This window comes from Acomys russatus, chromosome 14 (assembly GCF_903995435.1).
Source record: "Acomys russatus chromosome 14, mAcoRus1.1, whole genome shotgun sequence".
NCBI lineage: Eukaryota > Metazoa > Chordata > Mammalia > Rodentia > Muridae > Acomys > Acomys russatus.
Genome location: NC_067150.1, coordinates 47,667,351 through 47,738,941, shown reverse-complemented (window position 1 = coordinate 47,738,941; position 71,591 = coordinate 47,667,351). Strand labels below are relative to the sequence as shown.

The 71,591-nt window shown below is 45.8% G+C and overlaps 1 protein-coding gene across 2 annotated transcripts; it reads right to left on the bottom strand.

Moving 5' to 3' along the window:
* Positions 1-44,515: 44,515 nt before the first annotated feature.
* Positions 44,516-70,608, bottom strand: Hmg20a (high mobility group 20A). 2 transcript variants are annotated; one of them, XM_051156506.1, is made up of 8 exons: positions 70,520-70,608; positions 63,234-63,381; positions 59,554-59,766; positions 54,035-54,167; positions 53,081-53,112; positions 47,881-47,956; positions 46,587-46,802; positions 44,526-44,880 (listed from the first exon to the last, which is right to left on the bottom strand). In XM_051156506.1, exons 1-8 carry the CDS (start codon positions 70,606-70,608, stop codon positions 44,744-44,746), a joined length of 1,044 nt encoding a protein of 347 aa, XP_051012463.1. In that variant the 3' UTR covers positions 44,526-44,743. The 2 variants fall into 2 exon arrangements, with proteins under 2 accessions (XP_051012462.1, XP_051012463.1); XM_051156505.1 differs by lacking the exon at positions 70,520-70,608 and having other exon boundaries at positions 44,516-44,880; positions 59,554-59,678; positions 63,234-63,382.
* Positions 70,609-71,591: the final 983 nt, after the last annotated feature.

Genomic DNA, 71,591 nt, shown 5'->3' with positions numbered 1-71,591 from the left:
AGAACTCGGACCTTATCAGTAGTTTATTCTGCTGACTGAGTCATAGCTCTACAAGATTTGGAAGGTGGTGGAAACTAGGAGGTGGGGTCTCATTGGAAGAGGTGGAGTCCTGCCAGAGGGGTGGGTTGGATCACTGAGGTTGTGGCCTAGAAGGATATACTTATCCCTGATCTCTTCTGCACATCACAGCCCCCATCACGAGACAAGCAGATTTTCTTCTTAGCCATGGTGCTTGAGTCACCATGGCTGCAAGCAACTGCACCAGCTGACCATGGGCTGAAACCCCTGAAACCCTGAGCAATGACCCTTCTGTTCTTCGTGTCAATTTGCTCAGGGATTTTGCCACAGTGACTAAAGTGACTGACCCTTCTCTGAGCCTCTGCTTCCTCACTATGAGTGGGATGGGAGATCAAGGCTTTCTCTATGCGCACCCTACTTAATGGAGAGAAGATGAACAAACGTGCATGTGTGCCCCAAATCGCTGGCACTCCAAAGCAGACTTGGGGCAGAACAGCCATCTCCTCAGGACACACAAAGCGCCATGTGATGGAACCTTCCAGGAGTACATCAGACGCTGGGTAGAGGACTGACTTAGAGCCCTTATACAGTCAAACGGGCTCCTTTACCTCTCTGGGCCTCCAAAGTCCCTGCTACCTCTGCTTGAGTGTGTCCCTTCCTCCCTCATGAGAGAAGGCTGAGGACAGCCCAAAGCCGCAAGCTGAGTGAAAGAGACCTGTCATGCAGGATCTGTCCATGCAGGCTCCATCTGTGGAGAGCTAGAGAAGACAGGTACATCTTGTGAGTGCACCATCTACCCAGTGTGGCTGCAGAAGCAAGGCATAGGTGCAGTGGAAAAGCTGAGCCCACGAGAGCCTGCGACCTGCTTTCAGCACCCCGAAAGGACAAGGAAGAGGTGAGGCCCTGCCCTGTGTCTTCCCACACTTTCTTTTCTGGCCCTCAGGCAAAGGCTGGGTCATTCCGCTTTGAGAACTCCTAGCACCTGTCTGTTTTATTCAGGTCCCAGGTCCTCATCCAGCACCTGCTGTGTTAGGCATCACATCACACATTCTATGTAGGGAGAGGCTGTGAGGTCCCAGCCTTCGTAAAGTTGGACTTCACTGGAGAAGAGAGAAACAGTGTAAGGAAACTCATTTTAAGGAGTCAGAGAGTGACACATTGGTGGGATCTAACAGAGTAGGGACTGGGCATGGGAGGAGACAAGGAAACAGTTTGCAGTGTAGTGCTAGGGGTAGGCTTTTGTGAGGAGGGTAAAGCAAGCAGAGACTGGTCCCAGCACCTTACAACCTGGCTGTGGTGGCCCAGGCCTATAATCCCAGAACTCCAGAGGTAGATGAAGGACGAATAGGAGTTCAAAGTCATTCTTGGTTACATAGAAAGTTTGAGGTCAGCCTGAGATAGATGAAACACTATCAAAAGGAGAAAAAAGAAAAAACCCACAGAATCCTATATATTACAACCCATGTAGAGAGACCTAAGTATGTCTCTTCAGAAGCCCCTCCCCGTGCTTAAATGCACATCGAAAGCCTGTACTGTAACGGTGTAATATTCCCAGCACTCAGAAGGCAGAGGCAAGCGGATCGCTGTGAGTTCGTGGCCAGCCTGGCCTACAAAGTGACTCCAGGACAGTCAAGGCTACACAGAGAAACCCCGTCTCAAAAAACAAAACAAAAAGCAAACAAAAGAGTGTAATGTTACGATCCTGTTCTGGCTTCCACTTAGCTACTGACATCGCTCTGCTGGCCCACCGTGTGTGTGAGTCCCGAGCTAGCCCATGTGCAGGCACAGCACCCACCATCTCATCTGGAAAATGAGTGTACATCCAAGGGAGACCAAGTCCTGACCCCCATCTGCTTCTCTGGGAATTCCTGAGTCTGGCTTCAGGCTCTCCGTGCGAACCTCTGCATCCTCAGAAGGTGTAAAAAGAGCTTCCCTCTGCCAGGTGGGCTCTGCCTCTCTTCAGAGGCTCTGCCATGCGCTCTCTAGTCCCTACCATGCCTTTGCCCTGTGTGTCCCTCTCGTGAATAAATCTCCCAAGAAATTCCTTATCAGCAGCCAGCGATCCAGCTCAGCGTCTCCTTGAACCACCTGCCCCCAAAGCCTAACACATGCTCCTTATCTCTGTAAGCTTACTGACTTTGCTTGACTTCCACGCATCTTGGAATTCTTTTCTGCAGCATCGTCAAGAATGATGTCTGAGTGGTATATGAGCAGGTGGTACCTCAGATGGGAGGCACTTTTCCCGATACTGGTGGCAGTTTGGGGCTGTTTTCCTGCTGCCCCAGACTTCCTCATCCACTTACTGTGTGCCCATGGAGTCCCGTCATAACCTTTCTGACCATTAGTTCTTTGATTTAACATAAAAATGACCATGCTTCTCTCTTGGCGTTGCTATGAAGAGGTTATCTTTGTCTTCTCCCTGAGAGCAGCCCCAGCCATCCCCGGCCTCTAAAAGGAGTTCCGGACTCAGACTTCCTGGGTTCTACTGCCCCTTCACCAGCTGTGTGGCCTGGGATAAGTTATTTAACCTCTCTGTGTCTCAGTTCCCCAAGTGCAACACGAGATCGGTAGTAGACCTGCTTTGTAAGGCTGCTGTGAAGACCCTGATAAATGAGTCCATCCACCTGACACACTTGAACTCACGCCCGGCCCTGCCTCGGTGTGACTTTTGCTGTGCACACTTCAACAACACAAGAGTAGGAGGTACCTTTCAAAGACACAATGTGCAGAGCACAACCTCTCTACCCTGACCATTTTATGTTTCTCTCACTGGCCATCCTTGTAGAAATACCTGGGTGAGAAGCTGCGGGGAGGTCCCCCTGGGCCTGGATCTTCAGGGCAGATCCACTCCTATTGCAGTGGCTTGTCCCTGATCTGAACTAGCCCTCCAGAGCCGCGCCGTTCATCGATCCCCGGCCGCAGAGGCAGCCAAGCAGACATGCACTTTTAACAGCCTCTTAATGTGATGGAGCTCAGTGAGCTCGGAGAGAGGAGGCACACCAGGGGCTGCAGGAAGCTTTTCAAGGTCATCCAGCCTCCGTCTGACCTTGAAGCCTGCTGCTGGCAGGGAACAGCCCAGGGGCTGCTGGGATAGGGACCATGAGTGCCTTTCTCTTTCTGCTTGTCAAGGAGGCCCTGGGGGCCTAAGCTGAGGAAAAGCATTTAAAAAAAAAAGAAAGAAAGAAAGAAAGAAAGAAAGCTGGAGGAGGTGTTAAGCTACTTAGAGAAGCAGACTAGGGGACAAGGGGACAAGTCATGCTGGGGACAGTGACAGAGACAGAACCCCTCCTCTCCACCCCCCACAAACACACATTTCTTTGTCAGTGGCCAAAAAATAAAAGGCCATGGCGAGGGAACAGACTGGCTGGGAAGACAAACAGCAGTCCCTCCCACCACCCACGAGCCTGTCTTGTGAGGACCTGTTATTTCCTTTGTCCTGTAGATGGATACAAGTCTGGGCAGTTTCTGTGAACTGGCTTGACTGTAGACTGGGTGGCTCTTGCAACGTGGGGCCACCAGCCAGACCACCCACACCCAGCCTTTCCTAGAGAGCACACAGCACTCAATAGTCCCTCTCGGCTGTTGCAGCTTAGGCCTGTCCAGAGACGTCAGGATTCTGGGACCTCTCAGTGGGAGCTTGGACAGGTGGATGGCACAGCTCCCACTGTGGGCCAAGTCCAAGGGGTTATGAGCCCATTTTATAGACGGAGGGCTAAGATGAAGAACTGGCATGGCTTTCCAGCGGCTGCTCAGTTGGATGAGTTGGGTGAGAAGTGGAGGTGGGATTCAAAAGCAAGTCTGATTCCCAGAGTGGAGTGCAGCCAAGCCGGCTTGGGGAGGAGCCTTGGGGCCCTCTCAGCTCTGGGTCAAGTTCTCAGAGACTAAAGGAGCACGGGCCCAACCAGGCCACAGTGGAAAAGCCACACCCCTTTCTGCCCACTCTTCTTATTTCAGTCCCGAGAGACATCCTGGGAAACTTGAGGTCCAGGGTCTCCCGAAGTCTACCTCAGCTCAAGGAAGCCCAGAGGAACAAGGGACTTCCGGTTCACTGTCTGCCTTGAGCTGAAGACCAGGTGCCTTGGGCCAGTTCTATCACAACCATTGGTACAACTCACTGTGATGTCTGTCTCAGTTTCCCCATCTGTGCAATTGGACGTGAAGTACAGACTAGAAGGTAGCTTGGGCTGGCACCTTGGCCACCTGGCTACCCTTGCATGGTGTACTCCAAACAATAGCTGGTGAGCTGAGGCCTCCAAACTGGCAGTCAGGGATGGGGCTTTTGCTGCCAGCCTTAAATTGCGGAGCCCACACAGGCTAGTTCACACAGTGCCCACAGAAGCCAGGCAGGAAGTAAACAGAAAGCCATGTCCCTAAAAGCTAGAGGCCCGTGTCCATCGTAGAGCAGTTCTGGGAAGGCAGCCTGTCTAGACTGGCCCTGGGCCCTGAGGGACAGCCAGCTGCTTCCTGCCTCCGTCTTCCCACTCAGACCAGAGGACATGTTCTGTTTCCTGCAAAGCAAACACCAATGGGCAGGAACTGTGCACAGCATTCCCCAAGGTCCTCACTGCCCCTACCTTACAACACATACCAGGCAGCTACTGCTTTCTATGGTCTGTCTGTTTCTCTGTCTGTCTGTCTGTCTGTCTATCTATCTAACTATCTATGATTTTTGTTTTGTTGTCTTTGTTTTTGTCTTGTTTTGTTTTGCTTTGAAACAGGGTTTCTCTGTGTAACCTTGGCTGTCCTGGACTCACTTTGTAGACCAGGCTGGCCTTGAACTCAGCGCTCCACCTGCCTCTGCCTCCCTGAGTGCTGGGGTTAAAGGTGTGTACCACTACCACCTAGAAATACATAAAAATTATTCTTACTTTATGTGCAATGATGTTTTGTGTGTGTGTGTGTGTGTGTGTGTGTGTGTGTGTGTGTGTGTGTGTGTGTGTCAGAAGCTCTGGAGCTAGAGTTACAGACAAGTTTGTGCTGCCATGTGGGTGCTGGGAATTGAACCCAGGTCCTCTGGAAGAACATCCAGTGCCCTTAAGCACTGAGTCATCTTTCCAGCTCCTTGCTTTTGTTTTGTTACATTTTATTTTTTGAATGTGTGTGCATGAGTGTGTGAGTGTGTGTGTGTGTGTGTGTGTGTGTACTCCATGCACATGTAGAAGTCCTGAGGGAGTCCTCTCCTTCTACCATGTGTTCCCAGGGATATAATTCAGGCCATCAGACTTGGTGACAAGTTTCTTTACCCAGAAAGCTATCTCACTGGCCCAATCTTTTATTCTAAGGTGAAGAGCTTGATCCTAGAACATGGCACTAAGGCGGTCAGTAGAAGTCCCGCTGCGGACAGCAGGCTGCTCTAGGGACTCAGAGGCTGGGCCAGTCAGAGGCACCTCCAGAGACCTTTATCCCTTTACCTCCATGTATGTCACTCTGTAGCTGAGGTGACCTGGGGCCCTTTCCAGACCAGCCACTCAAAAGCAGAACTTCGGGCAGCCACAGAGTTCAGAGCCCAGGGCCTGGCAAGTACAGGGTAGAGGCAGAGGGCAATTCTGTGGCCAGGCTTGTCCCTCTGTCTGTCCTGTACTTCCTGTGCTTTCTGCAGAGTCTGACCTGATCTCAGCATGGCCTTGTCTTCTGGCAGGTGGCAGGGAACTGCAGAAGACTCCAGACAGACAGCCTGTGCCTCCCTCCTTCTCTGGCCTCCTTACAAGGTCTTCTGCCCAAAGAGCTTTGTGTCCTTCTGTCCTCAAAGTCACAATGTAGGCTCTGGGAACACAGATGAGTGAAGCCATGTTCCTCTAGGAGCTAGAATCTCCTCTGAGACCCTGCTCCTTGCCTGTGCTTCTTCCTAGCACAAGCATGCCAGGACAGAGTCAGACCATCTCTTTATCCCCATGCCAGTTTGCTCTTCTGATGGGCTATTAAAAGCTATCCTACATCTAAACCAAAGACTATTGTCAGAAGGGACGCCTGTGGATGTCCCGTGACATGTAGTCAAACTTGTTGGGGGTCCCATCTGGGTTGTAGGTGACGCCTACTCCATCTCCCAATGCACCACTGTCCAGATGAATAGATTCCCGTGAAGGCTCATGCCAGGTTCCCCCATCAGCAGGACCCTCTGGGATTGAAAGTCAGGAGAAAGAGGCATTAAATGGAGAAAACAGGGCAGGGGCCAGCCAACAGTGAAAGTTCTGATGGAGCAATCAAGAATTGAGCCCGAGCAGTATTTAACTTGCTGTACGATTATTGGCAAAGATGCGCCATCTGTAGACTTGGGCTCCTCTGTGAAATGAAGTGTGGGCTGACCCTCCTCGGGCTTCAGACCTCTGTCAGACATAACTGCAGTGCTTATCTGGCCTCAGGTGTCCTGCTGGTGTGACCCACCTCCCCTGTGCAGAAGGCCTGTGCGGCATGGCTGTGTACACAGCTCCTTGCACAGGCTGCCAGTATCTCCCCTTTCCAGCCTCAGCCCATGCTGTCCTGTGAGTGGGGGCTTCTCGAGTCCCTGAGGCCACACAGAAACAGGGTCATGCTGTCACAGGCCTCAGAATCCATAGCCCTTCTCCCTGTGGAGCAAGCTAAAGCCTTAATCCCTTTATACAAAGCCCATAGACTCCATCCTGTCTCCAAGGGGAGGAGGTGAGATGCAAATTGGCTTAGTCACTGATCTAAGGAGACGCTTGCTCAGAGGACCAATGCGGCTGCTCACTTTGGCCACACACATGGCACTGGCTATCCCAAACATGTTCGGGGACCCTGGGAGATTCAGGGATACAGAGACGCAGGTGAAGGGCTTGTCTAGATATAGACAGGTCTGGACGGCCAAGTTCCTAAGTCAACCTGATGGTTCATCCCAAGTTGAGTGTCTGACTTAAGGCCTAGTGGCTCTGGGAGACACAATCAGAGGGGCAAGAATACAGGGGACCTAGAAAATGCGTCCTCTCTATCACCATCCATGTATCTCCTGGCTAGACGGAAGATGTTCAGCAAATTCCCTTCCAGTGAAATGTCAGATGAGCAGGAGCTAAGGATGGACACCTGAGCAGAGACAGCTGGAGGCCTCAGGCACTCCCAGAGAAGACCCTGTCAGGGTCAGGAAGTTTCTCTCCTGCAAACACAAAAGCCCATGGCTGTGTCCACCTATGCATGTGTGCGAGAGGTCAAGGGCAGAGCTGGTGTGTCACTAGAGGAAAGCAGAGGGTTTTACAAAAACAGATCCACACCACGGCTTGCTCAAAGCATCTATAGGGCTGGGCCAGCAGGAAGGCTTAGTGTGTAAAGGTACTTTCAGCCAAGTCTGACAACTTGAACTTGATCCCTGGTATTCACATAGTGGCAAGAAGGAACTAATTCTCAAAAATTTGACCTCTACATACATGCTCTGCTGTACATACATACATACATACATACATACATACATACATACATACACACATACACACACTTAAATAAAACCATATAATTTTTAAAAATGTAAATAGTGTCCATAAGGGTTGAGATGTCACTCAGTGGTAGAGTTTGCTTAACATGTGTGAAGCTCCATAAAACAAGGCCTAGAGAGACGTCTTGTTCTTGCTGAGGACGAGTTCGATTCTCAGCCTCAGCCTCTCACCCTTACCATGGTGGCTTATAATCATTCATGTCTCCAGTTCCAGAGGATCTGATGCCTTCTTCTGACCTCTGAGGGCACCAGGCACAAATGAATATTCAAGCAAAACGCATGCATATAGTAAAATAAAATAAGTGAATCTTTAAAAAACAGTTAATTAATAAAACATCCATACTGGGCTGGGCTGTGGTGGTACACGCCTTTAATCTCAGCACTTGGGAGGCAGAGGCAGGCAGACAAACCTTTCATCTTTAAGCTGATTTTCTAGGCTGTTTTGTCTCAGCAATAGAATGCTGTGTAACAACTCTATTAGGGAGATATTATCCCCATGTCACAAGTTGAAGAAACCGAGGCTTGGGCAGGTGGAGAGGTGTGTTTTTGTTTGTTTGTTTTTCTTCTCCTTACATTTTAAATTTTATTTATGAGGGTGATAATTCACAAGCACCACTTTATAGATGTGAAAGTCAGAACTACTTGTGGGAGTTGGCTTTCTTTTTCTACCAAGTGGGCTCCGGAGATCAAACTCCTGTCCTCTGTCTTGGTGGCAAGCATCATACCTGCTGAGCCATCTCTCCAGTAGTAAATAAGTCTCTCCACCATGCCTGCCCGAGCTCCTCCTGTGCACCAGGCAAGGAGAGTGAGCCTCATCGGAGGGGACAGAGGACCTGGTCCCAGTGCCTACTAGGCCTGTCACACACAGCTCTGAGGCTCCCAGCATTCCTTGCCTCACCTCCCCCATGACTCCCACAGAACAATTGGTTGTTCCGTCCTGGCCCAGAAGTGGCAGGATTATGTTGGAACATATCAACAGAAAGGGAAATTGTGCTCAAGTTTGACACGCACTTTTCTTGCCTTCTGTCTTCTGCTTCTAAGGGAGACCCAGGTATGACACTCATCTGCTGCATTTGTGCCCTCAAATCTCCAAAATGGTGAAGTAATATTCCCACCTCTGTCCCAGACAGGGACACTGAACACATTTGATGCAAAGGGTCTGATTCATTCTGGAAACATTTGCTGGCCATCTGCTGCAACATCTTGCACTGTGCTAGGGTTGGGAACACAGAGTGAAGGAAACCAATGTGGACCCACAAGATGCTTCGGAGGCTACAGAGAAACCAGCAGAAAAATCTGAGGATTAGGAGGTTACTAATCAGGCTCAGGGTAATCCGGGATTAACTTCTCAACTTCTCGGTAGCAGGGTGGCAAGAGGGGCCATAGGCGGCCCCCTGTGGATGATTCATGGAGTTGGGGCCTTCAGGGGACACATAGTCTCCTGGAAGGAAGAGAAGCGCTCATGGTGGGGAGGGGAACCCCAAAGGGGCCTGAAGAACCCTGCATGGTGATGCCCCCCTCCTAGAGGATGAAGAGAGAGGCACTTCCTGCTTCATCTGTGACAGCCATGCCTGCCCTGCTAGTATAGAGTCAATCCCCTGTCTGGTACCTCAGCCTTAACTATCTTTATTCTCCCCCACTTACATACACCCTTTGCTGGGGGCTCCCCACCACGCTGAGCCACCCCACTTCCAGGTCTCTGCTCATACTGTCCTCTTATCCTGTAGCGCTCGCTAACTCCATCTCTGCCCTCCTCTCCTCACAGAACGACCCTCAAAGGAGCGGTCCACACTACAAAGAATTTTAGAGCGAAACTCTGTGCTCCAGGGCCAGCAAAATGGCTCAGCCGACTAAAGCTCTCCACGACAAGGCTGACAGCCTGAGTCTGATCCCTGGGATCCACAAGATGAAAGAAGAGCTATCTTCTAACTTCTACACACACACCATGGGACATGCTTGAGTGTGTGTGTGTGTGTGTGTGTGCGCGCGCACACACACACACGCATGTGCACAGACACATAGATATGCATGCACACACACAAAATCCAGACACATAACATACACAAAATGTACTTGTAAAAAAAGGGGGGGGAAAGGCTGCATGTGTTTCAGCGTCCCCAACAGTCACCTGACCCAATACACTGATTTAAAGAGACCAAGTAGGAGCCAGTGAGCTGCCTCAGCAGGTAAGGAGCATCTGGTTTCGAGCCTGAGGACCTGAGCTCAATCCCTGCAACTCACATGCAGGAGGGAAAGAACCTACTTCCACAGCTTGTGCACACCGCCGTGCCAGCTCTGCTTTTCGCTGATATTTGTCTCTTTAATTGGTGTATTGAAAATGAGTGGTCAAACCAGGCATAGTGGCGCACGCCTTTAATCCAAGCACTTGGGAGGCAGAGACAGGTGGATCTCTGTGAGTTCGAGGCTAGCCTGGTCTACAAAGTGGGTTCAGGACAGCTAAGGCCACACAGAGAAACTCTGTCTTGAAAACAAAAAAGGCAAAACAAAACAAAAAACAAAAATCAAGCGCAGAAAATGAGTGGCCAAGACTGGCTTGGAAAGGCTGAGAAAGACCAAGCTGTGTGACCTTAAGAACCCTGGTCATATGCATATCAGTGAACTCATATGGTGGGTTTTTTGTTTTGTATTTTGTGTGTTGGTTTGTTTGGTCTGGATTCTTTGTCCAGGCATCTATGGGAAACTTGATCCACATCTGGCTAGACTCTTAGTGTGCCCTTGTACAGACACGCCCACTATTGACACAGTCCCCTGTTAGTGGGTGTCCGAGTCATACTACTGACTGTGGTGTGGCCTCTCACAGTTTGCATAATGAAGCTCTTATGTCTGGTATAACCACATTTGGGGACAGACTTTAAGGGAATTAAGGTTGAAGGGTGTCATGAGCGAGTGTCCTCATGAGAAGAGGAAAAGGCCCAGGGTGCACACACTCAGAGTGAAGGCCCCGTGACGACCCTGAGAGAAGCAGCCAGGACTTGGTCAGGAACGAAGGTTTCATCAGAAACGGAGCTGGCCCTTTGGCCTTGGCCTTCAGCCTCCAAACCATGAGAACAGGAGTCTGTCGTTTAAGCCTGGTGGCATTCCGTTAGTTAGAGCAGCCCAAGCACGGCAGCACAGGTAGACCTTGCAGGGGATGGCGAGCAAAGCTGCTTTAGACTATCCTAAACGACTGTGACAGACACACAAGTGTTTCCTTCCTTCAAGTGTGTTGGTCTCCAGGGGTGCATCACAAGGCCGATGCAGGGGCCGGGAGGCGGGGCGACCATCTGAGAGTGAGTGAAGTCAAGATACTGTGTCGCTGTGCTCCTAACAGCATCTAACCCATAGGCCCCTTTCCAATTTCACCATGATGGTCTTTCCATGGAACGCTTCACCTTTGATCGCTGCTTGATTTAGTTGTCAAGTGTCTTTAGCTGCCTTCAGTCCCAGACAGTTCCTCAATCTCTACTTTTGTGACCTTGACACTTGTAAAGATTACAGACTGGCTCTTTTGTTTTTTTGTCCCTCCATTTGAGTTTTTTGATTCTGTGTGGTTGCGGGGGCGGGGGAGCTGTGAGGAAGTGTACAGTGCCCGTCACACTGAAGTTTTCAGAACACCTCTGTTCAGTTTACTCCATTACTAGCGATGATGGCTTTTTATATATTTATTTATTTGCTTCTTTATCTTGAGACAGGGGCTAACTATGTAACCCTGTTTGTCCTGGAACTCTCTATGTAACAAGCCTGGTCTCAAATTCACAGAGATCCACCAGCCTCTGTTTCCAAGTGCTGGGATTAAAGGTGTATGTACCACCACACCTGGCCCGATGCATACTTTTTTAATATAAAACTTTATTCTATCTATCTATCTATCTATCTATCTATCTATCTATCTATCTATCTATCATCTGTTTTCTTTGTTGTTTGCTTGGGTTTTTTGTTTTGTTTTGTTTTGTTTTTTGTTTTTGGGGGACAGGATTTCTCTGTGTAGCCTTGGATGTCCTGGAACTCACTCTGTAGACCAGGCTGGCCTCAAGAGATCCTCCTGCCTCTGCCTCCCAAGTGCTGGGATTAAAGGCGTGTGCCACCACTGCCCAGGTTATTCATTTTATTTTTATTTTATATGCATGGGCATTTTGCATGCATCTGTTTTTTGCTTCATTTTTTTCAAGATAGAGTTTCTCTGTGGAGCCCTGGCTGTCCTAGACTCACTTTTAGACCAGGCTGGCCTCGAACTCATAGAAATCTGCCTGCCTTGGCCTCCCGAGTGCTGGGATTAAAGGTGTTCACCACCATGCCTGACATGTCTGCATCTGTGTATAAGTACCTTTGTATGCCTGGTGCCCAGGGAAGTTAACAGGAGGGCATCAGATTCCCTAGAACTGAAGTTGCAGATGGTTGTGAGCCACCATGTGGGTGCTAAGAATTGAACTCAGGATCTCAGGAGGAAGAGCAGCCAGTGCTCTTAGCCACTGTGTCATGTCTCCAGCCCTGTCATATTAACTTTTTTTCCTTTGGTTAAGATGGTAAGTACGAGTTTCACTATAAGTAACTAATGAGCATTTTGTACTTATTGATTTGTAAGCAACTAATAAGCATTTTGTAAAAAGATAGTTTGAGATTATGTAAACATTCTGTTTCCCATCACATCTGTATAAGCCACTTTTTGTGTGATACAATGCTGAGAAAAACAGTGTTAAGGACACTCTGTTTCTAAGGTTTTGGTCCGGGCCACTGGCCCCAGTCTTCACTGGCCTGTGTTGAGGCCAAACAACGCCATGGGGTGGGGGGGCAGAATGGCAGAGAGGAGCCACCCAGCTCCTGGAAGCCAAGAAGCAGGGTGGGATGGGGTGGGGGAATAGGGGGTGGGGGGTGGCGGGGGAGAGACTGAGAAAGGAAGGGGTGAGGGGTAGGATCTGCTTTTCAAAAACATACCCCTCTGTCCTGCTACCTCCATCACTTCCCAGAAGTACTACCAAACCATGCAGTCTTTAGTGGATGAGCTCACTGCAGAAGCCAAAGCCCTCGTGATCCAGTTGCTTTCCCAAAACCTCATCAGCTGGCAATCAGCTCTTTAGCGCACGAGCCTTCTGGGGGACATTTCAAATTCAAACCATAATGAACATTAATGATTCTTGCTTGAATCAAATATTTATATAATTGCAAAAAACTAATTTTTTCTCCTTTTATTTTTTCTATATTTATTAGTTTATATTTTGCCCTAAGTAAGAGCTTTTCTCTTCTCACCAGTGAGTGTTTATATGCTTGCATGCATGCATGCATGTTCCTGCACACGTGGTACACATATGTATGTGTCTGTGCATGCTCCTGTGTAGATAGCGTATCTGTATGTGCACATGCATGTGTGCTCATGTACAGGTGGTGCATATATGTGTATGTATATGCATGTATATTCCTATACCTAAGCATGTGTGCATGTTTCTATATCTGTGGTGCATGTGCATACATGTATATAACGTTCCTGTATATGGTGTGTGTGTGTGTGTGTGTATGTATGTATGCATGCCAGAGGACAACCTTGGATTTTGTTCTTTCTTGGTATGTATGTATGTATGCATGCCAGAGGACAACCTTGGATTTTGTTCTTTCTTGGTTGCCACCCACTTGCTTTTTTCGAGATAGGGTTTCTCACCAGGACCTGGAGCTTACTGGTTATGATAGGCTGCCTGGCTGGAGCCCCAGGGATGCATTTGTCTCTAATCCCTCAATGCTAGACTACAAGTGGGGGCTAAAATGCCTGGGTTTCCACTTGGGTTCTGGGGATCAAACTCAGGTCAGCAGCAAGCCCTTTCCTAACCAAGCTTTAAGCTCCAGCCTCGGAGGACTCACTGAGCCCCACTCACTCAAGGTATGGAACAAAGCCCTTTTGCACTCAAGATGCCCTTACCTGCTGGAGCCACAGCCAACTCAGCAGACCCCCTGGAGATGCTGGCAACAGGGAGGAAAAGGATGACAGAAACCTGAGTAGAAATCTTCCAGGGAAGCAGGCCAGATCTTCTAGAAGGCGCCTGGGTACATTGTGGGTGGAAGAGCTTGGGTAACCTGGGGAGCTCTTTAAGAAAACCGACAAGCTGGGCATGGTGGGTTGCATGCGGAACCCTGATACTCAGGCATCTGAGTTCAAGGACAGCCTGGTCTACGTGGCGAATTCCAGCCCAGCCAGGGCTACATAGTGAGCCCCCCAGCTTCCAGAGAGGAAAGTAAAGTACCAAACTTGAATACAAAATGTGTTAGAGGAGCCTTGGAGGAAGCCTTGAAGCGCAAGCTTTCTTAGCCGCCTCAGGCACGTCTGCTTCTGCATCCTCACCTAGAGGAGCCGTTGGCCTGGCTGCCTGGAATCTACGGAGCAGGGCTGGGGAGTCCCCTCTCTGCAGTTTGGAATTCTGCTCATTTTCTGCTTTCCTTGAGCTCTTAAGGGCAGGTGAAACGTCTTCCTTATACACATCTCCAGTAGAAACAGAGCCTAACAAACACATGGGACAGAGGAAAGCAGGGAAGGATGGAGTAAGATCATATAGGGAAAGAGATTTAAACTTTAGTCATACACAGAGCAGGTTGGGGGCATACTGTTGGTAAAGTGCTTGCCCTAAAAGTGCGGTGGCCGGACCGAGTTTGAGCCACAGCAACTTTGTCATCCTAGAATTGGGGATGCAGAGATAGGAGGCTTTTGGGGCTTTACTGGCCAGCCAGCCTAGCTAAACTGGGGAGCTCCCGGCCAATGAGAGAGTCTGTCTCAAAAAACAAAATGGACAGCTCGTAAGGAGCAATACCCAAGGCTGTCCTTTGACTTCTACTCACATGTGCACGTCCCTCATCACCACAAATTTGAGGTTTGATCACAAAGTGTCCCCCAGAAGGCTCATGTGTTGAAGACACTGTCCCTGGAGGTGAGGCATATTACACTCGGAAATGAAAGTGATCACTCAGGAGGTACGTCATCCTCACGCACATGTACCATCATCCCCGGGTGTCCAGCTGTCCTGATCAGGTGCTCAACCTCATCAATCAGATGTGCTCAGCACTTTACAGTTCACAGAGCTTGCCTGTAGATCGCCTCCAAGAACGAGTTGGGACAGTGCTTGTCCATTATTCCTTAAGGTGCATAGGGCCTGGCAGATGGAAGGCTTGCAACTCATCTTTGCTGAGTTAAAAAAAAAAAAAAAAAAAAAAAGAGTGAGCCTGGGGATGCCTGGAGCAATGGCTCAGCAGTGAGGAGCACTGGGAACACATGGTAGAAGGAGAGGACTCCCTCAGGCTGTCCTTCAACCTCTATATGTGCATGGAGTACACACACACACACACACACACACACACACCACGCACTCAAAAATGAAATGTAAAACAAACAAACAAACAAACAAACAAAACAAAAGCAAGGCGCTGAAAAGATAGCTCCACGCTTAAGGGCACTGGCTGCTCTTCCAGAGGACCTGGGTTCAATTTCCAGCACCTACATGGCAGCTCTGTAACTCCAGCTCCAGAAATTCCAACACCTTTACACGGATATACATGCAGGCAAAACATCAATGCACATAAAATAAAAATAAATAAATACTTTGAAGGAAAAAAAAAAAAAGAGTGAGCCTGGCCAACAGTAACAGCTCCGCCACAGAGTCTTCCTGTGAGGCATAGCAGGTCAGGGCTGTAAACTTGAAAGCAAATAAGGTACACCTAGTGACCACAATGAAATCAAAACAAAGCTAGGCCTGAAGCGCAAAATAAGATATAATGTTCAAAGTTTTTCCGTTATGACCTTGCAGAGATTTGTTTTCTTCTTCTTCTAGATGGGTCAGTTCTCCAAATTCATTCAGGGTGTGGCCTGTTTTGCTGGCGCCAGAGAGCAAGCACAGCCTGCCCAATGACCCACCCCTGTCCTCGGTTGTGGCCAACAGTTCTGCTCAATTTGTGAGACCCCCTTGGATACAAGGTCTCTGAGGAGCAGGAAGACCTTCAGAGGTAGGGCTTAACCAGCTTGGCTCTGAACAGGACATTTGTCACTTACCACTTATCCCCAGCTGTACACACTGGAATCAGTCACTTACTTACTCCCTGTACCTCAGTCTTCCCTGACTGAAGAAACAGGTTCCTAGTAGTTGCTTCATGAGCACACAGATCACAGGCTTGGCATGTGGAGAAATGGAGTAGGGCACACAGAAGCAGAACGCGGTGCCTGCCCAGTGGTGGCAGGGAGCACCCACTGCTTGAATGCTCTGCAGGAGCTGGGGGACCTTAGCTTCTGTGTGTCTTGCAGAGCAGAACCCTGCAAGCTGCTGAATGGGCTAAGGGCACCGGTGGCTAGCTTGGGAGTCAGTCTTTCCCAGCCCTGATTTGGCGCAGTGGCTCAGCCCTAATTCTTGGCCTGGGTTCAACCCTCCATCCCTGGACCTGCCCCTCCCTCCTTGGCTACCCTGGGGATTAGTCAGGAAGTATGCACAATGGGTTTGTTGTTACTACAGGAAGGAAAAATAGCTTGGCCTGCAGACTGGCAGGGGTTGGATTGGGCATAACCTGTCACAGAGCGCCCCCCCAGCCCCCCAAGACTGGGTTTCTCTGTGTAGCCCTGGCTGTCCTGGACTCACTTTGTAGACCAGGCTGGCCTCAAACTCACAGAGATCCACCTGCCTCTACCTCCCTGAGTGCTGGGATTACAGGTGTGCACCACGGTGCCTGGCTACCTATTTTTCTTGAGGGGAACTTAGACTCCTAGAGGCGTGTTTGGAGCAGGCCACTCAAAGGCAATACCTGTCAGTATATCCTCCCTTGTTCTCCTGCCCTACAGCTCAGCACATGCCCCACGTCCTCCTGCCTTCTGCCTTTGTCCACCTCTGCACCCTCACTCCCAGTAGCCAGCTCTTGTGTCTCTCTGCTGGAGGAGGCTCAGGTAGTCAGAACTACCCTGTCTGCTCCCAAGCAGAATAGGCAGCACATGGACACATATGTCCCCTTGTGGTTGGGGAAGATGGGAAATAAGTGCCCCAGCCTTCTTACCTCTGATGACAATGTCTCTAAGTGCCCAGGCTACCCTGTGCCATAAGGACAAAGGCATCCTTTCCGCCATTTTGTTTGCTGCCCTTGGCTGGGATGTTTTCTCTTTGCTTACCTCTTCCGCTTCCCTATCTCTTGCTGTCTTTTTCCCTTTCAGTTTCTTAATAAAATGTCCAGTCTGTTTCAGGACCATCTGACCTAAGACTGTCCCCAACCACAGGGCCAGGTGCAGTGGAGGGAGGTGTCTTGAAGACATCCATCATATGTCTGGCTGTTGGGAAGAACTCGGGACATTGAAGGAAGGTGAAGGGAAGCGGGGAGAAAGAGCCTGAGTCAGAGCTATCCAGGGCCATGTACAGACGCACAGACACATCATCATCATAAGTAATGAGCTCCAGTTATTTATCCTGGCGCAGTGGCACACACTGTAACCCCAGCATTAGGATAGTGGAGACAGGACCTGGAGCTATACAGAAAGCTATACTTTCAAAACACCAAGGCCTAGGGATACAAGCCAATAGCAGAGCACTTGCCAAACATGTGAAGACCCTGAGTTTCAGCCTAGTAAAACACACACACACACACACACACACACACACACACACGCACGCACACCACACCACACAAGAGAGAGAGAGAGAGGAGAGGGAGAGCGAGGAGAGAGAGAGAGAGAGAGAGAGAGAAAGAATTGGCTCTTGAGATTATGAAGGCTAAAAAAAAAGGGGGGGGGCCCTAGGAGAACCGTGTCATAAATGCCAGTACCACTCTGGCAGGAACACAGGCAGATTGTGTGTCCCTGCTTAGCTAGTCTACTTAAGGCCTTCCCCTGTCCTGGGTCCATCTACCCCAAGGAGGCTTTGGCTTCACCTAGGTATCCATTCAAGTGCTAACTTTCCAAACACACCCAGAAGCAGTGCTCAGCCAAGTGTCTGGGCACCTGTGGTTCCAGCAATGAAATGTTTAGGTAACCAGTTCACAGCCTTGTTAGCCGATGTCACTCCACAGTGTCACCGCATTGCCTCAGCACAAGCCTATTTCGCAGGTGTAAAGACAGGACTCAGTGGCCTTGGCAGGTCCTTGGGAACTTCCAAGCTGGGCTCTGCCTTTCAGAGGCTCTGTCTAGACCTGAGACTTTCTTCCTTACACACCTACTTGGCAATCTAGAGAAGAATAAACCGTGTGAGGTGCTCACTGGCAAAGGCAAAGAGGCCAAGTGGCCATAATGAGTAGCCACAAACAGGAGTCAAGAGGGTGAGCCTGCACTCACAGACAGAGAGCCAATTGTGTGCACACGTGTTGTGTTGGAGGCCAGGGAGGAGGTAAGTGCTGGCCAGGAAGGAGGCAGGATGGTGGCCATCAGGGCTGCCTGTTAAGGATCCCAGCCTTAGTATATTTAATGTGGTGGCACATGCCTATAGTCATAGCACCTGGGAGCTGTGTTATCTACATATAATTGTAGCACATATACCAGAGGTGTTGCCTAAGTTCAAGGTCAGCCTGAACCACATGAATGAATTCCAGGCTAGTCTGGGCTACATAGTGAGATTCTGTCTCAAACAAAACAAAACAAAACAAAACAAACAAACACAAAGAAAAGGAAAAGCAGGATGGGACCTTCTGTAACCTTTCCTGAAGCTTCTACAGTTCCTTCTAGAGAGAGGTCAGCTAGAGGAGGGGTGGTAAGACTTGCAAGATAAAAATACAAGGTATCTCTTTAAAGCTGAATTTCATTAAGAAAATAATGTATTGGGCTAGAGAGATGGCTCAGAGGTTAAGAGCACTGACTGTTCTTCCAGAGGTCCTGAGTTCAATTCCCAGCAACCACATAGTGGCTCACAACCATCTATAATGGAATCTGATTCCCTCTTCTGGTGTGAATTATCATATACATTAAATAAATAAATAAATCTTTAAAAAAAAAGAAAGAAAATATTTGTTTTTATTTTGTGTGCATTGGTGTTTTGTTTAAATATATATCTGTGTGGGGGCACTGTGTCCTTTGGAACTGGAGTTCCAGATAGTTGTGAGCTGCCATGTGAGTGCTAGGAATTGAACTAGGCTCTTTTGGAAGAGCAGCCAGTGCTTTTAACCACTGAGCCATCTCTCTGGCTTCTAAATTTCATTTTTAAAAACAAGATTTTTTTCATTTATGTGTATGTATGCATGTGCCCGAAAAGGCCAGAGGCCATTGGATCCCCTGGAACTGGAGTTATAGGCAGTTGTAAGCTACCTGATGTGGGTGCTGGGAATTAAAAAACCCAGTCCTCCAAAAGAGCAAGCACTCTTAACCACTGAGCTGTTTCTCCAACCCCTCAACTTCATCTTAAAAAAAAAAAAAAAAGTGGGGCTGGAGAGATGGCCCAGTGGTTAAGAGTACTATCTGCTCTTCCAGAGGTCCTGAGTTCAATTCCCAGCAACCACATGATGGCTCACAACCATCTACAATGAGATCTGTTGCCCTCTTCTGGTGTGCAGGTATATGTACAGATAAAGCACTCATACATTAAATAAATAAATAAATAAATAAATAAATAAATAAATAAATCTTTTTAGAAAATGTATTGCCAACCATGGTGGCGCACACCTGTAATCCCAGTACTTGGGAAGCAGAGGTCTCTGTGAGTTTGAGGCTAAGGCCTGAGTTGTATAGTGAAACCTTGTCAAAAAGTAATTAATTAATTATTAATTGTGTTAGGGTAGTATGGTCCCACCCTCCAATCCTGGCTCACTCATCATATGGAGGAAACAAGACTCCAGAAAAGGAAAACATTTTATCATGCTAGTCCTGACTCCACGGCCACAGAAGGGCTGAAGATAGGCACACGTGACCTTGAGCTCCAGAGAATCAACCACACACAGTATGAAGCACCTCCAAGTACACCCAAAGCTCACAGTAACCCAGCAGAGACATCCCAGCATCACCATCCCACGTCCTCATGAGACAATAGGTGCAAAGGCCTGCAGAACCGTTTGCAGCTGAGGAGCGGGAGGGTGAATGCTCGGGCCCAGGTCCCCATCTGCAGTTTGCTGTCCATCCCACCCACTCTGTCCACAATGCCCGTCTCTCTGCTGCTAGTTCCCCGACAGTCTCTCAAGTTTCTCCAGCCTTCTGTTGCCGATGCCCCTCTAGCACCTTGCTTTTACTTACCGCAGGCCTTCCTTCTACCACGGGACCCTGGCATTTGCCTAGAACCCTACAGTGTACAACGTCACCCACAATGTCTTGCCATTCTGACTTCCTCAACATCGACTTCTGCCCCAGACAGCAGCATCTGCGCTTCTTGGTCATTGCCAGAAGGCAAACCCACGTGCTAAGGGTTTCTTGCAAAAATGTCAGACTGTTCCAATAAGGCAGAAACAGGCCCTGAGCCGGCTCAACTGTGGCCACTGGGGAATTGAAAATTAGGCCACCCAAGCCCAGCTTTCCCTCTCTCTTCACAACACCATGCCATCTGAGGACGCTACTCATTAGCTACACTGGAAGCCTTTCCCCACTCCTTTAGGCAACAGATCCACTAGGCTAGTTGGGTCGGCCTTTGGCCTCCATAGGATCCCCAAGCTGTGCAAATGTCTCCCAGCCCCAGATACTAACTTTCACTCAACAGTTTTACAGATGATAAAAATCAAGAAAGAAGAGTTGATATTGTAAAGCTGATGTCAGTGTGAGCCGAGCTACGGCCTGGCCAGAGTCTTCATCCCATCAGTCCCCTGCAGTTTTACAAAACTGTTCTTGCAATTTACCTGCCTCTGCCTTGTCTTCAGCACCTTGTGGTGATAAAGTAGAGGGAGCCTGAATGAAACCTCAAAAACAGAATCTTTCTTGAAATAGAATACCTAACCTGGGCATGACAGCTCACACATATAATCCCCATCCTTGGAAGGCTAAGGCAGGAGGATCACCATGAGTTCCTAGGGTACAGAGTAAATCCCAGACTTTCCTGGGCTAAAGGGTGAGACTTCGGCTAAAAAAAAAAGAAAACAGAGGAATGCCCCAGTACCTCACCTGGACAGCACAGTAGAGCTAGCCTTGGTGGCCATGGTGAGCTGGCCCAAGGGTGTGAGCATTGAAGAGCTGGCCCTGGCCATCCCTTCTCTGCTCACTCCCATCCCTCATATGCTTCCAGCCCCCACCTACCCCCCACCCCACCTCCCAGCAGGAGAACTGGCCCTGGTGGCCTGGGTGCCAAAGAGCTGGCCCTGCCCCTCACCTGGGTAAATCTGGGAAAACTGGCTCTGGTGGCACAGGCACAGAAGAGCTGATGGATTGACCAGCTCAACTACTATCCAGGCATAGATCCAGGGGTTTGACTTGGCCCACCCCAACATCTGCCCCATCTATGAACTGCTGGAGAATGTGAAGAGGCTGGTCCTGCAGAAGCCGAAGCTATGGGGTCTCCATGACCCAGGGTAACAACAGGCTATCCAAGAGGAGTCCAGGTGAGGATCTAGTATTGATACTGTAGCAGAAGCCAGAGGCCTTGAACTAGACCATGACTCATTGCAGTGAGCATTTGCAAGGATCTGGGCAAAAGGGTACACTGTGTGACACTCCGTGACGCACTGCAGCTTCCACAGCAAGATGGTTTTCTATTTTATTTTTTGTTTTCTTTGTTGGGGGAGGTTTCAAGGGCAGCGGATGGCTATGAAGGGACAGGGAGGTGAGTGGGCTTGAGGTGCGTGATGTGAAGTGTCAAGAGAGAGCGAGCGAGCACCCCTGGGCGTGGTGGCGCAAGCCTGTAATCCCAGCACTCTGGGAGGCAGAGGCAGGCGGATCTCTATGAATTCAAGGGCAGCCTAGTCTACAAAGTGAGTCCAGGACAGCCAAGGCTACACAGACAAATCCTATCTTAAAAAAATCAAAAAACAAACAAACAAAAAACCAAGTCAGAGGTTGGAATCTATAATATTTAAGGGGCGCGCGCGCGCATGCGCGCGTGTGTGTGTGTGTGTGTGTGTGTGTGTGTGTGTGTGAGAGAGAGAGAGAGAGAGACAGAGAGAGGAGAGGTGGGGGGGGGAGGGCTGACACTGGGTGTCTTTCTCAATTGCATTTCACCTTGTATATTGAACAGAGTTTGTCCATTTGATCTAGTCTAGCTAGCCAGCTTGTTCCAGAGTTCCTGTTGTTGCCTCCTAAGTGCTGGGATCACAGAAGGTCTGACGTGTCTGTCTAACATTTAGGTGTGTGTTAGGGATCCGAACTCTGGTCCTCAGGCTTGTGAGGCAAAGAAGCCATGTCCCCATCTCCTGGAGTCTATAATATTTGGGTATCTCTAGATCGGACCCCTCTTCCAAGAGCGTGGCCGTCAAGTCCCCAGCGAAGGTGTAGGTGAAGATTGTGTCTTCTGCTGACAGGGAAGATGCTGAGGGAGGAGAGATGGAGGTTCCAGCTTGAGCTACTAGAAGCCACGGAAGTGCGATGTCAAATAGACCAGGGAACATCTCGGCTTTGAGCTGAAGCTGGAGGGAGTATTTTAAACAGCAGATTAGTCAAGTCTGTTCAGGAAGGAATGTAGAGGCAGGAGCGGCCAAGTTTCACTCAGAGGATCCGGAGGGATCAGAGAAGCAGGGACACATGGCAGGCTGCTTGTTGAAAGCCAGGAGGAAGGTGTCTTTGGAGAGGGGGCCTAACTGTGCCCAGGACTGCGAAGTCTGGCAGATGAGCACTGTTAGAGGCTCCGGTAAGATGGAGACGGCTGGTGGCCTCAGTACCAGCAGCTTCAGTGGGAAAGTGGGTGTGGAGTCACAGAGGAAGGAGGTGACGTCAGCAAGTCTTCAGAGACATTCTAACCTTTGCAAAATGGCCGAAGTGAAGCATTAGTCATAAAGATGAGGGGTCGGACTAAACAAACTTGTCCCGAGCGCCTACTGTGTCCCAGGCGCAATGCCAAGGTCCGAGGATGCAGAGACGGGAGACAGGCCTGAATAACCACATCCAATATGCTTAGCCCAGAAAGGCATAAACAAGTGGCTCAGCAACAGCGATGTCAGAGCTTATGGCTCAGGACCAGGCGCACAGAGTCAGTACTGTAGACCCTGTGCTTGCAGATATGGAGAGATAAAGAAAAAAAAAAAAAAAAAGCCTTGCTCAGCAGTGGGACAGAGGCGTCCAAAAACCACAGAGTTGTGAAAGAAAGGAGGAGGCTAGAAACAGAATGTAGCCTCACAGGGTGATAATGGGCAGAAGGGAGCTATAGAAGAGGAATCTGAGGAGTAAAGCTGCTGCCCACTGAGGCCTGTGTGCTCTGTACTTCAGAGTGACACGTCTAGCAGAGTGCAGTTGTGCACCGTTGTTGTCATCCTGGAATCTGAGAAGCAGAGGTGGGTCAGGAACTCCAAGTCATCTTCAGCTAAGTCGTGAGGCCAGCTGGGGCTACACAAGACCCTGTGAAGCCTGTGTGTGTTGTGGGGGTGGTGGAGAGGGAGGGAGGAGGGGTGAGGAGGGAGGGAAGGAGGGAGGAAGGGAGAGGGAGAGATCTAAAAGAAGGAACACACAATGGAAGGCAGCATGGACCCGCCAGTTGCATCCCAGGCACCAAGCAACCTTAAGTACTTTTTGTTTGTGTTGAGATGTTGTCTCACTATGTAACCAAGGTTGATCTCAAACTCTTGGTCCTCCTTCCTCAGCCTCCCAAGTGCTGGTGCTCCTTAAACACTTTGAATAAGTGTTTGAAATATAAGGCAGACCCGTGTTTATATCCTGACTCTGTGAGGTGTCATTGCTTGGGTGGCCCTGGGTCCTTTGACATAGCTCAATCTCAGTTCACCTGTACAACACAGAATCTTCTAAAGGCTTAAATGGGATGGCAAAGGTAAAAGCAGAGCTGGCCTTTAGATCAGTAGCTATAGGATGTGCAAAGCTGTGGGTTCCATGTCCAGCATGGGAAAGAAGGAAAAGGTAAAAGCAGAAGCCACAACTATTCATTTATTTGAAGCAGGATGATATTTGTAAGGCATCTTGCATAAATACTGCTTGTAGGCTGACAAGATGGCTCAGCAGGCAAAAGCCCTTGCTGCCTAGCCCAGTGACTTGAGTTTGGTACTGAGGTTCCACATGATGGAAAAACTTCTAGAAGTTGTCCTCTGACCTCTACATGTATGCTACAGCATGTGCATGCTCCCAGCCCCACACAAAATCAATGAGGAAATAGTGATTAAAATAAAAAAAAAAAAAAAAAAAAGAGCTGGGCATGGTGGCACATGTCTTTAATTGCAGCACTCGGGAGGCAGAGGCAGGTAGTTCTCTGTATGTTCAAGGCCAGCCTGGTCTACAAAGCAAGTCCAGGACAGCCATGGCTACAAAGAGAAACCAAAAATAAATAAATAAGTATCGTCCTTAGCCTGTGTGCATGCTTGTAACGCCAACATTTGGAAGGGTGAAGGCAGGAGGATTGTAGAGACAAGCTTGAGCTACAGAAAGACACTGTCTTAGAGAATAAAAATGAAAATATTTTCCTTTAGTGATATACAAGATGTTGCCAATGGTCTGAGGAGGGAAAATAAGACACCACCACCCCCCACCACGGCCCCTCCACCCCACCCCCACCACGGCCCCTCCACCCCACCCCCACCACGGCCCCTCCACCCCACCCCCATCCCCCATCAACAAAGCTAGGTGAAAGTCAACTGCAGAAGTACTGAAGAAAACAGTGGAAGTTGTGGGAGTCAGTGAAGTTGCAGATTCAAACAGGCAGGGTGGGGGCAGCAGGAGGGAGGTTTGCATGGGAGGATTCCCCCTCCTTTTTTTGAGACAGGGTCTCTCTGTGTAGCCTTGCCTATCCTGGACTTGCTTTGTAGACCAGGCTGGCCTCAAACTCACAGCTCTCTGCCTGCCTCTGCTGCTGAGTGCTGGGATTAAAGGCATGTGCCACCAGGCCCGGCGGATTTCCTTTTTTTGTGTGTGAAGGGACTGATGAGGGCAGAGGGCCCTGAGCAGAACCAGGGAGAGGTGTGCACAGGGACACATAATTCCCCGGCACCAGTGCACAATGGCACTCTTCATGGGGCTATCGGATCCAGGAAAAGATGTGGGCTTGGGGAGAATTTGTTCTTAGTTTTGAACAAACTGAGTTGAGGAGTCTGCATGACAACAGATGGAAAAGGCCCGAGGGAGACAGAAATAGATTAGGAACTCCAGAGCAGCAGATCTCGGATGTCCACATGTGGGAGAAGGCTGATGTGCCAGATGATGTCCTGTTGTTGGAGACCCGATGGTCTGTAAGGACTGGGCTGCTGAATCAGCTCTGAGAACGTGGAAGGTAGAGCTCAGATATAGCTAGCATAATTTATTAGTATAACGCGTACTTTAAGTTTTAAATTTTCTTTTCTTTTCTCGAGACAGAGTCTCTCTGTTTTAGCCTTGGCTGTCCTGGACTCGCTTTGTAGACCAGGCTAGCCTCGAACTCACAGCAATCAGCCTGCCTCTGCCTCCTGAGTGCTGGGATTAAAGGTGTGCGCCACCACCGCCTGGCTTAAGTTTTAAATTTTATGTATTTATATTTCTATGTGTATGAATGTTTGCCTGCACCATGTGTATACAGTGACCTTGGCAGTCAGAGGAGGGGGTGGGATCCTTTGGGACTGGACTTAGAGGCAGCAGTGAGCTGGGAACCAGAGTCCTCTCTGCACGCAAGTGTCCTTAACCAGTGAGCCATCTTTCTAGCCTTGATGGAGACTCCTCCAAGATCTAGGCTAGCAGGGATCATCTGGTCACTTCCATGAACAATCTTCCGAGGAGATACAAAAGCGACCAGCTGAGAGCCAGAGGACCAGTGCTAACTGCTTTTGTAGGTAAAGACGGCACAAACGAGTCTGAGAGACACAGACCCGTCTCAGGCCGCAGCAGCACTAACAGGCGTGGGAAGCAGCTTCCACCATGCTCAGAACCTTGGCCGTTCCAGTTGGAAACCCGCTAAGCCTGCAAAGGGCCCTGGAGCCAGAGGCCCATTGGAGTGGCATGAGGACGGAGGAAAAGCACTTCTGGTTCAAGTTGCTAGTTTTGCAGAGTGTAAAATTACCGCACAAGTCCTAGAGAATAAACAGAGTTAACACCCCATTAAATACAATGGACTTTCACTGTGCGCACCAGACGTGCTAGGACTGAAACTAGCCTAGCAGGGAGGGAAATGTATCACACCGCTGCCGCCTTCACGCTTCCAGAGAAGAAAAATCCAGAGCGGGGTAAGAAAGTGCCGGCAGCTGCTCTGCAGGCTCAGGGCTGAGGACCTGGTAATGAAGTCTTTCTGGAAGGTAGGAAGGGCTGTGTGCAGTGTGCTATTTTTAAACCTGCTGTAGTGGCAGTTGTATTCCTGCCCTGGCACTTTCTCTTGCAGGGGAGGGGCTCGGGGGGATGCAGCCAGGAATTTAGATGCTATTTATTGTATTTCCTTTTATCAGTCAAATGATTTTCTTATTTCCCACATAGATAAAGATCTTGTGCTCACAGCTTCGGCTTGTTGACCTTGTCAGGACTGCTGTGCTGTCTGGAAATTGGTCCCAGAGAGAGAGAGAGAGAAGGGTATTATTGTCAGGGGCTGCTTGGTGGATTGGGTTTTCAGTTCTCCCAGCAGAGAGGAGCTCAGTTTGCCAAAAATAAATAAATAAAAACCTTCCCCTCAAAACAGAAACTGATTGTCTTATGTCTTCTTCTTCTTTTTTTTTTTTTTTCCTCTTGCAAAACTGAAAGGTTGTCCAGTAAGTTTGCTTCAGTAGCCTTCTGCACCTGGCTTGGGTGCACGCGTATGCACACCACACACACACACACACACACACACTCTTCTCTCTCTTCCTCTCCCTCTCCTTTCTTCCTCTTTTCTTTCCCTTTCAATCCATTTCCCTCCCTCCCTCTCCTCTTCCTCCCTTCTCCCTCTCCTATGCCTTTTCTCCTCTCCCACTTTCTACCTCTCTCTCCTCCTTTCTTTCTTCCTTTTCCTCTCTGCTGTTTCCCTTCCTTCCCCCAGCGAATTGGCTCTGGCAATACAGCAGAGCCTCTTTCTTGGCAGCAAACAGGGCAGAGGGGCGGGGCCCCACTCTGTCTGGGTTGCCAGCTCCCGGCGGTGGAGATGCCAATACGCCTGAGTTGAGCCATGGCAGCTTCCACTCTGCTGGAAGCCTCGGGGCCAGGCAGGCCTCTGCCAGCGCCTTCCAGGGGGCACAGTGAGGCCACAGGGCTCCCTCCGGGGCCGGAGGCCTCTTGATGGGCTCGCTGCCCCCATTGTCTCGCCGGGGCTTGGGGCTTGCTGGCCAGGTTGCAGGAACAAGTCAGAGCTACTGCTTCTCACCTAGGAACTAGCTCAGCAGATGCTGCAGGAGACTGGAGTTTTATTGCAAATCCTCATTTTTGGCTGGCTTGCAGTTACAGAACATCAAAAGAACCAGCTAGTCTGAGGGCAGCCAGCCCCTTGCAGGCTCGCAGTGGGAAGAGAAAGGAGATGCAGGCCTCCAGCCTGCCACCGTGAACATGTTTCTTTCTTCTCTTTTTTTAAACCGAGACTATAGCTTTCCAGGCTCCCCGCCACCCCCCTTTCCCTCCACCGCGGTGCTTCCTAGTCTAGACAGCAGAGGGCGCTGCCTCCTCTGACAGCACAGCGACCTGGACCGCCTTCCCAAACATCTGGAAATAGGCTCTACTACTCTTACGAAATACCAGAAGGCCCGGGATCTGTCTGTGTGAGACGTGCTGGCACCCGAGTGCGCACGCATACACATCATGAATTCCACTTTCTCATGAGTTAGATTTCCCGTGAAGAGCGCTTGTGGAATGTGGGGAATTTGCCTTGCCAAGGCGGCCAGCACATCCTATTCTTGGGCTTGTCTGGCCCAGGTTGGAATGCTTGGATGGACCACCCTCTGGTCTGAAGCCTTTGCCCTCCCCTCCCACGTGGAGTGAAGAAGAAAAACAGGAGACCTCCCAGATCTTTTCCTCAAGGGAAGAGGAATTAAAAATGTTCAGAGCTGACCTTCTAGGCCTTTCTGATGCAAGCAGATGTGGACGTCCAAGCATCTTCCTAATTACAAGAGACTGGGAATGGTAAAGTGAAGAGCCAAGGATGGAGGAGTGCAGGGCTGAAGCCAGCCAAAAGCCCTAGTTGCTATTCTGAGACTGCTCCCCCTGACTCCTGAAAGCTGCATGCATTTAAATGTCCACATTTTCTGCAGAAGCCAGAAATCTTGACTTCTCTTGGCCAAACAACACATCAGTCTAATATGGTGTGAGAGAAATATGTTACATTCTTTTATGAACAGAATGTTAACATCAACCAGAATCAATATTTATATCCAAGAACAGAATGAACTGGCTTGTTGTGTACTGCAGGAGTTTAAGACCAGCATTGGGAAAGAGTGGGCAGCTCTTCCATCCCCTCCCCTGAAAGGCAGACAAGCCGAGGCTCAGGCATCCCAAAAGGGTTCTCTGCCTGGGAGACTGGGCTTGGGTCCCTTCCCGGCCCTGCAGTCCGCCTGTTTCATGGGATTGTAGAAGAAACCGGAGCAGCAAGCAAAGCAGGAACCAGCGACGAGGTCCAGGATGTGAAACAGCATCCTGTAGGCAGGTCACGGCCTCCTCCTGTCAAGTTAGGAGAAAAGGGCCAGGGCCAGGGCTGCATCCGCCCTTTCCTGCTGAACTCACACTAGGCACTGCTGACACAGGACGCAGGGACACCTGGAAGCTGACAGACAAGGACTAGAGGAAAGTGGTGCTGCTCCCACAGAGGTGTTGCTTGGGATCAGGCAGTTCTCCCAGGTGAAGGAGGGGCTGGGAAAGGGGCTGAAGGCTCTTCACCTCTATCAAATGTCTTTGCTTGTTCCTTCACATTGATTGTTTTTTTTTTTTTTTTTAACTTTTCTTCCTCTGGAGACAGCTTGGAGCCCAGAGTCAGCTACTTGCTCCGTGCATGTAAAATCTTTACCTAATTAAAACAAAAAACAAAGGCCTTTCCCAGAAGATTTTATGTTTCTCAGCAACAGAGAATCTCAAAATGGGCGCTTCCTCTCCACCCTCTTCAACCCAACGACTCAATAGGGCCTCCTTCTGCAGAGCGAACTGGGCCTCTTCGCTTTCAGATGAGGCTCTCAACACTAGCCCCTCACAGCAACAGCACTTGTCAGTCACTGAATACCTGGCGTCCATTACCTCACATCCTGCAGCAGGCTTTACTGCCATAATAGTCCTGATTGTCATAAAGGTCCTTTGGTTCAGAGTGAAGATTAAGGCATGATTAATCTTAGCCCCACTTAGCTGTGGGTCAAGTCCTCCGAGAGCAAAACCCCTCTTTGCATGACCGCAATTGATAATCTAGTCTCCAGCCTTTCCTATGTGTTCAGTTGCCCTGTGTGCTTGGTTTGGCCTGTGACTTTCACCCAGTTCTCTCCTATTTTGAGACAGAGTCTCACTCTGGAGCCCTGGCTGGCCTGGAACTCACTACGGAGACCAGGCTAGCTTTGGACTCCCATAGACCAGCCTGCTTCTGCCAACTGAGCGTTGGGATTAAAAGCCTATGCCCCCACGCCCAGCTTTTCATCCAGTTCCAAGAGACGAGCAGTAAATATCCCAAGGGCATTTGCTATAAAATCAGCCAAGATAAACAGACACTGCCGTGCCAAAAGGAACGCCTGGTGTGTTCTTTCCAGATGCTTGGTTCCCTTGCAGGAATCCTATGCAGGAACATGCTACAACAACTGCAGAGATGCCAACTGATTTAAGGTGGTAGAAACGCTGTTTCTGTCCATGTGCTCTTTTAGTGTCAAGGGGAGGAAAAAAATAGTCAAGGTTGGTAGTAAGGCAAACGCTAAACACGATGTCTTTACGTATGGGCGGGGGCGGGGAGGCAGTAGAGCTCAGTGGGTGGCCTGGCCTAACCTTCCTGTATGTTTACCCCATGTTACCCCACTTCCGAATTTACCTGTCAGAAGCGAATCCATTAGCAGAGATGTTTCAGCACTCACACCTACATCGCCACAGAGACCCTTGCTTCCGGCTGCTCCGCGCCCCCCAGCCTGCCTTCCCCCGGGCTTTCCAGTGCACCTACCCATCAGAGCTTCTCTTTCCTTCCCTTCTGTCTCTAACTCCCACTCCATTTCGTTCTCTCTTTACCTCTGTCTGGGATACAGGCATTCTCCACAATGCCCATCTTAGTCATGCTGCTGAGAGCTTTGTTAGGGAGCACAAACATGTCTATAGGACACATTTTTATTTTTTAATATTTTTGATATCTTTCAATATAGTGGATTTCATAACTTTTTGTTATTGTCTTGACAGGGTCTCACTACATAGCTCTGGCTGGCTGGAAACTTACTTTGTAGACCAGGCTGCCCTCAAACTCCAGAGAGATCCAACTGCCTCTGCCTTCTGAGTGCTGGGATTAAAGGCGTGCACCACCACATCTAGCTCACTTTTTTTTTTTTTTAATGTAATTGAAAACATTGCTTTTAGAAGGGCTGGTCCATAGCCCTCACTAGATTGCCATAGGGCTTCATGGCAAAAAGAAAAAAAAAAATGACTATGAGCCCCTTAGCTAGTTTATCATCTTCTCATGCTACTGCTTCGCAAAAAACTAGCTGTGATTATTTTTCCCTCTGCTACAAATTAAAAGTCTCTTAGCATGGCATTCGGAACTCATTACAACCCACTTCCCAAACACTTCACTGTCTCTGCAGTACCTGGGGGCCCTGCACATCGCTATGCAAGTGCTCTACCACAGATCTCCGTGCCTGTGGCTGTTTCTAGTTTCTTTAACAACAACAATAACAACAACAAAACTCTCTCTGTAGTGCCTAGCTTACAGACATTGTCTGGGTGAAGCCCTTTTGAACCTCTCTGTAGCACACAACTGAACCCTCCCCCTTTGTGTTTTCCATAGCACTTTGCTCACAGCTGTTAGATCACTTATCAGACCCCATTGTGCTTAGCCTTTGTATCTTTTTTCTTATTGTTGTCCCCTGAGCTCCTAGAGGGGAGGGCCTTCCTCAGTTTTCCACCAAAGCCGCAGGGAAACGTTAGCATGGAATGAATGACTACATCTAAAACATTTTTTCTCCTGAGCAGTGAGTGAAATCCACATTAGTCTGCCTTAAAACTAAAACTGAGGACCTCCCTTCATAAATAGAAGGCTACTTAAAACATCCACCAGCCTCGAGAGAGATAGGTTATCACCTCACATTCCACTACTTGGACCCAGCTGAGGAGGGCAAAACCATCTCAGAGGCCATTTGCTCTGGGATGCGGCTCCCATGTCTTCTCGTATTACCCTTCTTTGAATGGTGCCAAATATATTTCTGGCCAGTGTCCCCGGCACACGCTTCCATTGCTTCCAAGCCTTTTCCAGCCATCAGCTTACGGTATGATTTTTATATCCTACAACACTCAGCTGCTTTTGGCTAATCTTAAACAAAGGCAGATGCAAGGTTTTAAATTTTCTTTTCCTAAGGAGCTTGAAGAATTAAAAAGGAGACCATTCCTTAATTTCATAGTTCACTGAGCAGCTTGAGTAAGTGAGCCTCCGTGCACATAAGCACGGAGCACTGGAGGAATGTCCGCAAACAGTGACCTGACGCTAGGAGCTCAGGGAAACCACAGGCTTTTAAGAGCTGAAAGGAAATTTTTAAAAAAAAAAAAACTGATAGCAGAGAGATTTAAGCCAGCTGCTCAGGGCTAATCTCAAGCTTATCTAGTCTAAAATGAATTTTTTGTTTTGTTTTTTCAAACAGTATCTCACTATATAATTTACCAGGCTGACCTCAAACTCTCCTTCTAGCAGAGGACGACTTTGAACTTTGGCCTTAAGCTCAAGAGTGGTGGGACTACATCTCTGCATGCCTCGTCCGATTTACGTGCTGCCAGGACTTCAATGCGCTAGGCAAGCACTCAGCCAACTGAGCTACACCTCCAGTCTCAAAGCAGAGTCCTGCACTTTTCCGTCACAACATTTTGTCTCTAAGTCTGCCCCATCTCAGGCAATAGCACCCAGTTCATGGCCCAAATGCTAATACCCAAATGCTAGAAATCAGCGTGTATGTGTATCCAGGTATTGCTGGAGTTCAAACTCAGGACTTGTGCTTGCTAACCAAATGCTTTATTACTAAGTCACATTCATGGAATCATTTCTTAGTCTTCTGTTTTTTCATTTATGTACAATCTCTTAGCACCTTTGGTCCATTATAATACATATTAATCTTGAGTCTATTGGCTCTTTTCCACCCCAACTGCCATAGCTGTCACTTCTCATTGGAGTCATGTGCCAGCTTTCTTTCTTTCTTTTTCTTTCTTTTTTTTTTTTTCCTTTTGTTTTCTTTGTTTTTTTTTTTTTGGAGACAGGGTCTCACTAGATAGCATAGGCTGTCCTGAAACTCACTATGTAGACCAGGCTGACCTTTAACTCACAGAGATCGACTTGCCTCTGACTCTGTGCGCTGGGACTAAAGGTGTGTGCTGCTTCTATCCAGCTCTGTGCCAGTTTTCTTTTCTTTTCTTTTTTTTTTTTAATAATTTATTTAATTTTATTTTGTGTACATTGGTGTAAAGGTATCAGATCCCTTGGAACTGGAATCACAGATGGCTGTGAACCACCATGTGGTTGCTGGGAACTGAACACAGGTCCTTTGGAAGAGCAGACAGTTCTCTTAACCACTGAGCCATCTCTCCAGCTCTGTGCCAGTTTTCTTGATTCTTCTCTTGCTTCCTTGAAATTCTCCTCAGAGCAGCGAAGAACCCTTGAAAATATATCTGTTCCTCACTAGTACTGAAATCTGTCCACAAGCTAAGTTCCAGTTTATGATGGCTCCCATCACTTCCTTACAAGGCTCTGAATGATTGCTGCCTCCAGTCCCTACGCCTCACACTGCTCCTCCTCCTCCTCCCCTTCCTGCCTCAGGGTCCTGACCTTATGACTCCCTCAGTCTTACTGGCTCCTTCAAATCAATTTTTCTCCAAAAGGGATAGTTTTGTTTTTGGATTTTGAGGCAAGGTTTCTTTGTGTAACAGAGCACTGGCTGTCTTGGACTCATTTGTAGACTAGGCTGGCCTTGAATTCACAGAGATCCACCTGTCTCTGCCTCCCAAGTGTTGAGATTAAAGGCTTGTGCTGCCACACCTGGCCCACAGATAGTTTTTGAGAAAGACTTTTCCTCTGCCTTAATTCATATCATTTCTTATGCTTGGCCAATGGCTAGGGCAGGTCTCTCCTCCCAGCAGCAATATAAGCCCTATAGGTCTGGGACCTAAAACAGCAGGTGACACAAAGACCTTCAATATTTAATGTGCAGTTCTTAGACAACCCCCGCCCCAGGCTCTGATGCTGCCCTGAATCCACACTGTCTCACTGACTATCTCTGGAACAGTCCAGCATGGTGGAACACACCTATAATCCCAGCTCTCAGGAACTCAAGATTATCCTTGCAACCTAGTGAATTCTAGGCCAGCCTGGGCTATATGTGATCCCAAACAAAAAAACCAAACAGACAAACCCCCAAACAAAAACACTTGAAAAAAAAAAAAATCTCAGTAACAGTGTGGTTATGGTTAGAATGTGGATTTAGAACTAAATATTTATAAAATGCTGGGTGGTGCCACACACCTTTAACCCAGCACTTGGGAGGCAGGGGCAGGTGAATCTCTGAGTTCCGGGCTAGCATGATCTACAGAGTGAGTTCCAGGACCTCCAAGAATATACAGAGAAATCCTATTGTGAAAAACTTGGGGCTGGTGTGATGGTATAGGCCAGGCCTCTAATGCCAACACTCAGGACACAGGGGCAGGCAGATCTCTGTAAGATTCTGTCTTAAAAACAAAAAACAAACAAACAAACAAAAAAACCCTACTTATTACTAGCTCCTTAACTATGCAAATTGCTTAACATCCCATGCCCCAAGTCTTCATTCACTTACCTATAAAATGGGTGAAATATAAAGTTGTGGTACAAATTCAATGACAGAAGTCATATAAAAAGCAGAACAGACTGACTCAGCTTACAGTGTGTCTAGCTGTTGCTTCTCTTTTGCCTGTGTTTTCCAAAAAAAAAAAAAAAATTGTAAGTTTGTATGTGTTCTGCACTCTATGACAAGCACTGTTCTAGCTGCTATATGTGGCTAACTAGTTTAACCCACATAAAAACTCTACCATTCTCATGTTAGCAGCACATATATTAAAATGGGAACAATCTAGTGAGAGCAGGGACCCCATGCAAGGGGTGACACATGAATTTGTAGATCACCCCATAAACAAGCAAAGAAAATACACAGACTACAGGAAGCAGGGAGTGTAGCTCAGTAGTAAAGGTTTGTTTAGTGTGTGTGAGAGAAGAACATGTTGGGAAGGAGAAGTCCAGGAATGGGAGGGACGAGAAAGGTTATCAGTGTGAAAACGACCACATTACATCATAGGTTTGCGTGCGGATGTTTACTCCACATGCATGTCTGTGCGTCAGCTGCATGGCTATTACTCAAGACCAGAAGGTGTGAGACCCCCCCCCCCCACACCCCGGACTGGAGTTATCGGTGGTTGTGAGCCACCATGTGGGTGTTGAAACCTGAACTGGGGTCCTCTGGAAAAGCAGTCAGTGCTCTTAACCACTGATCCATCTCCCCAGTGCCTAAAAGGTGCCAAAGAATTTAAAGGAAAAAGGTTACCTCAGGGCTGGGGAGGTGTTTCAGTTGGTAAAATACCTGCATGAGGACCTGAGTTCAGATCCCTGGCACCATGTAAAAGCTGTGCTACAATGGCGCATGTCTGCAATCTTAGCTCTGGGGACAAGGGAAAGACAAGTAGACTCAGAACATGCCTGCCAAGGTGCTATGTTGGAATGCTGCATGACCTTGACAAAGAGGGCACATTGTGACACACATAGGTCTTCCAGGCCTGTCTTGGAATGGCTTCTTTTGGCATCCTTCGCTTTTGTTTTTCCTTTCTTTTTTTGAGACAGGATTTCTCTGTGTTGTCCTGGACTTGTTTTGTAGTAGATCAGGTTGGCTTTGAACTCACAAAGATCACCTGCTTCTACCTCCCAGAGTGCTAGAATTACAGGCTTGTTTGTTTTTTTTGTTTTTTTTCCAAGATAGGGTCTCTCTGTGTTAGCCTTGGCTGTCCTGGACTCCCTTTGTAGACCAGGCTGGCCTCAAACTCACAGCAATCCTCCTGTCTCTGCCCCCCAAGTGCTGGGATTAAAGGCATACGCCAACCATACCGGCCCTGTTTTTGTTTTTCAAGACAGGATTTCTCTAGCTAGCACTGGCTATACTCAGAGATCTGCCTGCCTCTGCCTCCTGAGTGATGGGACTACAGGTGTGAGCCACTATGCCTGGCTTAGAGAGACACATTTCTTATTTAAGTCATTGTTGATTTGGATTCAACAATCTGTTGAATGCAATCAAATCCAGTTCAACCAGTAAAGATAAGTTCTATCTCAAAACACACACACACACACACACACACACACATACACACCACATTTGAAACTGAATTCAAGCTGCCCTATGTCAGAACTATTTAAGTACCCCTCTGCTGACTCCTAGTAGTCTTTATCAGTTTTTATTATGTGTTTTGCCTGCGTGTATGTGACGTATGTGCGCCACCTGCATGCCTGTGCAGAAGCCACCAGAGGATGTCAGGTCACATGGAACTGGAGTTACAGACAGTTGTAAGCCATGGTGTGGGTTCTGGGGATCCAAGCCCTTCTGGAAGAGCAGCCAGTTAGTGCTTTTAACTAGAGCCATCTTTCCAGCTCCAGAAATATGCCTTACGTCTTCCCACTGATCCAGCATTACGGATATTCACAAAAATCCTTCAGAAAACTCGCACTGCCTGCTCTTAATTTCCCAATGCTATGTATGTCCTTAGGCTCCTCTTTGTAACTTACATTCCTGTTTCTGGCCAGAGACTTCCCCAGAGACACACAGTCCCATAAAATAGTTTCTGGTTGAGCAGGCAGATAGCATGTTCATCTGATTCTTCTTTTAATCCCTCTTTCCTGAGCTGGCATGCAAGCCAGTGTTTACACCTGCAGGTATTTTAAAGTACATATCTATATCTATATCTGAGTGCATGCTTTGTGACAAAGATAAATAAACAACTCAGAGAAAAACATCTAACTTAGAAGTCCTGGTGGGGGCAGAAAACAGTTTTACAAAGCAGGAAGTAGTTGTAGCCTTTCCACCAAACACTACTTCAACACCCCACCCTCAGGGAGAGACCATTGTGGTGTTGTTTTAACCGGATTCCAGAGCAGTTAGGGAAAGAGCCTGAGATCTGGGCAAGCATTACCACCTGCTTTTGTTGACTTTTACCAAGCATGGCCACCAGCTGCTGAAGCTGGGGAGAAGCTAAGGTGTGAACAGGAAGTGCAAACTCACACTGAAATCAGTTTGTTTCCCAGCTGTTGGGAAAAACAAATAGAGTCCTAAGAAATATGTGGTTATTTTCAAACAGTGATGAAGCAAAGGAGAAACCATGTAGCATTCATGGGTATAGGAGAATTTCTGTTGCTTACTCTAAGTTTATTTTTTTCCTCTCCCCTACTAAAACTTCTATAAATGAGCAGTGATGTCCACAGTGATGGTTCTAGGATTCTTTACCAGCCAGCTACAGGGATGTGAATGGAAGTGTGGAGTGTGATTTCCAGGGAAGACTCTGGGATGTCAGGCTTGCCTGTTTTGTCCTTGTCTCCTCCTCTTCGTGCTGCCAGGAATTTCAAAGGGATGGCCGCTGGCCAAGTAGCTATGTTGGAGCACAAGGTGACCTTGAGAGACAGGCTATGTTGTGGTACAGACAGGAACCTCTGTGTCAGTCTTGGGCAGGCTTTTTCTGGCACACTGTTTTATGAGAGAGAGACACACACTTCTGATTTCAACTATCGTTGATTTGGGTTTGTTATATGTACTTAAACCCAGTTCTAACTCTGGTACCATGATAATTCTTGGCACTTTTCAAAGTATGGTGGTTTCTTTGACCAAAATCTAGCCTCTATCACTACTGTAAGAAACCCGAGGCCCTTGTGATGTCAGAAGAGGGCCCTGAGATGACACAGTGCAAGGCTTGCCCCGTGCCACACACCTGCCCTTCAGGAGCAGAGGAGGGCTTTGGAAGGCAAGACTGCCTCATCCTTAAGATTTCAAAAGCATGGTAGAAATTCAAAAATCTCTCTAAAAATATTTTGATTGGTAAGTGTGGTTATTTTTAAAAAGCAGAAATTGAAGCACAACATTTCTTCTGTCAAAAGATGAGCTAACAAGGGAGTGCAGAGTCACTGGCTTAAAAACATCCTTCACGTTGCCGCCGGAATACACTGCCACATAAAACGAATTAGAACTCACGGTATTGTTCTAATGAACATTGAAAGCACTGCACTGTCAAACAGGTAAAGATGGGTTTTGAATAAGCAATTAGTAAAATGAACGTGTGAGTGCTCTGAAAGCCTAACAGACTTGATTAATGGAGAGCTGATGAAGTCTCAGAGGAGGAAGCAGAAGCAGAACTTCCTTGTTACAATCTAAGCAAAACTGGTCACATGGATTCAACACAGAAAAGTTTTAATGAGACAAATGTCAGGCAAGCACATCAACTTCTTAAAGAAAATCTAAAAGTTTAATTACAAAACACTTGTACAGAAACCTGGCAATTCAACAGTTCCAAACACATGTACACAATATTTCTTTTTCTAAAACTTGTCAGAAATAAAATCCTCATCTCCCTTCTCCAGCTGCTCCTGTGTTTAATAAAAAGCAAGAAGGAAACACGTAACACTGAGCGGGGGGACTACTTATTTCTTGAGGACGGCATATAGGCGCAGAATCAACTATGAAACAACCTGGAAACAAATCCTTGTGCCAGCCTGCACCCTGACCACCTCCTGTGTTGAGCACTGGAGGTGAGGGGAGGTGACTGAATCCTAGCCACCATAACGAAGGTGTTGAGCTACTGGGAGAGGCAGTGCTTGAAAGGAAGCTACTGCTGTGACAAGGACTCCACCCTGGAGATTTTCTTGCTATGTATCCTCCTGGATTCCAGCTATGCAAGTGCACCTAGACAAGATGAGGGGTCACATCTAGAAGGAGGGGAATGATGATCTTTGGACCACGCCATAGCTTTATCTGGCCATAAAATCAGTGCCATGGAAGCGGCACAGAACAGCACACAGAGAGAAACGGCAGTCGGAGGCGGAAGGAGGGAAGGACAGGAAGCATCTGGCAGAAGGCAGACATAAGCTCTCAGAGCCAGCTTGGGTGTCCTTCTGCCACAGACAGTGAGTTCTAGCATGGACTTTTAGCAGGCAAGTGATCTACGTGGCAAAAACAGCCGATGAGGGTAGGGAGCCAGGACAGCACACAGGCAGCAGAGCTGGTGGCTATGCAGCAGCGATGAAGGGGTCTTTTTCTAAATGAGTGGTATGCAGGCTTCAGTGCACGAAGTGTGATGTGTTCATGTAACTCTATTGTTGCTACTGCTGCTTCCTTTGGACAACCTAATAAAGCACACAGGAAAAGACAGGATGGTGCAGCCATGGGCTGGGGGCTCTGGCCTGTGCCCTGGCTTACGGGCATACTGTGAGGGACCAAACGCCATCCCCTTGCCTTTGGTGGCCTAGTGCCTAGATAATGGGCTCAGCGTGCTCTGCTTTGGTTCCAAAGATCTCAGCTGCCACTTTAATCCTTGTGCTCTAGAGCATAAAAGAAAAGTCAAAAGCCAAACCAAGCCCAACCCCAACCCCAACCCTGAGGAGAGAAATAGAATCTGTTTGTTTGTGTGGTTAAACAAAAATCCCTTATTAAGGAGAGGGAGGGAAGGAAGCCTGTGTTTTCCACATAGATTCCATAGATTTGGCAGTTAGTGGCTAGCGAGGAAGACAAAACACAAGTGGATCCCACTGCGCCCTTTTGTCAGCTCACGGGACTTCTTCCAAAGAAGCTCTCGTGATCTTAATGCCCAGACCTGAAGACAGAGCTTCTCAGCTTCCACTTAGTCAATCGTTGGACTGGTTTCCAACACCAAATGTGTGTTTCTTCCCCACCCTCCCTCTTTACCCATGACCTTTTCCTCGGCAAAAGTGCTCCACAAGACACTGCCAGCAGATGGGGACTGAAGAGCCTTGCTGTGGCTGGGACTCCATGTCTGAGCAGGATCAATGCTCAGAGAACCAGCAGGCAGGACCAAGAAGAAAGGGGGGAGCATTGTCCTTCAGGGCAGCAGTCACAGAGCCTGCTGAGGGCTGGCACCCACTGGGCACCACGTAGGGCACGAAACACTGCCGCACTCCACAGGGCACTGTCAACACGATGCTCCCTTCTTTGGAGTCACAGCAGGGCAGTGATGGGAGAAGATTGGGCCATCCAATGAGAATTCTCCTTCAGAGCCCTGCTGAGCAATATAGCCCAGGGGTCAGGAAACGGAGCCGTATAACTTGGTGGGAGTGAAGGAAAGCAGTCCCCGCAGAGGCATTCAAAAAAGTGACATCTAGGTAAGAAAACTGGAGTGGAACTGTAACATCTTCCTTTCTGCTGTAGAGGAAAGGGAGATGTCAGTCTCAGATCACCATTGTCAGGAGAATGTATGCAGATCCATTTCTGCAGAAATGGAAATGAGAGGATTCTGAGAAGTCTTCGAGGACAGTGAGGGGCTGTACACTTTCAGAGCTTTACAAGGGGCATTGCTACAGAGCCCACACATCCTGGCTTTGCTGCTCCTTCACACAGCTTCCTGGGGTGAAGGCATTTCACATACTGACAATTCTTTCACAGGGAGGGATTTGGAGTCCTCGGCTCATCTCAGTTGGTATGTTCATGGATGGCTTTCATTCTGCACAAGTGAATACATTCCATCTTGGTGCACTAAGATCTGTAGAATAGAGAGGGGAAAAATCCCCCCCAAAAAAGGTAACTGCCAATCAGAAGGAGTTAGGGTTATGGATTTAAACATGCTTTGTTGGATTTTTGAGAGGGGTATAACAGGGAAAAATATAAAATAATGAACTCATAAAGCTGCAGGTGTCATCAGTGAGATATTATAGACATTTCTTTCTTTCTTTTCTTTTCTTTTTTTTTTCTTTTTTTTTTTTTTTTTTGGTTTTTTTAAGACAGGGTTTCTTAGTTACACAGAGCCCAGGCTGGCCTCAAATTCACAGAAATCTGCCTGCCTCTGCCTCTGCCGGGATTAAAGGTGAGCACCACCAAGCCCAGCTAACAGACATTTCAATGAGGAATGCAGCCCTGCCGTGGCCCCTGATCTCAGAGAGCCCTTTTTGTTGTTGTTGCTTTTTTTTTTTTGAGACAGGGTTTCTCTGTGTAGCCTTGGCTGTCCTGGACTCACTTTGTAGACCAGGCTGGCCTCAAACTCACAGCGATTTGCCTGCCTCTGCCTCCTGAGTGCTGGGATTAAAGGTGTGTGCCACCATATCCCGCCCCTCCCCCTGCTGGGAATGTGTTTATGTATGCTATCAATACAGTTTCTTACTAATTAAAAATAACAGTCATCAGATCTGCAAGACGGCTCCGTGGAGAGAAGCTGGCTGGCTGTTAAACCCAGTGACCTGAGTCCAATCTCCGAGACCCACAGAGTGGAAGACGAGAAACAACTTTTACAAGCTGTTTTCTGATCTCCATATCCATCCACACTGTGGCATGTACATGACTCAGTGAACAAAGACAGACTTACAGACAGAAAGACAGACAAATACAGAAATTAAATGTAACGAAAAACACATAGAAAGAATAATTTTCAATCTTCAAAAAGCCAAATTATGGTCAATAGAAAGTGGGCAATGGGTGGACTATGACAGTCATTGGAGTGATTTCCTCTCAACATAAATATCCTTCTAGTTCTACTTGTGTCTCTAGGTGCTAGTTAGCCACGTGACAGGTGACAGCTAGGGTAATTGTTACATTGTATATCTATAAGAATAAATTAAAGACGGCTGGCCAAAAGTCACTAACATCACAATCATGGCATTTCCTTGTTGCGTTGTTCTGAGTTTTGAGCACCTTAGTCCTATTCACCCCCCCCCCCCGCCACATCAGGGCTGCACTTCAGAAGCCCCTGAGTGACAGCTGGGACATGCTTAGCCCGGCTTCTGACATCATCTACTCAGGCATTTTCAAATGCTACATCTCACCTCTTTGGGATTCAGCTTCTACGTAAACAAAAAGTTGGGCTGCTGAGCTGGGGAATAGGCCAGTGGGTAAAGTGTTTCCTGTGCAAGCATGAGGACCCTTATAAAAAGCTGGGTGTGGTGGTACACATGTGCAACGCCAGTGCTGGTGAGCCAGGGACAAGGAGACCTCTAGAGCTCATTGGCCCAACTGGTGAGCTCTCGGTTCACTGTGGGTGACAGAGGATGGTTCCAGACACTGATCTCTGGCTTTCACATGTGCAAGCTTGAAAGAGTGCACATACACTACACACTTACATACACTACACACATACATAACACACATGTGCACACACAGTGTTGGATTTCTAAAGGCCTTTTCCAGATCTGATACACTACTCTAAAACCTGAAAACTTGTGGCCTGCTAGCTCCAGTTGTTCACTGACTGCTGACAGTGGAATCAAGCCTTTGCCAAGCTGGTGTCAGAGTAATTAATTGTACCAGGAGAGCTGAGGACATCAGGCCTAGCTGTCTGTCTATACATATTTGTATAATGAGACCAAGCTAGGATTAATCACAGTCTTTCTAATTGTTTTACTTGACAGCTGGGACTGGGTGGGGATAGGGGCTTGGTTATGTTTGCATGGAAAATTGTAAGAATCTGTAGTCATAGAACAGTTCACATTTTCAGACATTTTTTTTTTCAAGGACAAACTACTTTTGGTTAAAAATCAAGGAGACTGGTAATGGCCTAGGTTTTTTTCAAAGACTCTTCTCAGAGTAGCCACTACAGCTTATAGCCTTATGGTAGACAGCTTTGGGAGAGTCTTACTGGCATATGCTCAAAGTGAAAAGCCACTTTTGGCTCCATGCTCGAATTCATTGCCCTCTCCTTAGGTGAGGAGACTCCGAATTATCAATTACTGATTTCTTTCACAATCTTCCATGCTGAGTCTCCCAGCTCTCTCTTTTTAAGCCTACAAGAGTGCTAATTGAAACCACTGTGTGAGGAGGAAGATGAGCTCCCGAGAAGCCCAGGCCTGGATTTACAAGCTGTTCCCTGCACACGTGGCAGCAGTGATGCTGCTTACTCAGTCTATGGGGAGTCCAGTCATCTCTTTGAAGCACCGTCCAGGCCATCTGGCTGCTGGCTGGAAGGACGAGAATCGAACTCACAGAGATCTGCCTGCCTCTGCTGGGATTACAGGCGCGCACCACCGTGCCCGGAGGAAGGGTGACAATCTTCTTTTCATCTAAGCATGTCCAAAGCTAAAGAATAACGAATTGTCTGGTACGGTCACCGCTCAAAAGCTCAACCAAGAAGGATAAAGACTATATGGTCTTGTCTCTGCCACCAACTGCTACCTCATTAGAGAGATATGAACCCAGCCAGAGTTCAGGCTATGCAGATGACGGAGCTCCTGTACCTGGAGAGCAGCGATTCAAAAGCATGCCACTCCCAAGGAGCATTCTGCTCCTTACTTGTGTGTGTGTGTGTCTTTTTAGTTTATTGATTTTCATTTCATGTGCATTGTTGTTTTGCCTGTATGTGTATCTGTAAGGGTGGTGGATCCCCTGGAACTGGAGTTACAGACAGTTATGAGCTATGAGTTATGAGTTATGTGGGGCTGACTGAAAATTGAACCTGGGTCCTCTGGAAAAGAAGCTAGTACTCTTAACTACTGAGTCATTTCTCCAGTCCATTATTGTGTTTTAATACATGTCTAAACCACTATGTGGCTCAGTCCTAAGATTTCCATGCAGATTTTATGTCTGTAGGTAAGCAACAATTTAATCAACAGACCATAGGGCTGCCTATTTTTAGAGTGTCGTGTTACAAGGGTACCCTACCTCTATGAATTACAGTCAACAAACCCATTTTTTTTTTTTTTTTTTTTTGAGACAGGGTTTCTCTGTGAAGCCTTGGCTGTCCTGAACTCACTTTGTAGACCAGGCTGGCCTTGAACTCACAGTGAACAAACCCATTTTCATTTAAGAAATGTTGTCTGAGCTGGGTGTGGTGGCACACACTTTTAATCCCAGAACTCTCTGTGATCTCTGTGAGTTCGAGGTCAATCTGGTCTACAAAGAAGAAATGTTGTCTGGCCAGATGTGGCAGTAAAAGACACCTTTAGTCACAGTGTTTGGGAAGCAGAGGCAGGAGGATCTCTATGAATTTGAGGCCAGCCTGGTTTACAGTGCAAGTCCTGAGCTAAACAGTAAGAGTCTGTATTTTTGTTTGTTTGTTTTTTTGGAGACAGGGTTTCTCTGTGTAGCCTTGGCTGTCCTAGACTCGCTTTGTAGATCAGGCTGCCCTCAAACTCACAGCGATTGCCTGCCTCTGCCTCCCAAGTGCTGGGATTAAAGGCGTGTGCCACCATGGCTAGGCAAGAGGCTATATTAAAAAGAAATGACATCTGATGACTGGCCATTATATCACACAGTCTTCAGGGGCAGCTCTCTTTTGATTTTTTGTTTGTTTGTTTGTTTTTTGAGACAGAGTTTCCCTGTATAGCCTTGGTTGTCCTGGACTCACTTTGTAGACCAAGCTAGTCTCTAACTCACAGCAATCTGCCTGCCTCTGCCTCCCGAGTGCTGGGAGTAAAGGCGTGTGCCACCACGCCCGGTGGCAGTTCTCTTTTGAAAAAGTACTTTCTGCCCACCTCCTTTACAAGTATGTAACACTTGTGGCTACTCATTTGCTGACTTTTCATTCACTCATATATATATGTATGTATGTGTGTCTGTGTGTGGGGGCGGTAGGTAGGGCATGTACATGGGAGTGTAGGTGACTATAGAGGCCAGAATAGGGCATCGGATCCCCTGGAGCTTGAGTTACAGGCAGTTGTGAGCCACTGTGTGGATGCTATGAATTGAATTTGGGTCCTCTAGAAGAATAGCCAAGTGTTCTTAAGTGGTGAGCATCTCTCTAGTCTCCCTTTTAAATTTCTTTTTTGTTTTTTTTTTTAGACAGGGTCTCTCTATATAGTTCTAGATGATCCTGGAATTCACTATATAGATTAGGCTGGTTCTGAACTCACAGAGATCCTCCTATCTCTGTGGGGATTAAAGGCGTGAGCCATCATGCTCAGCATCCTTTAATTTTTTTTTTTTTTTTAAAAGATAGAGTTTTGGTATGTTAGCTTATGTAGACCAGGTTGACTTTGCATCTGTGGTAGGTGACTTTCCCTCAAGTGCTCAGGTTCATTGTTTGAGTATGTGGGTGAGTGTCCGTGTGGATGCTCATGCAGACGAGATACCCAATGCTCTCATTTCTCAAGAGCCATGAAAAAGCCTTCATTTCTTGAGAAAGGTCTTTCATTGGCCTGGAAATCACCAATTAGTCTAGGCTGACTGGCCAGCAAGGTTCAGGAGCCACTGTCTCTTCCTCTTAGTGTGAGAATTAAAGGTATATCACCACGCCTAGCTTGTTATGTGGGTTCTGGGATGAAAACTAAGGCCCTTGTACTTAGGCTTTAAACATGTAATGACTGAGCTGAGCCTTTTCACCCTTTTGTTTGCCTTTTCAGACAGTCTTACTAGTGCTAGCCATGCTGGTCTTGAACTCACAATCCTCTTGCCTCAGCCTCACAAGGACTAGGATTGAAGACATGGCCTACTATGACTGGCCTTTTTTTTTTGTTTGTTTTAAACTTTAAAAGATTAAGACGTGAAATGCTTAACTTTAAAAAATTAAGACATGAATTGCTTCACTGGTTTAGTTTACCTCAACATTTAATGCACAACAGTCAAACTGCTACTGAGTAGTGAACAAGAACATGTCATGGTTATATAGGATTAAATATTCCAACTACTTAAAATTAGCACTATTCATCAGGAAAAGACAGATCAACAGATAAGTGCTATTTATTTTGTTCTGAAAACTATTTTTTTGGCGTGATTTCCATTCACACAATTCACACAGTCTTTTAAGACCCATTGGAAGCCAGTAAGGGGCAAAACTAGAACTGAGTTCAAACAACAAAAGTCATGTTGCTTCCATGAAACATGTATGAGAAGCCACCCTGAGTCTGTTTTTTAATATTACTGAGAAAGACTTCTAGCAATTACATAAGAGGAATGGAGGTCAGGCCGCCACTTTAGTTACTCAGTGCAGTGCACTTCCAGGTCCCAGCAGTCCTGATGGTCTGAGGACACCCACTTGTGAAGATGGGGTGGGGGGTGGCACTATCCTACCAGTGTGCACTCACTCACCAGTGCTTAGCGATCAAGCCTGCCCACAACCTCTCGGACTGTAGCTATGAAGTTTTCGTTGTCTTGGGGATTAGCTGAAATTATACTGTGCAGTCTGTTCATGTACGAGTCAATGGTGTCCACGGTTGGTATTTCTCCACTTCCTGAAGTGGGATAAAAAGACACAGTAAGAAAACTTCGCCACGCAGCTCAGCTACATGACATTCAACAAATCCATGCAAATAAAAATCATGACACTAATGTGGTTTGCTCCACAGACAGATGCCAATTGCATAGGAGAGACTTTTAGACCTCAAAGATAGGAAGCTAACATCCATGATCTGTGGGGGTTTGGATGAGAAATGCCTCCAAAGGCTTATGTATTTCTTTCAACACTAAGTTCCTGGTTGATGGCACTGTAGTGGGAGGTTATGGAACCAGGTGGAGGCTTGCTGGAGAGAGTATGGCACAGGGCTTTCTCAGTTTATGGCTTTGTCCCACTTCCAGCTAGCCCTCTCTGCCTGGTGTTGTTGGTTGAAGACGTGATCTCTTGGCTTCCTGCCACACTTCCCCACCCTGATGGACCCTCTATATCCATGAGGCAAAACAAACTCTTTAAGTCTCTTTTGGACATGGTGCTTTCTTACAACAGCAACAAGTAACTAATCCATATTCTAAACCAGCAGTTCTCAACCTGTGAGTAGCAAACCCTTTCAGGGGAGGGGTTCAACACCCATTCACAGAGGTCACCTAAGGCCATCAGAAAATACAGATATTTACATCATGTTTTATAACAGTAGCAAAATTACAGTTATGCAGTAGCAATGAAAAAATTTTATGGTTGTGAGTCACCACAACTTGAGAAACTGTATTAAAGTGGATGGAGAACCATTGCTCTAAACAGATGGGTAATATAATACAGTGCATATGAGGAGTTGTATAACCAAAGGTTTGAGACTGCCAGGCTTCTGCTGTGACTAGCATCAAAATGAAAGTGTAGGTAAGAAATGCTAATGTTGTTTTCCTTTCCATTAAAGCATAAATAAATACAAAGCAAACATACTAGAAGAAATTGTTCTCTTTAGGAATGTTACTTGGTCACTCAATGGTTCTGAATATCAAATTATGTTTAATGGTAAAGGATAGGTTATATTAAGACAGAAGTGGACAAAAATCTAAATAATCAGTGAGTTTGAAAGTTTGCGATGATTTTAATAAATATGAACATTCTACAATATGTTTCATTGAATTCTCACTATGTAGCTATCCTAAAACTAGATCAGACTGGTGTCAAAATTCAGAGATCCACCTGCCTCTGCATCCCAAGTGTTGGGATTAAGGCATGTACCACCATGCCCAGCTTGTTTCTTTTCTTTTCTTTTTTTTCTTTGTTTTTTGAGACAGGATTTCTCTAGGTAGCCCTGGCTGTCCTGAACTACTCACTTTGTAGACCAGGCTGGCCTTGAACTCACAGAGCTCTGCCTGCTTCTGCCTCTTGAGTGCTGGGATTAAAGACATGCACCACCACACCTGGTAGCTTGTTTCTTTCTTTCTTTCTTTCTTTCTTTTTTTTTTTTTTGAGAGAGGATCTCTCCATGTAGCTCTGGCTGTCATGGAATTTTCTAGGTAGACTAGACTGGCTTTGAACACACAGATTTCTCCTTGCCTCTGCCTCCTGAGTACTGGCATTAAAGACATGCTGGTACCACCATGCCCCTACCCAACTTCCACTGAAAATCTTGACAGGATTTCTTTTTTCTCTTGGGAGACATTTCAGCTTTTCTCCACTAATACTAACATAAAAACAGCACCCACCCTGTCCTGCCCAACTCTTCCTGGCACGGAAAGTGTGCATAAAGGACGGCATTACCAGGCAGCGGCATGCTGGCAAAGCTGCTGGTCAACATCTGCCGCAGGGTCTCTAGGTGCTGCTGAAGGACAGTGTTTCGGCTCCGCTCCTGGATCACATCCACCTCCAGCTTCTCCACCGCTGTGCGCATGCTCTCCACGTGCTTTTGTAGGGCTGCATTCCTTTCTTCAAACTCCATGTTGGATTTACGAAGCTGCCGGAGCTCTGCCTCACGAGCTGAAGACACATGCCCGTCCCCCATCAGAACACACGTGGTAAGAGAAGGGATGCCTGAGGAGCCCCAGTGACTCTTCTAAGAAGCTCTGCTTGGCTGTCTCTCATTAGCAACCTCATCTCCCAGTTCTTTTTACGACACTCCAGATAGCAATCTCAGCGAGGAAACGCCTGGTCCCCAGAGCTACTTTAATTCCTAAAGCAACACATTCTGTACACAAGACTGTAACAAACAGTGGCAATTCCCAGCATTTCGTTAGATTTTCCTTTTTAAAACTGTGCATTGAGAAGCCTCAAGGGCTACACAGGGGTATATGGAAAGATTGGCTATGCAATAGGATCAATGTTGTAATTTCTTTTCTTTTTCTTTCGTTCTTTAAAAAAAAAAAAAAAGATGTATTTATTTTTATGTGTGTGGGTATTTTGCCTGTATGTATATCTATGTGTCACATGTGTGCCTGGGGCCCACAAAGGCCAGGATAAGTACATTAGATCCCATGGAACTGGAATAACCAATTGCCATGTGGGTGCTGGGAATGGAAAAGGGATCCTCTGGAAGCTCTCAACCTCTGAGCCATCTCTGCAGGCTCAAGGCTGCAGTGTCTTACTTTATAACTCTGGACTCCCATGTAAACCTTCATTTGTACAGATTGTTCTAGGCTGTAGGTCTAAAAGGTGCTGTATTAGTGGTTTATAGTTTTCTTTTGTTTTTGTTTGTTTGAGACAGGGTTTCTCTGTGTAGGCTTGGCTGTCCTGGACTTGCTTTGTAGACCAGGTTGGCCTTAAACTCAGAGCGATCCACCTGCCTCTGCCTCCCAAGTGCTGGGATAAAAGACATGTGCCACCACGCCTAGCTTAATATTTATTTCTTTTGACCCAGAGACCAAAGACACTTTGGCTGCACTGCCCTTGCTTTCTCTCACTGGTCACAAGGTGAAATAACAGTCATTCTTTGCAGCAGAGTCTTCTCCAGTCCTAAGGAGGGATATCAGACAGTGCTTCTGAGCAATTAACTTCTGGGAACAAAATCTCCTGTCAAAGACCCAAGGAAGAGGGGGGGAAAAAAAAAAGCAGAAATCACCTTTGCTGTGGTTCAGGAATTCTTCTGTAAATATAGGAATGTCAAAAACAGAGCGTTCCTTTACCTCTGCTTCTTTCTATAAATCAAGAACAAGAGTTAATTCTTAGAAGATAAATTAAATAATAGTGCCCAAGGCACAAGGATCATGCCTTCTTTAGAGAAATAGTTGGTGAACAAGAAATCAGACCAGGAGAGCCTAGGAGGGAAATATATTTCCCTCATTAGAATGGAACTTCACAGAGCCGACACTGTTACTGTTAGAACTCTTGGTTGTCTGACTGCTGGGTAGTGAGGACTTTAAACAAACCCACAAGCCACTCACTAGTGAAGACAACAGAAGCCCTTTCTTAGCACTGTGCATAGTCAACAGCGGAGAGTCACGAATGTGGCGGGGTATTTGCAGTTTTTTCTCCTGGCTACGCACTGAAGCACTATCTGAGATGGGAGTACGCCATCTAATTTGCTGAGTAGAGAATAAGAATTCTAAGCAGAGCTCCGCCATCGAGCCATAGTAAAGGCATTCTCCTGATACTTCGCTATATTTATGAAGGGGCAGTTTATCTTTGGACTCTTGTAGACTTTTCTTCAAACCCAAGAAGTCAGAAATAACCAGGCTACCTACACACACACACACAGACACACACACACACACACACACACACACACACACACACACACACACACACACTATAAGGATTATGTGAGACAGAAAAGAATAAGAAGGCCCCAACTAATCCACCTAAGAATCATTTAAGATAAAAGTACCATAAAACTGTAAAATACTTCCAGCCATGAGCCTTAAGAACAGGACCAATATTTCAACTTTCTTTGGCTGCCATTTCTGTAATGAATTTATAGTTGAAGGAATAATGACTATAAGTTATAAGTGTTTTGTATTCAAAATCTTGCATAACCTAAAGAGAAGAGTAGAAAGTGAGGAAACTGTTGTGGAATCTGAAGGTTCCAAAACCTCTCAACAGGAAAGCAGGAAAAAACAAAACAAAACAAAACAAAAAACCACCTGGGTATTCAATCCTATCCAAACACGTTTAAGGTAAGAGACAAAATGTATAAAATAGAGGACAGAATGTATCCTTTTGTCAGCTGTGATGGTTCTGGTGGATCCACATATGGCTATATAGTGAGACACGCGCCCCGCCCCCCAAAGACAGAAAAATGTTTCTACTTGTTACCACTAACTTTTATTTTTGAACAAGAGCAAAAGAAGTGGTTTGACCTCCGGTTGAAAAGCTGAGCAGTTCAGCTGTGAAGAAAGCAGAGAGCAGAATTCCGTCTCATAGCCATGTTTGCCTAGGAAGGGGGTGGACTGCAGAAGTGCCTACTTACACGGGAAGTTAGTGGTTCACGCTCATAATCATAGCACCTGCCAGAGCTTCTCATAAAAACCGGACGAAAATCAGAAAAATTATGTTTACTTGAGAAAGATTTCATTTCAGAGCATCTAATTTTTACTGAGTCTTTTTTGTTTTCCTAATGGAAGAAAGCCACTTTTTTTTTTTTTTTAAGAACAATTGAAAAGAAACAGCAGGGGGCTGGGTGGTGCACGCCTTTAATCCCAGCACCCAGGAGACAGAGGCAGGTGGATCTCTCTAAGTTTGAGGCCAGCCTGGTCTACAAAGTGAGTCCAGGATAGCCAGGACTATAAGAGAAACCCTGCCTCGAAAAACCAAAAGGGGAAAAGAAGAAGAAGAAGAAGAAGAAGAAGAAGGAGAAGGAGGAGGAGAGGAGGAGGAGGAGGAGGAGGAGGAGGAGGAGGAGGAGGAGGAGGGGGAGGAGGAGGAGGAGGGGGAGGAGGAGGAGAAGAAAAAGAAAGAAAGAACAAGATTACCATTAAAACCTCACATTTTGACATGCACACCTCTCCCTCAAAACAGTTCCTCAGATTTCAATGAGAACTAATTAATGTATGGGCAAGAAAAATTGGTTCAGAAGGCATCTTTGCCACATTTCTAGTAGCTGTCTATAAACTGTAGGCTTTCTTTCTATACGTGTTAACTTTATTAGCTGGTTGTGGCAGGAACACTCAGGACATACAAGCCTAGTATGCACACAGCATAATCCTAAATCTACAAGTGACTTAGGACAGAACCTTGTAACTTGACTTCTTTTACCTTGTTCAATTTCCTACTCAGCTGTGCAGTGACCTCACCTTGGGTATTTGCCATTCAGAATGATAAGGGTTGCTTGGCTCCCATTACCAAGGCACAAGGGGCCTTTTTCAAGGTCTTGACTTTCCTCAGAATGGTAATTCCATTCTATTCTTTGCCAGAACACTCTAAACCCAACTCATTATGTAAGGGGCAGAGGCTACCAACAGCCAGGTGCAATAGACACTGCCCCTTGGTACAGATTCTTAGAGTACAAAATAAGAAACATTAAAGCAATTAAACGAAACTGTTCAGCCTCCGAATGCAACAGAGAAATTCTCCTTAAAGGAAGAGTGGTAATAAAAACCACCAGCGAGTACATTACTCGGTGCAGAGAGGCTCCTCCTGGGGGCTTGGATATACTTAACTGCTCTAAGGATTGCTCAAGGGATTAAAATCATAAGGATTCGATTACCTCCTCATTGAAAGGGTCTAATTTGTTCAGCCTGAGTGTCATTTTGTCATTTCTTATAAATTAAGGGAGAAACAAAATTATTGTTTCTACTCAGTCTTCATATGTGATGTCCCAGAGAGGAAGACTCGCTGCCTCTCGTGCTGGCGGGCTGGCTTTTGATCTGAGGAGACAAGAGTGCTCTTCACTTTGGATTTCCATTCTGTACACTGAGTGCAGGGAAAAAGAACAGAGGGCGTTTTGAACATAATCTATTTCAGCCTGCGATTTAGGGCAAGGCTCAGGGCCAGAAATACAGAGAGTATGCCATGCATCTCTTAAGTGCCTTTTACTTGAGGACCACTCTTATTATCATGAGCCAGGATGCAGTGCCTTCTGCTAAGCAGAATAGCTTCCAGGAGAGCATTTGTCAGCTCTTAGATGCACTCTGCTGCTCCTGCCCAGGCAACAATGACTTAGGGAATCTCAGTCAATTTAGAAATAAAATCAGCTTCTTTACGATATGGAAACTGGTAAATCTGTCTTCACTAGCACTGAAGTGACTTTCAGCAGTGTCTAGTTTATTCCATGGAGCATGGCACTGTGTTGTCAATAGTGGATTACTGGGATGCAGGAAGCTTAGGTGTTAGCTACTCTACTGCACTTACCTTGACTTTTTATTTCCTATCTTTCTATCTTTCTATCTATCTATCTATCTATCCATCTACCTATCTATCTATCTTCTTCTATCTGTTTATCTATCTATCTATCTATCTATCTATCTATCTATCTATCTATCTTCTATCTGTTTATCTATCTATCTATCTATCTACCTACCTTGGTTTTTCGAGACAGAATTTGTTTGTGTAACACTTTGAAGACTAGGCTGGTTTTGAACTCAGATATCTGACTGCCTCTGCCTCCCGAGCACTAGGAGTTAAACCCAGGCCCTCTGCAAGAGCAGCCTGTGATTTTTACTGCTGAACCGCTGCTCCAGGCCCCTTTAACTGAACTTGAATGTACTCTCTTGTCCTAGACAGAGCATTCCCTTCACTGGCAAAGTAGGCCAGTTGAAAAGATGTCTGAGGCCTTAGTATTCTAAGAAAGACTGGAAGTCTGTTCTTTTGGAGGCTCATTTCACTCCTCATAAGAGAAATTAGTATGTATTTAGAATTCATTTTGTTTTATGTATTTTACAAGACACATTCTCTATTAACTCACTGTATGTCTGCTGAAACATTTCAAACATGTGAACATCAGAGGTCAACCTTGGGCGTCATCCTTAGGAATGAGCCATCCACTGTGTTTGCTGAGATGGAGTTTCTCTTTGGCATGGTTTAACTTCCCACTGCTTTCTAGTCATCTTTGGATTCTTTCAGGAAATAAGTTTTTATAGAATACCTCTTCCACACAAGAGCATCATGCTAGGTGGTATGACATTGGATAGAAAGGTAGAAACGAGATCAGGTTTGCCCCTCAGGGAGATTAAACTTAATCCAGAATGAGAACAACGCAAGTACTTGGAAGAGTCTAGACAGGTCAACTCGGCTAACTCTATGGGAAAAGTATAGTGATTTTGGAGGTTAAAGCAGGCTAGAAGAGTGGAGAGTGGGGACTGACTTTCACACGAACTCTGGGGTCCCACATTTGACCACGTCCCCTGGATGGGGAGACCTGGTGGCACTCAGAGGAAGGATAGCAGGCTACCAAGAAGAGACTTGATATCCTATGAGCATATACAGGGGGAGGAGGTCCCCTTCAGTCACAGTCATAGGGGAAGGGAGTAGGGGGAAAGCGGGAGGGAGGGAGGAATGGGAGGATACAAGGGATGGGGTAACAATTGAGATGTAATATGAATAAATTAATAAAAATATATAAAGCAGGCTAGAAATAGTAAAAACAGCTGAGGGGAGAATGGAGCTTAGCAGGGCTTGAAGGAGGACTTCAGCTTTGAGAGAAAGAAATAGGAAGATGTCCCTGACATTTTAAAACACGGAGCGACCACAGATTATCTTTAAATTTTTGTAACCATATATTTAACAGGCTACATCTATATTTGAAGCATACAAAAGCAGCACAGCCAAACATGTAAGCATATGAATTACAAACACACAAAGAAACACAGGCTTAAATTCTGCTGACGGGGCTGAAGCAAACCAGCTGGAAAAGGTCAATAAATAAGTGCACGCCAGTGAGGTGGGAACAGGAAAGGAGGTACGGGGACTGAGTTTCTGTCAGTGGTATGCTACTGACTAGCTGTGGGAGCACTTTTCACAGGTGCTGGAGTTCCTAAGTAGCACCTTTCTGAAAGTGGGGTGACAACATTTGTTGCTGATAAACTATGGCCAAGTTGCGGCCTCTAGCTGGTTTTCATTTCTGTATCTTACTCTGAATGCCAACCATTTTTGGCATTTAAAACTAATAAAATTCTTAGACTACAGGAGCAGATTGGGGCTAGGGACTGCAGTTCAAAGGCAGATTCATGACATAAGTGTCTACCATATGTTAAGAACCCCCGAGCCAAAGCAACTTGCTCAGTATGAATTATAGGATTAAAAGCTCTGTACCACTCATGAACAGCATTTCAAACAGGAATATTATTATAAATATATACGTGACATGTAGACAGAAGGCTAATTACCTCATGATCATGAGTGGCCTGTCGGGCTGCATCTAAACGTGCAAAAGAACGAAGAAAACGTTAAATTGAAGAAAGAAAATAGTAACAAACTCCCAAGTATATGACTGTGCCAATCACAAAACTTGCTGGTATTTGTGGACTTTCATGACATATGATAATTTCATTCATGACATTATTAACTGTCAGTCAATAAAGCTAAATGGAACCCCACACCTAGAAACCACACAATCAAACAGAACAGAACATTCTTACCTTTGAGAGAACAGGGTGGGAGGGTGGTAGGAGACACATGTCAAAGGTCTCAGCACCCTAGACATGCGAGTGTGGAGGGGATGCTGTGGCTAAGGAGGGACAGAGCAGTGTGGGTGCTGTGCCCTTGGCAGTGTCTCCTATAGAGGGGACCTGGAGTGAGACTTGTGAGGATATGATGTACCATTTTAATAGAAGATAAAAGATCCCATGACAATAGAGATACTGTGTCTTATTCACCATGGCTCCCTCAGTATCTAGAGGAGTCTGGTACTTAACAGAGAAGCTCAACAGATCTCTTTCTGAATTCAGGCACAAACAAACCATTGAATGGAGAACAGCATGGAGGCTGAGAGGAATAGCATAGAAAAGACTTACAAGTATCAGGGCAATTTAGCTACAGGGTTTAGCAGACGGGCTTGTTTAAAGACAGAGAAACACCTAAGTTGGAGACTAGACACAGAAAGGCAGGTAGCTAATAATAGTTTTGGTGCATGAGCCAGATTCATGATCTTAGATATGGAAAACCAATCAAAGTGCCTAAAAGCAAGGGACACGATTTTGGTAAAGTTCTAAGATGACATCTGTAAGTGAATACAGGGTGATAGAGAACTGTCAGAATATCTCATCTCTCACACTTGCCGCTTTAACTAAGTTGGCCTCACAACATTCTATCACATGACACACCCCGCTTGGTCCTCATACCTTGCCTATGCGCTTTGCCCTTCTGGCGGTCCTGGGTTTTCCTACTGAAGACCTTGTAGGCCTCGGTCTTCTGATACTGCTCCAGCTCCTTCATGTAACGCTCCTTATCTCTGTCTGCTTCATCAAGGTAGCGCTAGGAATGAAATGGGGATGATTTTCAAAAAATGGAGATGTTAGGCAAAGTATCAATTGTCTTTTAAAAAATGAAACAGTAAACAGTATAATTAAAACAAAAAAGTATATAGTCAAGATGTTGTAGGAGAGATTTGAAAGTAGTCATAGGTGTAGAATAAAATCTTTCAATTACAAATTAGACAAGGGCTGGTGCTCAGTAGGTAAAGGTGCTTGCTACCAACTTTGATGACTTCAGTTTGATCCCTGAAACACACATGGTTGAAGGGGATCACTGGTGCCTGAAAGTTGTCCTGACTTCTGCGCGCACGCGCGCGCGCGCGCACACACACACACACACACACACACACACACACACACACACACACACACTAAATAAATGAAACACACCACGTAGAGAATAAATAAATAAATGAATGACTTTCTAGACTGTGTATTGCCTTTCCTAGTTTAATGAAGGCAAGTTCTACTGAAAGCACCAACATAAAACATTCATGAAGATTACAGTCAACCATTTCCCTAGCCTTTAGATAGAATTTCACATGGCCACTGGAGCTCTTCAGAGGCCTGAACCCCATATAGGCACATGCTCCCAGGGGAAGGTAAGGAATATTAGCTTGTTTCTCTATCCTCAACCCATTCTGAAGGAATGATCTCATACATCCATTGGCCTTTTAAAAGCCAGACGAGTGAAACACTAAAGCTGCACATGAAAAGAATGACCTCATCCTATGGGCCTACAGGAGACTACTTGAAGAGAGCTTTAGCTGTATTCTTTGATCATCTTGTGCTATTAATTATTTAACAAGTCCATTGATCTCCAGAATTGCTTGGCTTACTGCCTTGTCCATTTCATTCATCAAATTAGGTATAAGAAAGTATAAAGGGTGCTGCCTGTAAACGAACAAACCAGATTCAGAGGTGATGTTAGAAATCTTGTCCCCCACATAGCAGATATAAGGGACACCCAAATCTGGGACGATTTAAGCAACAAATGACTAAGTACAGTAATAATTTATAAACCACTAGAAGAAAAGCAATTTACACCATAAATAAACTTTATATGAATTATTTATGATTATACCAATAATAAACAGAATACAAGCAAGTATTCAAGAGGAGGGAGAAGTAAGGTTCCTTAGATTAGAAAGCTGAGGACCAGCTGGGAGGGTAAAGGTGGTGCACACCTTTAATCCCAGTACTTGGGAGGCAGATTACTAAATTCGAGGCTAGCCTAGTCTACAGAGTGAGTCTAGGACAGCCAAGGCTACACAGAGAAACCCTGTCTCTAAAACAAAACAAAACACACACACACAACCCCCCAAAACAAAATAAAACAAAAACCCAAAAGAGTCCAAAAATTTATCATTTTGTAAACATAATAAAGATCCAATAAGGTGAAACTTATCTATGGATATTAAGTTAAGTCTAGGGGAAATTTTTTCTTTTCCTTTTTTTTTTTCCTTTGAGACAGGATTTTTCTATATAGACTTGGGTGTCTGGAACTCAGTATGTGAAACAAACTGGCCTTGAACCCACAAAGATTCTCCTGCCTCTGCCTCCCAAGTGTTGGAATTAAAGGCATGTGCCACCATGCCTGGCTCTGGTTTCTCTTTGGATGATATAATTTCTTTCTCCTTTTGTTTTCTGAGACAAGGCCTCACTATGTATCCCTTGATGTGCTGAAACTCATTGTGTAGATGGCTTTGAACTTGTAAGAGGTCAGCCTGCCTGAGTGTTAGGGTTAAAGGTGTGCATCACCATGCCCAGCATTACAGATTTTTAAAAAAATGTAAAACAAGTTATACATGTTTTATAAATATCTCTCCATAGACTGCTTATGATTATTAAAAAAATTTTACAAAATTACAAATAAGTAATAAAAGGACATTGTATGCCCACATGGGTGATACTCTGAGCAGTACATATCATCTGTTCTGACCAAGAATGCATATCATCAGTCCAATCACAAGGAAGTGTTAGACAAACAGAAAACGAAGCATGTTTCTTTAAAAGTAAAAAACCAAAAAGTTGTGTGTGTGTGTGTGTGTGAGTGAGTGTGAGTGTGAGTGTGTGTGAGTGAGTGAGTGTGTGTGTGTGTGTGTGTGTGTGTCTGTCTGTCTGTCTAGGGAGCAGAGGAGTGGCCAGGCTTGGGGAGAGAGGGGGTTCACATTCCCTAGGAACATCAAGGTGTAGCTTACAACCACAAAGCAATGTCATGGAAAGAGCCTGAAGAGAACTACAAATATCTGACTAAGCCATCCTGGTATTAGGTTAAGACCTGTATGAAGGGATGCTGCTGACAGAGCGACGTTACCTCAGAGTCTGAGTGCAGAACACAGCATCATGTTAATATGAAATAGTGAACTTGATGACTTTATCAGTTTTGTAACAGAAGGTCTCTATTCTTAGGAAATATGAAAGTATTCTGGGGATAAAGGGCCAGGATATATGTAAGTTGCCTTTAAACGATTCAGAAAAAAGATGGTGTGTGTGTATAAAAGAGAGACTATGTGCAAGTGGAGCAGAGGGACATGGTGTGCTAGCAATAGAGACGCTGTGCAAAGGGCTTCTGAATGTTCTGTGTCCTATTTTTTTTTTTTTTTTTTTTTTTTTTTTTGGTTTTTCGAGACAGGGTTTATCTGTGTAGCCTTGGCTGTCCTGGACTCGCTTTGTAGACCAGGCTGGCCTCAAACTCACAGCAATCTGCCTGTCTCTGCCTCCCAAGTGCTGGGATTAAAGGCATGCGCCACCACGCCCAGCTCTGTGTCCTATTTTTATGTTTGTAACTTTTTTTTTTTTTTTTTGGTTTTTCGAGACAGGGTTTCTCTGTGTAGCCTTGGCCATCCTGGACTCACTTTGTAGACCAGGCTGGCCTCGAACTCACAGCGATCCGCCTGCTTCTGCCTCCCGAGTGCTGGGATTAAAGGCATGCGCCACCACGCCCGGCTCAAACTTTTTGTGCATTTGAAATGATTTAAAAATAAAAAGTTAATCAAACACATATAAAACCCTGTCCTAACCAGCCAACAGTGGCTATCACTAGATATTTACTTCTGCTATTACCAGAACACAAAAACAAAAACAAACCAAACAAACAAACAAACAAAAAACCACATGCATGCATGCATGCATTAACTTTGAAATAAAGATAAAATAGAAAATGACCTGGTATGTCCAGCTGCTGATGCCCTAACTATAAACTGCTTTCCATTAGCTTGCTACCACAAACACAAAGCTTCAAATTGAAATTTAATCTCATCTCTTTAAAAATTTGAATTCAGTTAATTCCCAAGAGAGTATTTTTCAATTTGGTTTTAGTCTTTCTGAAATCCATTTTAAAAAATGCAAGTCATAAAAGAGTTTAAGACATAAAGGAAATATAGATCTTTCAGATGCTGGGAAGTGAGGGCTTTTAATGCAAAGCCTGGCAACCTCAGAGGCCGCCATCCCTTGCTTCAGTGGCCTTTCACCCAGGGCCTGGCTAGCTGGCGCTTAATTCCCCTCCAATCTCTCTAACAAAGGAATTCTCCGTTCACTTTGGCAACAGGGTTAGTATCTGTCTTAGAGGAGAGAGATCAAGCCCTTCCTGCTTTATTTTCTGTACTGGTTAAATATGCTAGAACTCTAGTTAAAACAATCAGTAAAGCAATAAAATCTTTTTCTTAAATAAAATTCTTATGTGAATTGAAGAATTTTGGCAAATGATTTTTCCTTTCATTTTTATTCCTGACTTTCATTTAGCTCAATGGAATACATTACTTTGATAAATTTCTTAATTTCTTAATATTGAACCGCTTTTCAAAAACATTCTTCTATGAACTCAATATACATATCAGATAGAAATGTAGCTGCTTTGGCTGGGGTGGATTCTAGAGTCTTTTCAGCTCACAACCCTTAGGACAACAAGTCTCGGGACAGCTTCCATTCACTGCGCTAGAGAACCACTGGCTCCTGATACTCTGGCCATCTTTTCCTTCCCCGTTGTGTCTTCTTCCTCTCCTTCTATGAACACCAGTCATTGGATCAGGGCCATCGGAACTAGTGTGACCTCTCCTTAGTCAGTATAAAGGCCTTGTTCTGAGACTGCAGACACAGACTTTAAGGTATGGCCTTTCCATCTCAGTGCACAAAGCCAGCAGTCTGAATTCCAATCCAAGACATGGCGCTAGCTAAGCGGATCTGCTTAACTTGCTTTATGACTCCAGGTCTCAACACCTTGCTTTATTCAGTCTTTTTCTAACTTTCCTTTTGCAGTTTTAGAGACTGAACCCAGAAGCTATGTAAAGCAGACACACAATCTACTATGAGTTGCCACTGAAACCCTTTTTGTATCTTTCTTTAGTTTAAGACTCTAAGTAAGTTGCTTGGGTTAGCTATGATCTCATGCTGTAGCCCAGATGGATCCTGAACTTGTGCTCTTTCTGCCTCAGCTCCCTGATATTCTAGTCTTCTAAGCACTATGACACAACTCAAGAATCAACTGCCCATTTTTGCTTTTTTGCTAGAAAAAACTTAAATATATTTATTATATTACGTGTGTATGTGTGTGTGTGTGTGTGTGTGTGTGTGTGTGTGTGTGTGTGTGACTGTATGTTATGTCTATGTGGGTGCCTGTGGAGGACAGAAGAGGGTGTCAGCTGACGTTGAAGTTACAGGCAGTTGTCAGCCACTTAACATGAATGCCAAGAAATGAGCTCCAATCCTCTGGGGGAGCAGTGAGTGCACTAAACCACAGAGCCATCTCTCCAGCCCCTAAACCATCTTTGAAATATAATAAAAACAAGGAAACCCACATGCCTATAATCTCAGCACTTGGGGAGGCAGAGGCAGGTGGATCTCTGTGAGCTTGAGGCCAGCCTAGTCTACAAAGGGAGTGCTAGACAGCCAGGGTGACATAGAGAAACTGTCTTGGAAAAAAAAAAAAAAAAAAAAAAAAAAAAGCCAAAACCAACCAAACAAAACTACCAACTAGCTGGGCGTGGTGGCACACACCTTTAATCCCAGCACTCGGGAGGCAGAGGCAGGCGGATCGCTGTGAATTCAAGGCCAGCCTGGTCTACAGAGTGAGTCCAGAACAGGCAAGGCTACACAGAGAAACCCTGTCTTGAAAAACCAAAACCAAACCAAACCAAACCAAAAAACAACAATCCACTAGAAGCTGGGTACGGTGGCACACGCCTTTAATCCCAGCACTCAGGGAGGCAGAGGCAGGTGGATCCCTGAGTTTGAGGCCAGCTTGGTCTACAAAGTAAGTCCAGAACAGCCAAGGCTACACAAAGAAACTGTCTCAAAAAACCAAAAACAACAACAAAACGATGCCCCCCCAAACCAAAACAACAACCAACAAAACAAACAAGGAAAGGGCCAGATGCAGGACCCATCACCTGTTTCTCCTCGGGAGGCAGTTTACTCCACTCATTGCCCAGCATCCTGGTGATCTCTGGAAATGGGACCTCTGGTCTCTTCGCTCGAAGCTGTTCTCTACGCTCGTTCATGAAGCGAACATATCCTGTAAGGGGGGATTTGGGTGCATTGCTGTCTCGAAGAGGTTTCTTCCTTTTTCTCCCTTTGGACCAACCTCCTCGTTTACTTCTTTGCTATAAAACAAAGCAAAATGAAAAACCACAAACCAAACAATAATCACTCAAGTAACCCATCAACAACTGTAACAAAGGAGCTATTTCCCTGTAAAGCCCTGGATAGCCAAAGCTCTCCAGATCAGCCAAGTACCAAAGACTACAACACTAAATAAAAGTTAAGGCAGTGGTTCTCACCCTGTGGGTCTCCACCCGTCTGGGGTCAGATGACCCTTCCACAGGGGTTGTTTTTAAGATCCCATGTTGTTATAATAAAAGAAAATCCCTTATATCCAATTTTACCAATGAAGACTCAGGTGCCAGATGCTAAAGTGAAAACTTGCTAGCTCAGAGGGGCAGAGAAATCACCCAGCTGGCCCTCCTACTCAGCTCACATCCCAGGAGGAAAAAGCCAAAACTCAAAAGCCCAAGGCCAAAAGCCTGCTAACTCAGCTGCTGGCCCGGGAGGAAAAGGCCTGCTAGCTCACCAGCCAGCCCAGAAGGAAAAAGCCAAAAGCTAAGACCTCCTTCTCCACAAAGTCCTAGGGTTAACTTTATTAAATCCTGTGTACAGAAAGCTCTTGGATTAAAAGTGTGTGCTAAGGCTGAGGCACACTATAATCACCTGTTTACAATAGACAGAAAATTCTTGGATTAAAGGTGTGTGTTAGGGACGAGCCACACCAAACTAAACAGGTTTTTACAGTTCACAATCTCAGGGTTCACAATGGGATCAAATATCCTGCAACAATCCTGCATATGAGACATTTACATTATGATTCATGCGAGTAGCAGAATCACAGTTATGCAGTAGCAATGAGAATGATTTTATAGTTGGAGGTCACCACAACATGAGAAACTATTAAAGGGTTTCAGCATTAGGGAGGTTGAAAACCACTGCATTCAGGCATCAAACTACAAATCAGGAAAATAAAGGGCTATTAAAATTTTATTTTGGGCTGGTATGGTGGCACAGGCCTTTAATCCCAGCACTTGGGAGGCAGAGGCAGGCAGATCTCTGTGAGTTGGAGGCCAGCCTGGTCTACAAAGTGAATCCAGGACAGCCAAGGCTACACAGAGAAACCCTGTCTTGAAAAACCAAAACCAGGCGGTGGTGGTGCACTTGGGAGGCAGAGGCAGGCGGATCTCTATGAGTTTGAGGCCAGCCTGGTCTACTGAGTGAGTTCCAGGATGGCCAAGGCTACACAGAGAAACTCTGTCCTGAAAAACCAATAAAAATGAATAAATAAATACAATTTATTTTTGGCAACAGGTCTTTAGGTAGCCTATGCTGGCTTCAAACTCACTATGTACCCCAGGGTACCCTCAAGTTCACTGTGACCCTACTGCCTCAGCATCTTGGTGCTGGCATTTCAGGCATGCATCTCCACCCTTGCTGTATAAAGGGCTATTTTGGTGCTGTCCCCCAAAAGATGAGAATGGAGCATCATGATCATGCAAGCTTTGATCTTCCTCTATACTTCCTGACAGGGATGTTGTACATGAGAATTCAGCAACACACACAGCACCAAGCCAGAGAAGACACTGTCACAGGAGATCACAATAAGAGACTGTCTCATGTACCAAGTGAAAAAAGAGCTGCAGCATGGGGATTAAAAAATCATGCATGAAAGTGTTCCTCACTGATGTTAGAGACCGGTTAATTCTCCATAGCAAACAGCATGCAGATACTTAATATTAGACTCAGGAAAATATCAACAATATATCTAAAGTGAAGATAAATGTATATGTTATAAAGTCATAGGCTTTTTTTTTTGACACAGAAGTTTTTATACACTGGATTTAGATAAGCAGATCAAATCAACTTGTTTGTTTATTTTGTTTTTTTGAGACAGGGTTTCTTTGTATAGCCTTGGCTATCCTGGACTGGCTTTGTAGACCAGGCTGGCCTCGAACTCACAGTGCTCTGCCTGCCTCTGCCTCCTGAGTGCTGGGATTAAAGGCGTGCGCCACCACTGCCTGGCCAAACCAACTTTTAAAATGATTTTTAAAACTGCAGTGTCAGCTGAGCTTGTTGGTGCATACCTTTAGTCCCAGCACTGGGAGGCAGAGGTAGGCAGATCTTTGAGTTCCAGACCAGCTTGATCTACAGAGGTAGCTCCAGGATAGCTAGGGGCACACAGAATCCTGTCTCAAAAAACCAAACCAAACCAAACCAAAAATCCTAAATAAACAAATAAAACAAAAAACTGCAGTGTCACGCCCCCCGCCCCAGACAGGGTTTCTCTTATAGTCCTGGCTGTCCTAGACTTGCTTAGTAGACCAGGCTGTCCTGGAACTCACAGAGATCTGCCTGCCTCTGCCTCTCAAGTGCTGGGATTCCAGGCATGTGCCACCACTTCCAGCCAAGTGTCACTAATATTTTATCACAGTGTTTCTTCTTGGCCTTTTAAATGACATGTAGGCAGGTCATATTTTTGTTCCATAATTTAACAAACACACAGTCTATCAGTTAATGCATCATGGATCCAGGAATTCTTATTTCAGAGAAGAAAAAGGTAAACAAGACTCACAAAGAGACAAAAACACCTATGTATTAATTGTAGCACTGTACTCCTCTACACATATGTGAGCGGTTCTCCATTTGGTAAATAGTGTATTAGAGATTAGGTTTCCAGTTGTTTTGTTTTACTTTTTGGAAACCTAGGAACACGAAGCTATCAAGGAGCCTAGGGATGTGGCTCACTAGGGATGTTTAGCATGAATCCCCACCATTATACACCTACACAAACACACCCCACACCCACAGCAAACACTCAACAAGTCAATGAAAAGCTACTAGTCTTCACTATTATCTTTAAAAATGCTAATGGAGTAAATGAACAAACTAGTCTTTTCACATAAGAGAGAAGACAAAAAGTGATGTTATTCTTTTTTGTCTTAAAATAGAAGACTGCAATGTCATCTATTACGAAGTCTGAAGGTCCAAAGAGGACCCATGCCCACACTCTATCCTTGTGTGATTCAGGGAAAGAAGCACCTTCTGGGAAGGAGAAGACGTCATGAAGGGTGAGCAGAGTACAGCTATGAACGAGGACATGGACACTTCTCAGTAGTGACTTATTAAATCATTCACTTACAAAACAAGTATTTTTGAGGTGGAGCAGAGTGAGCACATCTGCAATACTAGCAGGCAGCTTGGATTACCCGAGACCCCATATCAAGATAGCAATAACAACAATAAGTAAAAACAAAAACAATACAACAAAACAACTCCTGAGCACTGTAGAACATTTTACAGGAGGTAAAGACATTTAGTCAAACTGAGAATAAAAAGATTTTATTTGTCTCTGTCATTAAAACCATTGATATGGCTCTAGAGATGACAAGAGATCTATATGAGAGAGCCGGACAAGGGTCAGCCTAGGAACCTATGACAGGAGATGGTAATCTGTCCACTCAGTTACTCCCTGGATGCCTGTTGCGTCGGGAGCTCCCGAGGACGGTGACAGGCGCTGTTAGCTTACCTCATCTTCATGCCTTTGCTCACCGCCTTCAGCAGCATTGGAAGACTCACTCTGAAGCAGCTGGCCCTGAGAGAGATCCTCCACAAATTCTGGGTTGTTGGTGGACGATGTGGCTGCACTGCCATACGGACCCTCGGGGTGTGTTAACCTGAGCAATACGTAAAAGTACGTAAGTATTGGCAACAGCCAAAGCTCCTCTTATCAGGGTGAGGATCAATTTTTCTCCCAGCAAAAACACATGTCGGTACTTGAATTATTTCTACCACTGCAATCTGTGTAAGGTATAATAATGTTTCCACAGACATTTTGTAGCAAAACCAACTCTAATCTCTGTCTAAGACAATGGCCTTTCCTCCCAATATAGACTTCATGTTTTAGCTCTGGGCATGCAACATAAGCCTGGCTTTCATATGCTACATTTCATGTGTTTCAAGTGTGATGAAGGAAACACTATTAATGGACCAGATGAATGGGGGTTGTTCGGGTATTTTGACTCTTATCATAAAACAGCCATTTCTTAAAAATCATAGGAAATAACTCTTATGGAATATAGCATAGACTATAATTTCTTGGAATATAGATTGAGTGATAATCATATCATTTTGACTATGTAGTAGACAAGCTCAAATATACTTTATTTGAAGTACTAGAGATCATGCCCAGAGTCTCACACATGCTAGAGAAATGTTCTGTTCTGAGCTATAACAATAGCCCAAGTACAAATGTTAATTAGTCAGGCAGGTCTGCTACTCTCCTTTCTATAGTCTACTCCTAGTAAGTTCTTCTAAGAGTGGACAAGGGGACAGATGATGGATGGTTGAGTCTTAGACTTGCATGTGCTAGTAAGTTATTTATTTATCTTTTTAAGGGGAAGGACTGGAAAGGTAAGAGAGGAAGGAAGACAGATAATAGACAGCCAGGCATGGTAGTGCATGCCTTTAATCCTAGCACTTGGAAGGCAGAGGCTGGCAGATCTCTGTGAGTTTGAGGCCAGCCTGCTCTACAAAGAGAGTCCAGGACAGCCAGGGCTCTGTGTAACAGAGAAAACCTGTCTTGAAAAATCAAAAACAAAAACAAAAGCAAACCAACCTAAAAAACAAACAAACAAACAAAAAGATAGATAGATAGATTATAGACTGATATTCAGTTATAACTCTGAGAGAATACACCCTCCATAGGACAATCAGCAGTAATCACAATGCAATGTAAGTCCTGCAAGAGATGTTTATAGAAAGTGTCATACGAGGCACTGGTGAGGGTCAGATGAATTTTCTATGTGGAGAGGCTGTATAGACATTCATCAGATAAACACCACCACCCTAGGCAGAAAGAACATCGTCTAAAAGAAGAAAGAGTCCTGTTAAGAGCCATGCAACACACTAGGAGATTAAATAAAGGCAGAACAAAGAGCAGAAAAACAAAAAGTAGAGACTGGAGAGAACTCACTGGATGAATGAGCATAAATAGTGAAGGGACAGTCAGAGTCCAAGGTACAGCGGGTGTGGTGGCACGCCTTTAATCCCAGCACTCGGGAGGCAGGCCGATCTCTGAGTTCGAGGCCAACCTGGTCTACAAAGCCAGTCCAGGACTGCCAGGGTTGTTACACAGAGAAACCCTGTCTTGGGGGGGTGGGGGTGAACAAGTCCAAGGTAATTTTGAGGCAGAAGAGAGTGCATGGATGAGACAGATGCACAGATGAGATGATGAATTTGAGATTTGTACAGCGTAATTAAGTGGAGATATCCTACAGACAGCTGAAAAACCTGTCCTGAGATACAGAAGTAGGGATACGGAGCCTGGACCACCATCTTCTGTAGCCAGGCAAGCTTTCTTGTGGTAAGACTGGGATGTCAACCCACCCACAAAACCTCTCTGATCAACAATTTGTCCTGCCTGCAAGAAATGCTGGAGCAGAACTTGTGGGAGCCCACGCCTGACACTGCCCGGATGGCCAGGAACAGAGGCTGGATAGCCCAGAGACCCAGGAATAGAACCAAACACAAATGGAAAAAAAAAAAAAAGGTCAATGAAATGATTCCTAATGATATTCTGCTATACTCATAGATTGAAGCCTAGCCCAATCATCATCAGAGAAGCATCAGCCAGCAACTGATGGAAGCAGATGCAGAGACCCACAGCCAAACATTAGTTGGAGCTCAGGGAACCCCACAGAAGATGGTGGAGGGAGAATTGTATGAATCAGATGGGATAGAGGGTACCAGGAGAACATGGCCCACAGAATCAGCTAAGCAGAACTCACAGGGGCTCACAGAGACAGAAGCAGCAGTCACAGAGCCTGTGTGGGTCTGAGGTAGGCCCTCGCATGTACGTTATGGCTGTGTACCTGGGTGTTATTGTGAGGCTCCTAACAGTGGGCATGGGGAGTGTCTACAAATCTTCCGCCTGTTCTTGGGACCCTTTTCCTTCTACTGGGTTGCCTTGTTAGCCTTAATATGAGGGTATATGCCTTGTCTTATTATAACTTGTTATTTCGTGTTCAATTGATATCCTTGGGAGGCCTGTTCTTTTGTCAAGGAATACAAAGGAGTAATGAATTTGGGGCTGGGCGGGGGAGGGAGCTGGGAAGAATGGAGGGAGGGGAAACTGTGGTTGGAATGCAATGTATAAGAGAACGTTTGTATGTATGTATGTATGTATGTATGTATGTATGTATGCATGTATGTATGTATGTATGTATGTATAAAAGGTACAAGAGCTGCAAGGCAGGAGTTCAGGGTAGTACTAGGTATTCTACAGAAAGACACTGAGAAGAAAAGTCCCACAGAAACATCATCAAGATGATAGCATTCTTTTTTTTTTCTTGAGACAGGGTTTCCCTGTGTAGACCAGGCTGATGATAGCATTTTAAAAGCAAGTGTTAGAAACATTAGGGATAGAGACTGAAGAATCTGGAGAATACTCCTGCGAGGGAAAGGACAGGGTGACTTAGGGGAAAAAAAAAAAAAGGCAGGAACCAAGAACAAAGATGGTATAGTCAAGTAAGAGAAGCTTGCTGGGTGAGGTGGAGCACGCCTTTAATCCCGGCACTTGGGAGGCAGAGGCAAGTGGATCTCTGTGTGGTCAAGGCCAGCCTGGTCTACATAGAAAGTTCCAGGTCAGCCAGGTTACAAAGTAAGACACTGTCTTAAAAGCAAAACAAAGTAAAGTAAAACAAAACAACAAAACAAAAAAAGACATGCTAAAAAATTGTTAAATTTGGATCCCAGGTTAGCAGCTTTAGGGGAATATAGTTTCAGTGGAATTATGAGAACAAATATCAGATTATAGGGGGTGGAACAATGAATAAAAACAGATGCAGACTACACAGTAAAGGAAAGAAATGATACATTTCTGACCTTTCCTAGGAGACATGCCAATGATTTCATATAGGAGGTTTCTTCTGGATTGTTGCAGTCGTCTATGTTTAAAAAGCAGCTACAAAGTCAACATTAGCCATGTTCTTTAAACTGTAGTGTCCCTAGGGCTGAAGAGATGGCTCAGTGGGTAAGAACACTTGCTGCTTTTACAGAGGACCCAGGTTCAATTACCAGCACTGATGAAGTGCTTAACTCTAGTTCTGGGGTATCCAATGCCTATTTCTGATCTCCCCAGGAACCAAACACGCATGTGATGCACTGACATACAAGCTGGTCGATATACTCATGTGAATAAAAGAAGTGCTCCTGAGATCTATACGATCTTAGCAACACTGTTTTACAAGTGTTTCACTTAATTTTGACGTCTCAGGCTACTTGTGCTCTCTCCATCACTCTCAACTGTCATCAGCTTAAAACTTGCAGAGTTTCCGACATTTTTCTTTCAGCAAAATATATAAATCAGGCTGAGAAAGAAGAGCAACCCCCAAAATACCTGACAGACATGGACAGGTATCTGAAGGGAGTATTCACAGGGGTCCACTGTGCATGTTCCTAGCTAAAGCCAACATCCCTTCCATTTCTGCCCTTGATCTCACTCTCCTGGTGACTCAAGGGCGGATTTTTAGCAATTGTGCCTTGTCTGACATCACCAATTCTTTCTTCTACAGGATTGATACACCCTGTTGAATATGTGTGTATAATTCTTAAAGCAAAGGAAACAAAACAAAGATACTGTCTCCACCTAACTTCTGGTGGAGGTCTTTATTCGTGTCTCAGCAACCTCTAACGCCCTGGAAAGGACAGGTTATAATCACTGAATTCAAAGCTTTCCCATTCTCTCTGAAATGCATTTCAAAGGAGATGCAAGCTTACAACTCTTATCTAGGCCACCAGGAAATGTGAAATCCTGTGTCATTTCTCAGTCCTCATCCAATCGACCAGAAGGCACAGCCAGTCTCTTCCCATCCTGTGACATTCTCTTTTCACTCAGTTTCCAGCCCCCTGTGTCTGTCTGTTCTGCTACCTCTTAGCTGTCACAGTGATCCTGGCTGACTAGTCTTGCTGCCTGTCTTCCAGGTTCTGGGGTCTCCCCGAGCTCAGGCTCCCCATTCCTGCCACCAGTGCTCATCCCTTTGGTGATTTTTATCTAGTCTGGCTTTAATATTAGCTAGACATTGATGATCTCAGCTTTTTCTTTCTAGCCTAAAGTGTCTGGAACTTCAGAACCTGGTATGACACTGCCTGCCTGACATCCCAGCCTAGAGCTCTAACAAGTACCTTAATTTTAGTTTTCTGACCAAGCTTCTTGCCCTTAACTATTCAGTTCCCCCATCAAAGTTAGGTGGTGACTCCATCTTTCCAGCTGGTAATGCCAAGACTTCGGAACTATCTTTGTGTTTTCCTCCGTTTTCACATTGCTCATCTGGTCTTGCTGCCAAATCCTGTTTGGTCTAGTATCAAAATACATCTAGAACTCTATACTTCTCACTAACTCAATTCCTACATCTTAGAAGCACACTCTGATGGGGTTTATTCCTTCACAAGCTCAGCAACACTCCTCTTGACAAAGTTCTGAGTGATGCTCTTCAGGCCACCACCTCCCTTCTGACTTGCTTCCAGAGCCTATTATACAGTCTCCTTGCTCCAGCGCTGGCTCCCTTCGCCCCACTGGCAGCTTAACAGTCAGACTAGTCAGGATCCAGTCAGATCTTATCATTCTCCTCAAACCCTGCGGTGTGTAGAATGAAGGGTAAAGGATTTATAGTCCTGCACAGCAGCCCTCCCTACCAACAGTATGGCCCTAGCATCAGGGCATTACCTGCGAGCTTGTTAGAAACACAGCCTCACCTTAGATTTTCTAAGTTAGACTCTGCATTTTAATAAGACCTCTAGGCAATTCCTTGGTACATGAAAGAAGCACCCACAGAGTTCTTTGTCGCCCCTCACCCTTCAGTCTGCTGCTTTCACCACACGGCCTTTCTGGCTACTTCTGCAGGGCAGCCATATTCTCACTTCCAGGCTTTTGCATTGATTGCTTCCTCTGCCTGTGCAAACCTTCTTAGATAACCCTCCTGCCTACTTTACTCAATCCATAGTTCCTATCAACACAGCAGGCAGTCTAGTTATGTATTCTGTTTAGTGTCCATTTTTCTGTCAGAATTTGAGCTATAGAAGGATGAAGATGACAAGTGTGGTGGCCCATGCTCAGAATTTCAGCACTCAGGAGGCACAAGCAGGACTGCCTCAAGTCTGAGGACAGCTTGCTCTACAGAGTGAGTTCTAGGCCTGCTTGGCTACATGGTGAGAAATTGGCTACCAAAAGTAAAAAGGCCAAAAGTTAAAAAAGAAAAGACTAAGTTTGTTGCTTCTGTTGATCTTTGTTTTTCATCTAATGTCCAAACACTCTCTGGTACACAACTGGGGGAAGAAGTTACTGTTTTGAGACCGGATCTCACTATGTAGACGTTGCTGACTTGAACTCACAGAGATCTGCACGCCTCTACCTCTTAAATGCTGAGCTTCAGGGTATGTGCCACCTTGCCTGGCCAAAGCGAACATTTTTCCTGAATAAACTAATCTAGGAAATAGGCAGCCAATAGAAAAGTCTTGGGAAAGTTGGGTGCGAGGGCACACACCTTTAATCCCAGCACCCCAGAGGTGGCAGAGGCAGGTGGATCTTTGTGAGTTTGAGGCCAGCCTAATATACAAAGTAAGTCCAGGACAGGCAGGGCTGTTACACAGAGAAACCCTGTCTCAAAAAACAAAAAACCAAACCAAAACAAAAAGAAAAGTTTTGGGGAACAATTTCATTTAAGCAGTGAAGTAAAAAGGCAGATATATTAATGAGATGAGAAATGAATGTGAGGGAAGAAAACAGAATTGCATAATATGAGCTTTTTTTTAAAGGGCTTTAAAGATTAAAATAATTCATTTAAGGGAATAGCTAGCACTTGAATTTATTAGCAAATATATTTCTTCTTTGGCAAACAACTTTTAAATACCAAGAAAAGATTAAAAGCTTCAAGTGAAGCCAGGCACAGTGGTACAGGCATTTAACCTAAGCACTCAAGAGGAAGTAGCAGATGGCTCTGAGTTCAAGGCCATACTGGTCTACAGAGCAAGTCCCAAGACAGCCAAGGCTACCCAGAGAACCTTGTGTTTAAAACAAAGCAAAACAAACAAGTCCAAACCAAACCAAACTAGTAAACAACACACAAAACTCAAACCAAAACAAAAATACCCTCTTCAGTGGAACAGAAGTGGATGCCGTTATTAACTTTTCTTTGAATTATTTTATAAATTTGTCTAGTGATCCCATGGAAAGTGATGGGAGAAACAAGAAACTGGCTAAAGCATCTACGCACCGTTTAATTAAAAAATTTGCTTATTTTTCTGTAGGGTAGCTGTGTTGTATGCACGCCTGTGTACCACACGCACACAGTGCCCTTCGAGGCCAGAAGGTGGCATTAGATCACACAGAATGGGAGTTGTGGAAGGTTGCTGAGAATTGAACGAAGGTCCTCTGAAAGCAGAGCCCGTGCTCTTGACCACTGAGCCACCTCTCCTGCCTCAGCTTCTAAACATCTTGAACAAAGAATCATACTTGGACTGAAAAGATGGCTCAGTGGTTAAGAATGCTTGAGGGCCAGGGTTTGGATCCAGAACTCATGCAAATGACAGGTGTTCCCTTCGCCCGGCTCACAGTGCTGCTGTACTAGTTTACAGGGACCAGAGTGCCTGCAGACAGCTGAAAGTGCATTACAAAGTGGTTTACAGCTCTTTGAAAAGCCCTACCAACGCACCTTACACTCTTATGGTATAAAACTGCCTCGTTAGCACCTCACACTTTGTCAGAAACTGTGTTTTGAAGCCTCTGCAAAAGTCCAATGTCCCAAAGCAGCTGCTTACCCAGTTGCAGCCATATCATTACTCTCCTTGGAGCCATCTTCATCTGCAAAAAGGGGCGGCAAAGTAGAACTAGTCATCAAGTTTTCCATCTCCCTGAAAGAAAGAGATAATCATAAAAAAAAAAATTAATGGCTTAATTACTTCTGGTTCAAGTTCCACTAACTTTAGGGCCTGCCTTTCTTAGCTTTATTACATCAGCAACAGAATAGAAACTGACTTAAATGTTTGTTTTCCTGATCTGGACACATCAGTTTAAACTCTGAGGTTAAAGGTTTTAACTGTGGTGGTCTTTATCAATTAACCGGACTAGAATCAAGTTGGGGGCTACAGAAATGGCTGACAGGGTAAGAGTGGCAGCTGTGCAAGCATGGGGACCAGAGTTTAGTCCTAAGCACTCCTGTACAAAGCTAGGTATGGCCCTGCAGTGTGCTTTTAAACCCAGTGCTGGGAGACAGGAGAGCCACTGGGGGTTACTGGTTGGTCATACTAGCTAAAACAGTGAGCTCCAGGCTCAGTGAGAAGTCCTGTTTTAAGGGAATACGTAAGAAATTAATAGACTAGGATACCAGATGGTCTTCTCTGGCCTCTGCATGCATGCATGGGTGTGTACATGCACATACACGTGAATACACCATATACACACATACACATACATACAAATAAATTAAAAACAAGTAGTTTTAACAAGCAAGGCATGCTTTGGAAAATCTTTTATTCATTCTGTAAAGTGTTTTTTGTTTGTTTGTTTTTTGTTTGTTTGTTTTTTGTATTTTTGTTTTTGGTTTTTTGAGACAAGGTTTCTCTGTGTAGCCTTGGCTGTCCTAGACTTGCTTTGTAGACCAGGCTGGCCTCAAACTCACAGAGATCCGCCTGCCTCTGCCTCCCAAGTGCTGGGTTTAAAGGCGTGTACCACCACGCCCGGTGTTTTTTTTTTTTAAGAAAGTAAAACAACTTTCATTTATTGTTATTGTGTGTGTATGACATGTGTGAGTGCAGGTATGTGTGTGTGTGTGTGTGTGTGTGTGTGTGTGTATGTGCACACATACCTGCACGCTATGGTTTATATATGGAG

Coding starts and splice junctions, on each gene's coding strand:
- Hmg20a (XM_051156506.1), bottom strand. CDS start 70,608: ATGGAAAACTTGATGACTAGTTCTACTTTGCCGCCCCTTTTTGCAGAT. Junction 53,113..54,034: donor GGGCAAAGCGCATAGGCAAG/GTATGAGGACCA, acceptor TTGCACGTTTAG/ATGCAGCCCGACAGGCCACT. Junction 47,957..53,080: donor AGGCCACTCATGATCATGAG/GTAATTAGCCTT, acceptor CTTGATTTATAG/AAAGAAGCAGAGGTAAAGGA.